The 72089-nt window shown below is 38.3% G+C and overlaps 4 protein-coding genes and 1 long non-coding RNA gene across 10 annotated transcripts; 3 read left to right on the forward strand and 2 right to left on the reverse strand.

Moving 5' to 3' along the window:
• Positions 1-10166: 10166 nt before the first annotated feature.
• Positions 10167-11938, forward strand: LOC109162771. The gene is made up of 4 exons (XR_002051151.1): positions 10167-10397; positions 10509-10773; positions 11212-11627; positions 11713-11938. It is a non-coding gene; the product is annotated as an uncharacterized LOC109162771 (long non-coding RNA).
• A 2444-nt stretch (positions 11939-14382) lies between these two features.
• On the forward strand, positions 14383-37503 carry LOC109162613 (methyltransferase-like protein 13). Of its 3 annotated transcripts, XM_019311296.1 has the most exons (8): positions 14383-16062; positions 36106-36180; positions 36311-36378; positions 36476-36533; positions 36686-36744; positions 36830-36946; positions 37028-37096; positions 37226-37503. In XM_019311296.1, the coding sequence occupies exon 1, from the start codon at positions 14475-14477 to the stop codon at positions 15885-15887; it is 1413 nt and encodes a 470-aa protein (XP_019166841.1). In that variant the 5' UTR covers positions 14383-14474; the 3' UTR covers positions 15888-16062; positions 36106-36180; positions 36311-36378; positions 36476-36533; positions 36686-36744; positions 36830-36946; positions 37028-37096; positions 37226-37503. The 3 variants fall into 3 exon arrangements, with proteins under 3 accessions (XP_019166841.1, XP_019166840.1, XP_019166842.1); XM_019311295.1 differs by lacking the exon at positions 36106-36180 and having other exon boundaries at positions 36830-37096; XM_019311297.1 differs by lacking the exons at positions 36106-36180; positions 36311-36378; positions 36476-36533; ... (2 more) ...; positions 37028-37096; positions 37226-37503 and adding an exon at positions 35776-35893.
• On the forward strand, positions 28115-31160 carry LOC109162720 (zinc finger BED domain-containing protein RICESLEEPER 2-like). Its single transcript, XM_019311405.1, has 5 exons — positions 28115-29561; positions 29617-30201; positions 30278-30328; positions 30422-30545; positions 31061-31160. Exons 1-5 carry the CDS (start codon positions 28115-28117, stop codon positions 31158-31160), a joined length of 2307 nt encoding a protein of 768 aa, XP_019166950.1.
• A 10562-nt stretch (positions 37504-48065) lies between the features above and the next one.
• On the reverse strand, positions 48066-48530 carry LOC109162722 (uncharacterized mitochondrial protein AtMg00810-like). Its single transcript, XM_019311406.1, has one exon. The coding sequence runs from the start codon at positions 48528-48530 to the stop codon at positions 48066-48068; it is 465 nt and encodes a 154-aa protein (XP_019166951.1).
• Positions 48531-54764: 6234 nt separating this feature from the next.
• On the reverse strand, positions 54765-59144 carry LOC109162875 (UDP-glucose 6-dehydrogenase 1-like). 4 transcript variants are annotated; one of them, XM_019311595.1, is made up of 3 exons: positions 57809-57911; positions 57558-57562; positions 54765-56480 (listed from the first exon to the last, which is right to left on the reverse strand). In XM_019311595.1, exon 3 carries the CDS (start codon positions 56446-56448, stop codon positions 55006-55008), a length of 1443 nt encoding a protein of 480 aa, XP_019167140.1. In that variant the 5' UTR covers positions 56449-56480; positions 57558-57562; positions 57809-57911; the 3' UTR covers positions 54765-55005. The 4 variants fall into 4 exon arrangements, with proteins under 4 accessions (XP_019167140.1, XP_019167141.1, XP_019167139.1 ...); XM_019311596.1 differs by lacking the exons at positions 57558-57562; positions 57809-57911 and adding an exon at positions 59095-59144 and having other exon boundaries at positions 54765-56478; XM_019311594.1 differs by lacking the exon at positions 57558-57562 and having other exon boundaries at positions 54765-56478.
• Between the last annotated feature and the right edge of the window lie 12945 nt (positions 59145-72089).

Genomic DNA, 72089 nt, shown 5'->3' on the forward strand with positions numbered 1-72089 from the left:
GTAACAGTCGACATCTTTGAAAATAATTCTCAAATAAACCGCTCTGATACCACTTGTTAGGAAATTAAAGAAAGAAGATAATGAATTCAAATTGAAGCATGATTACAAAGGAATTCTAGTCTATTTATACATTTCAAGAAGATAAAAATGTGACAAGTAGATGAGCTAAAAATAGAGAGACGAGTAGGAACGTGTACATGCATGCGAAACCGACGGAGTACATGAATGATAGATGCATGGATTTTGAGCCACAAAGTTATTTTCTAACAATTGGCAGCAGCAGTTTCTTACTACAATTCTTCATCTCTTTATTCTTCTGATTTGTTAATTTATTTTGTGTTTCTTCATTCTCTTTTATTCTTTCAATTTATTAATTTATTTTGTGTTTTACGTTAGGAATATTATGCTTTGTGATTTAGCTATTGCTATTTACATTATGCATTGTTAATTTTGTAGTGTTTAATTTTGCCAATTGCATTAAGTTCTATCTTTTGATTTATACTAAGATTGATTGTGTTGAAATCTGGCTAATTTTATTCTTGTTCCTAAGCTTTTATATTCTGATTGTTATTTGTCCCAGTTAGTGCATGCTAATTATTTACTTAGCTTCTTTTAGTTTTGGTTTAATCATTTTAGCATTTGAATTGCTCTTCGTCTTTATATTCATTCTGAGCATTTTCGTTTAAGTTATTTTAAGTTTTCAAGTTATTAAATTGCATTGTATCAATTTCCTGTGGGATCGACCCTTGCTTTGCACAGTATTACTACAGTGACTCGTGCACTTGCGAGGACTATTAAAATTGTCCATCAATTTTTGACATCGTTGCCGGGGAATTGTTTAACTTGCAATTAAATTTTTTTTGTTCTTTCTCTTTCTTTAATTGCTTGCTTTTGTTCCATATCCCTTCATTATTGTCATCGTTTTCATTTTTATTCTTACATTTTATTTAATTCATTCGTCTATTTAAACATTGCTATATATTTGTTTTTGCTTTCCTTATTCCCTTTATTTATTTTTTCTCATTTCGTAATACTGCTTAGTTTCTTTTTTTCCTATCTCTTTATTATTATTATTATTATTATTATTATTATTATTATTATTATTATTATTATTATTATTATTATTATTGTCATTTTTTTTTTGCCTTCAATTTAATCCTGCTCGTTTATTTGATTCATTCGTCCATTTCTTAATACTGGTTGATTGTTTTTCCAATCTCTTTATTATTATTGTCATTTGTTTTTTTCTTCAATTTAATCTTGGTCATTTATTTGGTTCATTTGTCCATTTTACTTTCTCAAAATTCTTTTTCTTCTTAATCACACACACAAAAAAAAAAAAAAATCAAAATTTGAAAAAGTTTACATTTTAAAAAAATGAATGAGGTCACCGACTTGGCTTTTCGAATAAACAGATTATCCAAACAAGTGGATAATATATGATCTTTTGTAAGCTCAAATCAAAATAATTTTTATAATAATGATTTTGTACAGGCGAATTCAATGAATGTTTTTAATCAAAGGCCCGTGCATGACCCGTTTTACAATTCTTATAATTCGGGTTGGGAAAATCACCCTAATCTTTACTGGGGTAATAATCAAAATTATTTTCAACCAAACCATTCTAATTTTTGGGACGATAGTCAACATGATTATCAATCAAGTCTCCTAATTTTTGAGATGATGATCAAAAAGATTTTCAACTTAGCCATCCTAATTTTTATTGGGGTAATAGTCAAAATGATTTTCAACTAGTTGAGTCTCTGCAGGATTATATACAGACCTTCAATAAGCAGCAAGAAGCTTATGAGCACCGGATGCAACAAGATGCAAATGAACAACGATTGCAACAAAATGAAGCTTGCTTTAAAAGATTGGAAGTACATTTAAAGCAAATTGCTAACTTTGTGCAAGAGCATGTGTCAGGTAAGTTACCTAGTCAACCTGAAGAGGCTAAGGCTATGAGAAGTGATGAAATGATTGAAAACATGCTAAAAGATAATATCACTTCTAAACAAACTGAAATAATTGAAAAATTGCATAATGATGTTGATATTATTGTTGAAAATGATGAGCCTCAATTGCATAAATATGATAACCCTTATGTGCTTCCCAAGCTTTATGTGCCCCCAGTCCCTGTTGATGAAAGCTTTGAAAACACCAAACCTATACAAAATAGAGATTGTGAGGAAGAGGAGCCTTATGTATCACTCAAGCCTTATGTTCCTCCAATTCCATTTTCAAATAAGCTCAAAAGTTGTGTGCATGAAACGGTAGGTGCATAGCTACAAAAAGAATTGCCCCCAATCCCTATTGATGTTAAGCAGACATTGATGAAACTGCTGAGTTTCCAATTTTTACATCTATGAATTTGTCTGGTAGATCTAACCAAGTTTTTGCAGTTAAGGAGTTGAATTTTACTGATGATGGTAAGTTGGGAGTTTGATAAAATTCAAAAAGAAAATCTTTTGAATGACATTGATAAATCAGTTTCTTCTTGTTATTCTCACACTGCAGGGCCATATGAGAATTCCACATATAAAAAATCTAATAAAGGAGGACTCTCTTTGTTTTCTTTTCTTTCCTCTCACAACATTGGGGACAATGTTGAAAATAAGTGTGGGGAAGCGGTTCTACCCACAAATCACAAAAAATTAAAAAAATTCAAAATTTTTAATTTTCTTACGTATATTTTCTTAAGCCATTTTATTTTAAAACTCTAGCATTAGTTGAGCTTTGTCCTTTATAAGTCTTTTAAATATTCGGTGATGAAAATAATGCATGTTTTTGTCAACTCTTAGTGTGTATATTACATGTGGCTAGTTGTTAATTTTTTTTATTTTTATATTTTGAATAACTTTGTCAAAAAAAAAAAAACCAAAAAAAAAAAGACAAAAAAAAAAAAAACATAATTAGACTTTGTAAAATCACAAATACTCTTATAAGTTTTATGCATTTTCTTTAATGGTTTATATGTTGATTTCACTTTATATTACTTTTTTCAAATTCTTAAATAAATTCTTGAGTGCTATAAACGGTGGTGTAGTGTGTTGGTTCAAGGAACACTTTGTGGCATAAGTGAGAAAAAAATATATTTTAAAAAAATAAATGAGAGTGTTTATTTATTTATTTTTTTAGTTGCAATAATTTCAGAGATTCTACTCCACTGGATCAACCACTTACACATGTACCATAAATAAATAAATAAGTGTTGTGGTCTGATTTATAAGTACACACAAAATTGAAAACCCAAACATACCTGGCGTAAAATTGTGAGGTTTTTTATTGGGAAGTTCTTTTTGGAAAAAGTCATAAATAGAAAAAATAATGAGTGAACTTTGGAAGAGACAAGCATTCGCATTTTAATTCTTAATAAATGCCTTGATCCTTGTTTCCTTCATGTTTTGCACCTACACCGTGATAGACTATTTATGAATTTGGCTTAAGTTATATTTTGTGAAATTTTCATATTTATTTTATTAAGTTTTTGTATAGTTCATATAAGGGGTGTCAACACACGATCACACGTTTTATATTTATTTTAGTTGTTAAAGTTTTTAACTTCTAGTCAACTATATATTTTATGCATTCTTTGAGTTGGCACTAACCCTGCATTGTTGGCAATAAATTTGAAAGGTTTTTTGGGTGAAGCTCGATCTAATACTTGCTTTTATTTTAATTTCTTTTCTTGTTAATAATGTTTTTGCTTGAGGACAAACAAATAAATAAGTGTGGGGAAGTTTGATAAACATTATTTTTATTGTTATTTTTAAATAATATTTTTATAGTAAATTTGTAATTATTAATTAATTTATATATAGTTTTATTTATTATTTTGATTAAGTAATTTTGTTAATATTATTCATTTTTAGGTTGTTTTTTATTAAATTGATTTTATTATTTGAATTCTATTAGTCCAATAATTCCTTGATCTTAATTTAATGATAATATTAATAATTTTAGTAGTACATGTTCAACGGGAGTTTAATAAATGTAGATTAGTTATATATTGTCTTTATTATTATTATTATTATTATTATTATTATTATTATTATTATTATTATTATTATTATTATTATTATTATTATTATTATTATTATTATTATTATTATTATTATTATTATTATTATTATTATTAGGGAAAATGGCACTTTTTCCCCCTATGTTATATACTTATAGCACTTTTTCCCCCTCAATTATTTAAGTGGCTTTTTTTCCCCCTGAAATGTTAAATGGACATATTTACCCTTAAAATAAATATTTCATTTATTTTTATTCTCCAATAAATTATTACTATAATTTGGTTCAAACCAGATACTATAGTAACCAAACCAAAATATTCCAATTACAATTTATAATCAAAACGCGATATTTAGAGTTTATTAAAATCACGAACTGGAATGGGCGGTTCATGTTCCAAACTGAAAAAATAAAATACATTTATTGTTGAATTTAAACTATTTTAAAATAAAAAATAAAATTTTAAAATAAAGACGGTTCAAAATCCAGTTTTTTTTTTTTATTCTTAAATTTAATAAATTGAAATCCAAATATTGGGTTCTAGATCTGAATCATAACTGAAAACTTTTAATTCGATTGCTATAGTGTCTGGTTCAGTTCGAACCGAACCGTGGTAATAGCTACATATACGCAATAATTTGTTGGAGAAGTAAAATAAATAAAATGTTTACTTTAAGGGTAGAAATGTCAATTTAATATATTAGGGGAGAAAACCACCACTTTTAAAATAATTGAGGGGGCTAATGTGCTTACATAAATAATTGAGGGGGAAAAAGTGCTATAAGTATATAACATAGGGGGAAAAAGTGCCATTTTCCCTTATTATTATTATTATTATTATTATTATTATTATTATTATTACTGAGAAATAGGGGGATCGAGAATCAGATTTGCGAACGGTATTATTCAACATATTCGGTCAGCGGGAGGCATGGACGAAGGATTTCCGATCGGCATTCCCTGGTTTACGTTCTTCAACGAAAATCTAAAATCGGAGAAATCGTGGCTGGGTGGCTGGTGTAGGAGAAGCAGTGGGAGGCTAACAGTATAAAAGAGGGCGATTCGAGGAGGAAAGGATCATCAGTTTGCCACAGACCAATTCTGGTGGCGGTATTCGAGAATTCCGATCAGCGACTGTTTCGGTATGGCTGGGTTTTGGAGTTCGGCGGCAACAATTCTGGTCTGGGCGGCGGTTTAATTACATTCGGCGGTTATCTAGGGCGTTGGCAATTAATTTTGGTGAAGCAGCAGTCTTGATGCAACGTGTTAATAGTTTGGAAGCAAAGATTTCAATTTGTTTAGATAATTATTTAGAAGTTTCCATTTGGTTTAGATTGGCAGCATCAGTTTCTTACTACAATTCTTCATCTCTTTATTCTTCTGATTTGTTAATTTATTTTGTGTTTCTTCATTCTCTTTTATTCTTTCAATTTATTAATTTATTTTGTGTTTTACGTTAGGAATATTATGCTTTGTGATTTAACTATTGCTATTTACATTATGCATTGTTAATTTTGTAGTGTTTAATTTTGCCAATTGCATTAAGTTCTATCTTTTGATTGTTACTAAGATTGATTGTGTTGAAATCTGGCTAATTTTATTCTTGTTCCTAAGCTTTTATATTCTGATTGTTATTTGTCATAGATAGTGCATGCTAAATTGCTAATTATTTACTTGGCTTCTTTTAGTTTTGGTTTAATCATTTTAGCATTTGAATTGGTCTTCGTCTTTATATTCATTCTGAGTATTTTCGTTTAAGTAATTTTAAGTTCAAGTTATTAAATTGCATTGTATCAATTCCCTGTGGGATTTATCGACCCTTGCTTTGCACAGTATTACTACAGTGACTCGTGCACTTGCGAGGACTATTAAAATTGTCCATCAGCCGACATGCACGCCACACATACCATGCACTCGGCAGCTTTGCCAGCTAAAGAGAAATCGTCCACGCTTCGAAGGATATCTAATGGATCAATGCCTAAGCGTTTGTGCCAATGTTCAACTCCGAGAGCTAAGTAGATGGGCTCGGGGTACTAAGTCGATCCCACAGGTCGAGACCGAGCATAAAAGTTGAGGGCAGGGGTTCATTAAGCCAATCGACTGTTCAAGTCCAAGGTCAGGGGTTGATCAAGTGCGTGCTCTTCTCGGGTCTGGTCAAGTCGGGAAAAAACCCTCACCAAGCGTGAAGCCGGATCCGATCAAGTCTTAAGTGCAATAGGTCGGGAGAGAGAGAGTTAATACCCATTTTGGTCCAACTATTGAGTATTGCTTAATTTAGTCATTGCCTTTGAAAATTACCAATTTGGTCATTTGAATTTAAAACTCACACTCAACTTGGCCCTTCGTTACAAAATTCATCCAAAGACCATTAAATTGAAGGGTAAATGGTCCATTCACTATGTGTTCACCCGTTTCTGGAAGCCCAGTTGCATTTGCGAGTGGGTTCCTACGGATGTATCTCAGGATTTTGTTTTCGTCACCGGCGAGAAAATCCTCCATGGTTTGGGGTTCGACTAGTTGTATATGGTGATGGTCGTGAATTGCAGTTTTCAACTCTTTACCTTCTACTTACAAATTGCTGAAAAAATATGAATTGTGCGTAACAGGAGAATTGGAATGGGACTAATACCAGTTATATTGGGATCGTGGAAAAAGCAAGAGGGTTTCTCGGAGCATGGAATAGAGACATAGAGTGCAGGATCAAGATAGTTATCCAAATCAACACTCATCCCAAGTGAAGTGGAACCCCCTCCCCCCTCCCTTCCAGGCTGGTAAATTCTAAGGTTATAGGTTTAGGGCTCATACTGCGTAACTTTAAGGGTGACTTTGTGGTTGCAAGAATAGTTCATTGGCATGGTCTCTTTCATCTTAAGGTGGCAGAAGCTGTTACCATAAGAGATGCCCTAAAATGATTGAAAAGTAAAGAGTTAAAAATATCCTAATTAAGTCAAATGACCTACTTGTCATCCAAAGCCTGAAGAATATTTGTAACAACTCTTCATTTGCTCTTGTACTTGAAGACATTTGAAAATTAGCTAATGATTTCTCTAGAATTAACTTTATATTTGTTAAGTGACTTGCGAACATGACAATTCATTTATTAGCTTGAGGTGTCGTCTTTAATGCTGATCATAGGGAGTGGACAAATAGCGCTCCCGTTTTCCTTTCTATTACCTTATCGGTTGATGCTACATAATGATAATTGGAGTTTATTTTCAAAAAAAAAAAAAAAAAAAAAAAGAGAAGGGAAAGGGTTAAATAGGCCCCTAAACATTTCGCTAAAAGCCAATTAGGTCCACAAACTTTTAAAAGTGCAATTGAACACATGAACCCACAATTTTGAGTCATCGACCCCATTAGCCAGTTACCTCTCCGGTAAGTGCCAGTAACTGTCCCCGTGGTACCACATAAGCTTTGTTTTAATTTCTTTTTCTCGCCACATAAGCATAAATTAAAAAATTAAATTAAAGAAAATAAAAGAAAACTGAAAATCAGGATTCAGCCCTAATCCAGCATTCGTTGTCCAACCTCTTTCGTCCAGCGCTAATCCACGACCATCGCTCCTCGCTCCACCACCATCGACATAATCGCAGTAATAAGAATTGAATCTTGATTACTGCTTTGACTATTGCAGTAATTGCTCCACCGCTCTCTTTACAATGCCTTGATTGTCGTAGTAATCGCAACTCCACCACCATCGACGCTCCACCACCCTTCACCACCATCGACGCTTCATTGGCGCTCCACTCCATCACAAATTGGAGATTTTTTTTTCTTTTACCACTAATATGCTACCACTGGTTTTAAGGTTTAGTTTAGTTTAGTTTAGTGTTTTTTTTTTTTTTTTCTATTTCTTCTACTAGTAAGTATTTAGTGTTTCTACCGTAGATGGGCAATATAAATTTGTTTATGCTACCACTGATATAAGAATTTGTTTATGGGTATAGAAAAAATAAAGCTTTTTATATCTTTAGGGTGAATGGGCATTAGCTTTCAAAATATGCTTATTTGTTTATCTTTGAGTGTATTTGTTTATAGATTGGGTCCCATTATGTTGTCTATAGTGGAGACATTTTGGGTATTGTGGTCCTGATGAATGCATTCCAATAAGTGTAGTTGTATTTTATATATTGCCTTTGTATTGTGGTCCCTATATTTATGTTGCCTTTGTATACTACTAGTACAAAGAATTCTATTTGTTAATGTTCTAGTAGCTTTCTATACTTGTGGGGACAATATACTGCTAGTACATATTTGTCTTTGTATTTGTTTAAGATTCAATTTGCTGTTCATAGTCCAATGGGGCTGAGTTTGAATTTGTAACTTGATACTGACATCTGCAGTTTGGAATTCTTATACTTGACAAATGTTTTCTTAATTATTGTATTTTTTTTTATTTTTTTTTGCAGTATGCTTTTTGTACTCCAGTTAGAATATTTTTAATACAATTTAACATGTCTTTATTTTGTAGGATGTATTCCATTGTTGAAATAAGAATTCACCATGGTGGAAATTTGTCCAAGAACCTGTTATGGATTATGTAGATGGTGGGGTGGAAACAGTGACAATGGACCCTGATTTTTTTTTTTAATCATATCCTCACTTATTAAAATTTATTAAGGAGGACATGTATGGTAAAATATTGTCTCTGTCATTTAAACTACCGCATGAGAGTTTGAAGAGCCTACAGTTGTTGAATAATGATAGAAGTACATTGCACGTGAGTTACTTGGCTTAACATTGGGGTGCAATTGACTTGTCTGTTGAGCATGAGATAGATGATGCAGAGGTTGTTCAAAATTTACCTTTACCAAAATCTGAGCATGCAGATGATATTCAAGAAGATGTTGAAGTATAAGTGATCCTAGTGTGGGTACTCGGGGTAAATAATGATCCTAGTGTTGTTAGTTAAGTAGAGAATGAACAAGTTTAATCTAGTGGTGATGAAGAAGCTGATTTGGAAAGCAGTCATGAAGATGGAGATTCTGATTTGGAAAGAAGTCCTCAAGATGAGGCTGATTTTGTTGATGCTGAGTATCGTAATGCAAAAAAATAATGAGGAGGAAATTCGAAGGGCTAGAGCAGAAGGTGACACTGAAAATGTAGGTTTGGGTGAGAAAGATGATGTGCAAAGTCAGTATTATGACTCTGATGACCCCTTGAGTTATCAATCTGAAAAAGAAGAGGTAGAAGCATCATTTGAGCAAACCACCAATGCAACAAGTAGATTTAAATACCCTTCGTACAATCCAAATGTAGATTCAGTTGAGCTTGAAGTGGGTACCCTATATGATGATGGGAAACAATTTAAAAAGGCAATGACAAATTATGTAGTGTACTCAAAGAGAAATATCTACTTTGTGAGGAATGAGCCAAAGCGCGTGTCCTTTGCATGTGACTAGCCTTGCCCATTTCAAGCTCATGGATCATGAGATGACACTTTCAAGTGTTTTCAACTTCAAACAGTTACTACGGAGCACATGTGCAATCTAAAATACAGCTTGAGAATAGTAAGCCAAGCGCGGATAGATGATATGTATGTGGATAAGAATCATAAGATAAGAGACAACCCTTCAATTGGACCAGTAGAATTGAAAAAACACATCCAGTCAGAACTAAAACTAAATGTGGGAATCTTCATGGTAAAGAGGGAAATCAAAGCTGTATTGAAGAAAATTGATGCTGGTTTTCAAGACCAATTTTGTAGAATAAGGGATTATGCTGCTGAATGTATCAACTATAATCCTGGTACCACTACTGTTGTAAAAACCAATAAAACAACACCCGAAAGTCCTTGTGTTTTTTTAGAGATTTTACGTTTGTTTTGGAGCTGTAAATAATGGATTTTTAGAAGGATGTAGGAAAGTGATTGGGTTGGATGGATGCTTTCTGAAAGGAATGTTGAAAGGTGAAATATTAAGTGTTGCTGGTAGAGATGTTAACAACCAAATGTATCTTATAGTATTGGGGATTGTAGAGATAGAAAATACTGATTCTTGGCGTTGGTTTATTGGGCTATTGAAGGCAGATTGGGGCATCACTAATACTTCCCCTTGGACTATAATTAGTGACCAACAGAAGATAAAGAATAAATTAATACAAAACCATTTGTAACACTTTATTTAAGTCTTGGACTGTACTTATTTTGTTTGTAATATTTTGTAGGGATTAACATATGTGATTCAAGAGTTGTTTCCTGACACTGAGCATCGTGACTGTGCAAGACATGTGTACGCCAATTGGAGTAAGTTGCATAGAGGCAAAGTGTTGAAATACCACTTTTGGATGTGTGCAAAGGATACCACTGAACCTCAATTCCAAGAACAAATGAAATGTTTAGGAAATATGGACCCTACAACAAAAGTTGACTTAGAAAGGTAATGTATTAGAACTGTGCTTTATATATGCAGAAAATGACTTAGAATTGTGCTTTATATATGCTGAAAATGACTTAGAATTTGTGTTTGTTTGGTGTATACTATTTTAAGGTACCCTCCAAGATTTTGGTGCAAGGCTTTCTTTAGAACGAATGTCAAGTGTGATATTGTGGATAACAATCTCAGTGAGGCTTTTAATGACACCTTTTTGAAAGCAAGAGTGAAGCCCATTATCCCTATGTTGGAAGACATAAACGTAGGGGTGATGCGGATGATTGCAAAAAAAATTAAATTGGTAAAAAGCTGGACTGGAAATTATGGACCATTGGTTATGAAGAAGCTGAATACAAATATTCATGAAAGTATGGGATGGAATGTAAGTTAAATTTCAGTTTAGCCTTAGTATATATGCTAAACTAATACTAATTTAATCTTCGGTGATATGTTGAATCTGTGTTGCCTTAATATATACTAATTTAATTTGTGTTGATATGCTAAATCTCTGTTGCCTTAATATACTAAGTTAATCTGTGTTGAATATGTAAAATATGTGTTGGAACTGACTTAAAATCTGTGTTGCATATGTGAAATCTGTGTTGGAATTGACTTAAAATATGTGTTGAATATGTATATATGTAGAAAATGACTTACAATTGCCTGAATCTGTGTTGCCTTAGTATATATGCTGAAACTAATATATGCTTAATATATGGCTGATGCTTGTGGTTAAATACATCATGATATGTTGATTTCAATGGAGATGATGGTTATGGAATTAAGAAAGGGAGACAATAATTCAAGGTCAAACTTGCAGGTAGAAGCTGCTCATGCAGGGCATGAGATCTTTCAGGTATACCATGCCCACATGCAATATGTGCGATCTTCGACATTGGAAGGGGACCTCAAGACTACATTGACTCATGCTATTCAAAAGAGACTTATCTAAGGGCCCATGCACTTCAACCAATGAATGGCGAGTTATTCTGGCCAAAGACACAAAATGATGAGATACTTGTTCCAATTCCAAAAAAAAAAATTACTAGAAGACCAAAGAGAAAATGAACGCGTGAGGCAAGTGGCAGTCCATCTCGTCCTAAGAAAAACACATCAACTACCGGTAACACTACCTCTACCTTAGCAAAGAAAATAATATCAAAGAAGGGAAAAGTGATACGTTGTTCTCTTTGTAAGACCCCGAGCCATTATAAACCACAATGTCCTAATAGGAATGTAAGTAGTCCAACAACTTTTTTGTTCTCGTTATACTTGTAATTGTTATTACAATAATAGCTTATACTCATTTCCTTTGTTGTAGCTTGGTCAATCACAGGAGCCAGTCATTCACCCTGGATCAAACTCAAGCAATCAAGCCTCTCAAGCATCAATGAACTAATGAACTAACTTAGTTTATTTTTGGTAGATTTTGTTGTATGAACTTATAGTAAGGTCTTGGCAGATTGTATCTCTTTTTGGTGGATTGTATATCTTCGCAGCTTGTAATCTCTGTTGGTGGATTGTATATTTTGCTGGTATGTTTTGGCAGATTGAAACTAAAATGTAGTTACGCAGAGGCTGTGACTAAAATTTAGTTAAGTTCTTGGCATATTGTGTCTCTTTTGTTGGCTTGAATCTTTGGCAGATTGTATCTGTTTTGGAAAACACTTTGACACTTCTTGTACATTCTTTATTAGATACTCAACTAAGACAAGTTTAAACTACAAAATATATATATATATATATATATATATATATATATATATATATATATAAACTTCATTCAAGATCTAATACATGGCTTAACTAGAAACATACATCCATATGACAACAAAAATAAACTAAATCAATATATTACTAAACTATAGCAAACACATCATAGAACCATAAAGTTTTATTTTTTTTTAATTTTTTTTTATTTTTTTTTATTTTTTTTTTATTTTAAAGAATTGCGATACTCTTCATTACGAGTAGTACATGTTTTAAAAAAAAAAATTGAAATGATATTTTGAAGGGTAAATCAACAGCGCAACCCCTATATATACAGTGAAAGAAATCAAGAACACCCTCCTTTCCTCTCAGCGCATTCCATAGGTACATCCTTCAATCTCAGATTTTGCTTCGATCATTGCTTTCCCCTCGATATCATTGCTTCGATCGGCACTTTTTCATGGTTATTTGTGAAATTAAACAGTTGAATTGCTATGACACTTTACCGTGAAAGAAATCAAGAAGACCTTCCTTTCCTCTCAGCGCATTCCATAGGTACATCCTTCAATCTCAGATTTTGCTTCGATCCTTGCTTTTCCCTCGATATCATTGCTTCAATCGGCACTTTTTCCTTTTGTGCAGCAAGCTAATACTTTTTGGCTTAAGGGCCAATCCTTCAGCACAACGAAATTTAGCAGCTTTCGGATCCCCATACATATTAGCTTCAGTAGCATGATTAACATTTCCCAAGGCAAAAATCGCACCGCTAAGGATTACTATCCTCTTCACCTTGCTTGTAAAGGATGAGTCCTTTTTAACAGCCTTTAGTGCCTCAGGGCTACCCTCTGTCACCGGGACATCTGAACGTCCAGTAACCTCACACTATCCATTTTCAATATCAGGCTCCTTCACATCTACATGGAAGGTAGGTCGGCTCCCTTTTTTCTAACCGGGCCTTTGAATCCCCGCCGATGAGTTCAGATCTAAAATCCCGCCGATGAGTTCAGATCTGAATCCCCGCCGACGAGTTCAGATCTGAATCCCCGCCGACGAGTTCAGAGCTGAATCCCCGCATCCCCGACAAGACACCAACAGGCGAAGAGATCTAGAGAGAAGTGGTTCTGCAAAACAAAAGTACAGAACCTAGAACCATAAAGTTTTGCCCTTTGTTGCAAATTTACAACACAGCTATTCCTATAACAATTATAAAACCAATTATTATGTTTCTTTGTCTTTTTTTTCCTTTCAACTTCAGCTTGAAAACTTTCTCAACATCACTTTATAATTGTTAAATTTTCTCGATAATTTCTAACTTCATCTTTTTCAACTCTATTCCAACTATTTAAAAAAAAAAAAAACTCTATTCCAACATTCTTATTCCAATCAAATTCAACCTCATCATCTTTCCATAAAACATTTCTCTACATAAAAAAATCCACATCCACTTTCCTAGACAAATACAAAATTAAACAAAAAATTCATAATTTAAACCTTAAATCCAATACATCTTAGACACTTATCAATAACATTTTTAAACCTTAAATGCAATACATGTATCTTTCACATTTGACATCCAAAAAATTGTTGCACATTTTCTCGTGATACACATAGTGGTGATTTCAACCCATAACGACAATACAATGGTAGTTCATACTGTAGATTTGGTCTAGACTTTGAGGGAGACAAAAATGGTGAACCACTCCAACATGATGATGTCATCTCCAATGGTGAAATGCGAAGCAGAAACCGAAGCACTGTACTAGGTTAGATGGCATAGAAAGAAGAAGAAGAAGAAGAAGAAGAAGAAGAAAAGAAGAAGAGGAAGAATAAATTTAGGAGGAGAAGAAGAACTTTAGAAGAAGAAGTTGCAACATTGATCCAGTGAATGAGACGAAGCAATATTTTTAGAATTAGGGTTGTGCGTAACATTTAAGTCATTTTTTAATTTGATTAATTTTTTTTTTTTTAAATTTATGCTTATGTGGCAATTCAAATAATAAAAACACAGCTTATGTAGCGTGTTACGACTTACGAGTGCAGTTACCACCACTTACCAAAGTGGTAACCGACTAATGGGGTTGACTGACTTAGTTGTGTGATCATGTGTTCGATTGCGCTTTTTAAAAATGTATAGGTCTAATTAATTTTTAGCAAAATATTTAGGACCACCTTTTTTCAAAAAAAAAAAAAAAAAAAAAAAAAAAAACACCTAACTTCAGTAAAACCCCTTCCACCATATTCCAGTTAACTCTGTAGCTTTGCTTATATCGAGCTTCATCCCAACAACCCCAGTTTTACCCTGCTTCTTCATACTAAACCATTTTCAAGAACTCTGTCACAGTATCTCTGGGGACTGGGGACTCAGTCTCAGCAATGTCGCTCGACCCAGCAACATTCGAAACCATAGTCCCTTCTCGCCACATCACCTTCACACTCCCCAACCCTCTCCTCCATCTTAACCACTTCAACGCCTCTCTCCTCCGCGTAGCCGTCCTCGACTCGCCCACCGCCGCCGGACCCGCCATGACCGCCGCCATGTTGGTCCCTCTCTACCGCGAATCGGACTGGACCTTCTCCACAGAGCCCGGCCACCTTCAGCTCCTCCTCAGCTTCCCGCACCTCTCCCGCCTTGTCCTTATTGGCAACTCCCCGGATTCCCCACTGCCCACTTCCTATAAGCCCCCATTGTCTGCAAATGCTGTTTCCGAGACGTCGGTGATCGAAGAGAGCTTGATGCCTCTGCTGATCGCGTTGAGTCCCAAAGAGGCATTTCATCGAACAGGCGGTGGGCTCCCTCAAATCCCTTTCCTCAGCTACGAAGATGAAGTGATCCGTAGCGTTGTATTGGAGATATGTGTTGGAGACCGTGTTGGTGAAATGCTGGTGGAAGATGTGGGGCTGGAAGTGACGAGTGGAGATAGAGAGTTCCGGAGGAGGTTGAGATTTAAGAGAATGCCGAATTTAATCCAAACCCAGATGAGAGTTCACCCGGATTCACTGGATTTTCAGGAGTTAGAGACAGTGGAATTAAGACTGGATAATGGGATCTTGGTTCATCCTTATTTGACCCCAATGGTTGCTGGGCTATCAGTGATTGCTTCTTATTTAGACAATCAAATACAGAGCGGGTTTAGGCCAAAAGCCCTGTGCTTGGGAGTTGGAGGAGGGGCATTACTCAGTTTCTTGAATGCCCAGTTGGGTTTTGAAGTTTTGGGCATTGAGGAGGATGAGGCTGTGCTGAGAATTGCAAGAAAATATTTTGGCTTGAAAGACAGTGAATCAATGCATTTATGTGTAGGAGATGGAATACAAATGATTGAAAAACTAGGCCTTGGGGTTCCAAATGGAATTGATGCAAGAACCGATAATGTTCTTGACAAGATAAATGGCAAATTTAATGCCATTATGGTTGATCTGGACTCAAGTGATGCTAGAATGGGAACAAGTGCACCCCCACCAGAGTTTGTTCAGAAATCCATCCTGCTTGCAGCTAAGACACTTCTTAGTGAGCATGGTGTTCTGATTATTAATGTCATTCCTCCATGCAAGAGATTCTATGAAACACTAACAGATGCATTCCAAGATGTTTTCGAGGAGTTATATGAAATAGATGTTGCAGATAAGGAGAACTTTGTTGTTATTGCAACCGTATCACAGATTCAGAGAGTTTCTGGTGATGCTGACAACACTTTCCTAAGTAAGATGAAGTCTGTAACATCAGGATCTTCTTACATAGATTCTATCAGGGTATTCTCAAGTGCTACTGCTGCCATTGATGGTGGCTAAGACACTTCTTAGCAAGCACGGTGTTCTTGTTATTAATGTCATTCCTCCATGCAAGAGACTAACAAATGCATTTCAAGAGTTTTTGAGGAGTTATATAGATGGGGAGAATTTTGTTGTGATATTGCAGTATCAAAGATGCAGAGAGTTTCTGGTGATGTTGACAACATTTCTCTAAGTTGAAATCTGTAATATCAGGATTGTTGAAACACAAAAGTTGTGTCGGTAGAAATATAGCTGTTGAAGTTGTGTAGGGTTGTGTCTGTAGGATTGTGTCTCTTAGTCTGTATATATTTATCTGTTGTCTCCCCATTGAGACAAGGAAGTAATAACAACTCTTTCTACATCTCTCTCAACATGGTATCAAGCCAACAATTTGAAAAAATTTGAAAATTTTTTCGGTGAACAGTAACAAGTACTGTTCATCCGAAACTATTTTCTCATATTACTTCCTAAAGGTGTGCTCTTTTGTCAAAATAATACTACAACCTTCCTCTGCAGTCTCCGGCGACCCCGACCCATCTTTTCCGGTCGTCGGAACACCGCCCACGCGCCTTCACGCGCCACCATGTCGCCGGCGCTCTGTCACCACGCGCCGGCGCGTGAGGCCGTCTCCGGCGAGGTTTTCCGGCGAAACTTCCCAGTCCGGCTCGTCGGCCCTCTGCAATTTCGCTTGTACCATCAGATTTCATTTTGGTCGCGATGTCTTCCAACGAAAATTCTTCGGGTATTTCTCCTGCCATTAATTTACCTACTTCTTCGAGCTCTGTTTATGTGCCTAATCTGTCTAGAAACCCGGTAATCACTTCTGAAAGATTATGTGGTTCTCAAAATTACCACTCTTGGTCGGATGCCGTAGAATTATGGTTTATGGGCCAAGGTGTTGTTGACCACTTGCAAAAAGGAGTGGATATGATACTGGAAAAAGAAAAGTCAGTTTGGCAAATGTTAGATGCTCAACTTTGTAGTCTCCTTTGGCAGTCTCTTTCGTCTATGAATCAACACCTTTCTTTTCATCTAGTTTACCGACCACCATATCTCATTTTCCTGATGTTCTTCCTGTTCCTACTTTTCAAGGAGGGACCGAGGTACATTTACCTAAAGATCCGTCATCATCTAGAAATCCTAGTCCCTCACTTACTGAACCTCCTTTACAAAACAACAGTGTTACCCCCTTTCCTTACACTTATCATCGCCGCTCTCGACCACCCACGACAGTTCAAATCGATGAAATCCCAACTGATTCATCTCTCGAGCTATCTATGCCCTCGAACCCGGTTCCAGCAACAAGCTCTTCTATCGCAAGTCGTGTAGGTAACAGGTCATCACGAAACCCCTTTCCCATATACAACTTTATTTCATATGATCGTCTCTCACCTTCATATAATGCTTTTATCACATGTTTATCTTCTGTTTCTGCCCCTAAATCTATTAAAGAAGCCCTTTCCCACCCTGGTTGGTGTCAGGCTATGGTTGATGAAATGGCTGCTCTTCATTCATCGGGGACTTGGGAGTTAGTTCCATTACCCGAAGGTAAAACAACTGTTGGTTGCTGATGGATCTATACTGTGAAAGTTGGGCTCAATGGACAGGTTGATAGACTTAAAGCTCGACTGGTAGCCAAAGGATATACACATGTTTTTGGGATTGATTACACTGACACCTTTTCACCAGTAGCTAAAATTGCTTCGGTCAGAATCTTTCTTTCTATGGCTGTCGTTCATCATTAGCCCTTGCATCAGTTAGATATTAAAAATGTATTTCTGCATGGAGATTTAGAGGAAGAAGTCTACATGGAGCAACCTCCTGGGTTTGTTGCTCAGGGGGAGAGTAACTTGGTTTGTAAGCTCAAACGTTCTCTCTATGGTCTAAAACAATCTCTTCGTGCCTGGTTTGGACGGTTCAGCATAGTAGTGCAAAATTTTGGTTTAAATCGAAGCAAAGTTGACTATTCCGTCTTTTATAGACATCAACATGGTAAGAGCATTTATCTTGTTGTATATGTTGATGATATTGTCATGACAGGAGATGATGTTGAAGGAATACAATTGTTGAAACATCTATTCCAACATTTTGAAACAAAAGATCTCGAGAGGTTAAAATACTTTTTGGGAATTGAAGTAGCACAATCCAAGCAAGGAATTTGCATATCACAAAGAAAGTATGCATTGGATATACTAGAAGACACAGGTATGATGAATTGTAAACCTCTTGACACTCCTATGGATCCAAATATCAAAATCCTACCAGACCAGGGGGAGCTTATCTAAGATCCGGGAAAATATAAACGATTGGTTGGAAGATTACTTTATTTGACTGTAACCCGACCTGATATCTCTTTTGCGGTAAGTTTTGTTAGTTAGTTCTTGGCATCTCCACGTGAAAGTCATTGGGAAGCTGCCATTCGGATTTTACGATATATTAAAAAATCTCCAGGCACTGGTTTGTTATACAAAGACCATGGAAACCTTGAAATTATTGGGTACACAGATGCAGATTGGGCAGGTGCATGGGATAGAAAATCAACATCTGGATATTGTATCTTTCTTGGTGGCAACTTAATCTCTTGGAAAAGTAAAAAGCAAAATGTTGTTGCTCGATCAAGTGCAGAAGCCGAATATCGATCTATGGCCGTTGGAACATGTGAACTTGTGTGGTTGAAAAACCTCCTTACCGAACTGCAGATTTGTACAAAGGAGTCCATGAAGCTCATTTGTGATAACTAAGCAGCTTTGCATATTGCATCAAATCCAGTTTTTCATGAAAGGACAAAATACATTGAAATTGATTGTCATTTTGTTCGAGACAAAGTTACTTCTGGAGATATTACTACATCTTTTATAGGCTCAAATAATCAATTAGCTGATATATTTACTAAAGCTTTAAGAAGTCATAGGATTGAATACATTTGTAACAAGCTTGGTGCATATGATATATGATAGTGTTAATTGCCACGTGGAGCGGTAATTAAATAAATATGAGACCAATTAAAGCAAGTAAACTCTTTTATTGATCACGGTGAAGGCCCTAAGTACAATCTACTTGGTTGCTCTGAGTACCGACTGACTGCGGTCGGGATTCTCTAACAACAACCAATCGATCGTCCAAAAGTCCCTTACACTGTCGCTATCGCGGGTATTTATAGCCGTGGAGCCGGAGACACAAATCCGATCGTTCGGCATGCTTCCCACGTAGCAACCACGTGTCGCCTCCCCGGGTGCCCTGCCTGTCAATGGGTGGAGCCGCCACGTGTTCCTCGTCAGCTCTCTCGCTAAAGGGCTACCGCTCGGTGGTCGACACTGCCGCTCGGGTAACTCCCGGTCGGATCCCGACCGGGTTCTTCACAAGAAACCCGACCTGTTACCTGCAAAGACAAGAAGAAAGGGACAGCACTATGTCGGTCGGGATATTCCCTACCAAGAGCCCCCCCAGCCCGGGCCTTTTTTATCGTCCGGGAAAAAATGGGACGGGATGAAGAAGCCCAACCGCCAGCCGCCAAACCGACCGGCCAGCTATCATTCCCTCTCTCGCCACGTGTCGACGACTGCCGGCCTCTGCGACTGCAACGGTCGCCTCGGAATCAGTGCGGGTCGTGTCACGCAAGTGGGCTTGTTTCCCGCATAAATGTTCTCCTATAAATAGGCCCTCATTTGAACTTTTCTCAATCTTCTGAATCAATCGGTACCCTCAGAGAGTCCCGAGTGAACATCTCAGTAGATCAACCGAGCAAACCAACTTCAAGCTTCATCAAAGTCTCCCTGATCAGTAAGCTTTCTACTTCCTTGCTTTGTTTTTATTTTAAGCTTTGCATAGCAGTAGGTTAGGACTAACTCTGACCCAACGTCCCGAGCCCTATACTAACCCCGACCGACCTTTAGGTAGAAAAGATGTCGGACTCGGACAGCCAGAACGTCTCGGTTGCAGACTACGACGACGAGGTCGAGCAGATTAGCGAGGAGGTGGACATCATGTCCTATTCTCCAGAGGTCGTACAACGACCGCAACAAATCCCCGACCGAGCCCCCGAGCGAGAAAGGTCGTCGAGCTCGTCTGAGACGTCGGGGTCGAGCTCCAGCGGGTCGGGGAGCTCGAGCGAGGAGAGCGGGAAAACGTCCACGAGCGGACGGAATTCCCCGGTTGAAGGCGTTAGGGAAACGCCTACGAGGGTAATAGGGGATTACCCTCAGGTTGGGCCCGAAGGGGGCGACCGGGCAAATGACGCAGAGCTGGTCGAAGAGGACCCGGCCGAGCCAGCGTCGTCAGGCGGAGACGGGTTCGAGTTTCTCAACAGCGAGAGCGTCGAGACCCAGATGAGCAAACTAACCAAGGGCGAAGCAGCAAAAATCGCCGCAACTCTCGCCAGTCGGTGTGAGCATATATCCATTAATGTGTATCCAACTATCAGCTTAGGCTTTTAGTTGAGATGGAACACATGCTTCAATTTGGTATTAGAGCCAGCGTAAAGGTCATGGGTTCGAATCTCAACGCCACTCGTAAGCGACTACGGTTTACCGGTCCACGTGTTGGTTGGAATCCACCGTACACGTGAGGGGGCGTGTGAGCATATATCCATTAATGTGTATCCAACTATCAGCTTAGGCTTTTAGTTGAGATGGAACACATGCTTCAATTGTCGGGTCGAGTTTGACACAAGCCGGCAGCTCAGGAATATCATCGAGCGGCACCGGGGAAAGTGGCTCGAGATGCACTACGATTCCCTCATGGCCCCGATCACTTTCCCCTTCTCGGGCCTCCTCACCGCGTTCCTGGGTTACTACCAGGTGGTGCCCGGGCAGATCTGCCCAAATGCGCACCGGATGATCGCATGCTTCCCGCAGATCTGCGGTCGACACAACCTGGCCTGCACCATGGAGCTCTTCAACTTCATCTACCAGGTGAAGGTGCTGGCGGCCACATACGGGAGCGGGACCCAGTCTCGGGCGGACATGTGCTCGATTGAGGGCCTGCCCGGGGATGGAAAAACCGGCTGTTCTCAGTGAAGTACGAGCCGTGGATCCTCCCGGTCGAGAGGGTCTGGAGTCAGCGCTTTAGAAAGCAAGTTATCCCAGCCGAGACTCAGGCCCTCAAGGACGCGGTCACCAAGATATCTGGAGAGATCTACGAGTATCGGATCTTCAAGACACCCGAGTCCCTCGAGGCGGCCGACCTGTCCGAGCCAGTATACGACGTGCCCGAGAAGTATAAGCCCGAGCCTCGGGGCGTAACGATCGCAAGGATGCCCGCTCGGGGCAAACTAAAGGGTAAAGGTTTAACACTAACTCCTCTTCCCGACCCTAACACCCCGAACGTGCGTTACTTTCCCGAACTAACTGCCTTGTTCTTTTATTTTGCAGAAATGACAGATTTTGGAGATGACGAGGCTCCTCTTCCCCCGCCTGCCAAGATCTCGCTTGGCGGCAAGAAGAAGCCAAAGGCCAAGCCGGCCGGGCAAAAGGATGTCCCACTTGCCCGACCGATCGGGACCTCGACCATCACTATGGCCGAGGGCTTTGTGGTCGAGCCGATAGACATCTTGGTCACCCGGGTGGAGGTCGCCCGAGGGAAGGAGAAGGTGCCCGAGAAGGGCGTAACCGAGATCGGCGGCATCAAACGCCGCAGAGAGCAGCGCAGCCTGAGCCCCTCGGCCGGGGCTAATAAGGGCGGTTCGTCCGTCCTCGCCCGGATCGGTAATGCCGGGCCGGCTCGGGAGGATCTGAGCAAGCTAACCCCGACCCAAGTGGCCGAGAAAATCGGCCTCGACTTGGCCGAAGTAAAAAACCCTTTCCCCTATTCATTTTCATGCGTAAGTGTTATCAGTCGTGCTAACATAATTTGCCTTGCAGATTTCCCGAGCGGCCCAGCTCCTTCAAGGTCGGGCCCTGCTGGTCGACGAGGCCGATCGGCACAAAAAGGCCGCCGCCCGACGTCTTCAGGAGGTCAAGGACATCCAGGCCGAGCTGGAGAAGGTCCAGAAGGAGCTGAAGAAGAGTCAGGAAGATCAAGAAATTGCCGAGAAGGTCGCGTGATAGGCATATTTTACACCCATATTTTAGTTACATCTTTATAATAATTTTGCATTAGTTATTTAATATTATCTAATAATTAGTTCTTTTTATATATAATGTTTAATATAATATATAATAAATAATATATATAATAAATAATATATAGAATATTTACTAATAAATATATATATTTATATATATGACGTACTGTACTAGCTAAGTATATATATTATATATTATTAAATATGGTTTTGGTCCAACAATGATGCAAAAGGAATTGAATTTTTCAATTCAACGGATTCATTCATGCGAAGCAAATGGAGGAGTCTTCGGACGTGAGCCACAAATGTAGGAAGTTGGATGGTTGAAATTGATTTTGCCTATTTTTAGAATGCTATAAATAGTAGGAGTTTCCTATTGTAAAACGTTCATTCTTCCCCTCTCGATTATTCTGTAAAGCGGTTATCAATGTCCATTCATTGCTAATTTCTTTAGCTTGGTTTAGTGAATTGAAGGCCCGGAATTGATTATGCTGTAAGATTTTTTATTTATTTTTATTATATAATTTTTATGCATTTGGGTATTAAATATTCTTCTAAGTTATTTGAATAGTTGTATCATTTAATTGCTAAGGAAACCTACTAGTTATTTACTTGATATAATTATTTGCTATATTAGATAATGTTGTGCTACAAATTATCCTAATATTCAGTAGCAACTGGGTTAATTATTGACGGCTTAGTGATAATTGGACTCGGGTAGAATATTTTCCTAAATTAAATGCAACCGCTTGTGCTTGTGTTATTTAGTTTGTCGGTTTTCCTAGTTCATATTGCTGCTATTAAATTAAATCTATAGCACTTGTCTTGGGTTATTTAGTAGTTAGGGGTAATTAAACCGCGTGTGCTTTAGTTACCTACAACTAAGGAAAAACGGAAATGAAATAATTTCACGACAAATATTCAATTGCATATTAATTGCTTTATGAATCAATGATCAGTGTTATATTCCGGTGGTGGATCTTTACTAACCAAGGTTTTTTATTATAGGTGCTTTCAATATATTGTTTTCATTGCTTTATTTGGTTATTTAGTTTGATTATCACTTTCATACCAAACCCCCCCTTCCTTTAATTTGAACACATACGTTAAACTAGTTACTCCTCGTGGGATCGACCCTTACTCCCGCTACTACGTTTGTAAGGTTCTAATTTTGGAGCCTACGACAGCTCACCATCGCGCAACGGGCGATCGGGGAGGCGGCCGAATGGAAGACAGCCGCGGAGAAGGCGACCAAGGAGGTCAGGGAGCTGAAGGCCCGGCCGGATAATCCAGACGAGTTGGCCCAGTCCATTTTTAAGGATAACGAATCGGGCTCGGCGTTCCTCAAGGCAGCCCGGAGGACGAAGATTGGGGAAGAGCTGATGCTGTCCTTTCGTCGGTGGGCCTTTAAAGCCGGCCAAAGAAAGATGCTCGAGAAGGCCCAAAAGCGGATGGAACAGGCCCTCGAGGGAGACGATCTCCAGCTGGTCCTGTCTGCACTTCCTCCGGATCTCTCTGACCCCGGTCCCTCTCCGTTCGACCCGAAGGAAAGAGCGGCCGAGCCGAGCGGGTCTGCGGCGGCCACCCCGAGCGAGGCGGAGGCTTCAAAGAAAGGCGAGGCCAAGGAAGCGAAGAAGTAGAAGTAGTTTTACTTCTTTTTTTGTAAAGTGACGTTGATCAGGAGCCCGGTCCCGAGTTTGTACCGGACACTCTTTCGATTAAATGGAACTAATTTTTTGTCCAACTCATATCGTTCGTTTTCCTTATTCGCACTTCTATTTTCAATCATACATGCGCCGAACCCTTAATGCTTGACCTCATGGCCTTTTGGCCCGGTCATGCATTACTCGACTTGTTCGACATCCGACCTTGTGGCCTTATGGCCCGGTCGTGCATCCGAGGTTTCAACGTCAAGCTGGCCTGCCCGATCAGGTTTACCCGATCTCTTGGCCTTGTCGAAATTTTGAGAATAGGTAAGCCTCCACGATCGAGGTTTTCCCGAGCGACGGACCTATGCATCACTTCCTTCATCCCAGCCCCCACACGATTGTGCCCTCGAGGCACGAGCGGGCGATAGTGGAAAGAAGTTGGACGGATCGGGGAATTATGGTGGGAGCTCTGGCTTTCCCGATCGGTGGCGTGACCTAGTTGTCCGCCGAAGAGGAGCGCATGTGACCGGTCGATGAACTCGCCCGGTCGAGGTAACTTGGTGATGACTCAACCTGCGTTTAATGAAGGTAAGGAAAAAACCGATCGGGCTGCCGTATGCAAACGGTCGAGCAATCACCGATCGTATATACATTAAACCTTCCCGCTCGTAGGCGGTTGAACAAATATTTACAATGATAAATTTAAATACACATGACGACCGGGACTAACTCGCAGGTCGAGCCCCCACTTCGTCTAAAATTACAAATAATAGGCTAATGCCTAAACATAACGAGGTGCTCGGAATTCCAAGTCTCCTCGATAACCCGATCGGTTGTTGTCTCCAGCCGGTATGTCCCCGGCCGTACAACCGCGCTGATGATGTACGGCCCTTCCCAATTCTAAGCTAGCTTTCCGCCTTCCAAAGGTTGACTGGCCTCCCTTCGTCGCAGAACGTAATCTCCCACCTGAAAATAACGAGGGTTGACCCGGACATCCTTTGAACTTTAAACTCTCTTCTGATACTCGGCCATACGCTGAGTGGCTAGCTCTCTTTTCTCCTCGACCCCATCGAGATCCACGACCATCGCGTGTTCGTTCTCCTCCGCATTGTAAGTTCTCTCTCGGTCAGTCGGGATCCAAGCCTCGATCGGGAGTCGGGCTTCTGCGCCGTAAACAAGGGCGAAAAGGGTCTCCAAAGTAGCCTCCCTTGGGGTCGTCTGATAAGTCCACAATACATATGGTAACTCATCGGCCCAACTACGACCAGCCGAGTGTAGCTTCTTTTTTAAACCTTCCAAAATCGTCCGATTGGCATTCTCTACTTGCCCATTTCCCCGCGGGTAAGCCACCGACGACCGGACGTGAGTCGTCCCGATCGTGGCCAAGAAGTTTTAGAAATACTGGCTCACAAATTGGCGGCCGTTATCGCTGATGAGATGCACGGGCACACCAAAGCGGGAAATGACATTGCTCCATAGGAACCTAGCACACTGCTGAGAGGTGATCGTGGCCAACGGCTCGGCTTCAATCCACTTGGAAAAATAGTCAATAGCGACAATTACAAACTTTCTCCGACCGGAGAGTTGAGGGAAAGGACCCAAGATGTCCACCCCCCACCTAGCGAAGGGAATTGCAGTTGTGACCGGCTGATAGAAGGTTGCCGGTCGTCTAGGCATCCGGGCAAACAATTGGCACGTCTCACATTCCGGAGCTAACTTCTCACAGTCTAGCTGGAGGGACGGCCAATAATACCCGATCAGCATGATCCGACGAGCTAACGATCGGCCTCCTTGATGTGACGAGCAAATACCCGAGTGCAACTCCTTCATTACCAAATCGGCTTCAAATGCAGTCAAGCAACGCATGAGAGGGCCTCCATACGATCGCCTGTAAAGACGACCGTCCAAGACTTGGAACCTCGGGGCTCTAAGCTTGGCCTTCCGAGCACGCTGAGGATCGCCTGGAAGTCGACTGTGCTCGAGAAACTCCTTCAGATCGGTGATCCAATTGTCTTCTACCGGTTGGATTGGATTGACCGGCAAGCGATGGATGCTGTGTCTCGGGATCACCAGAATTCGGGCTATCTTTGACATGTGTTCCGGGGCGTCTTGGGCCAATTTGGACAAGATGTCCGTATCGGCATTATCCAATTGGGGTATGTGCCTGACGGTATACCCCCGGAACTGGGTAAGCTTCTCCATGGCCAGGTCTCGGTATAGTTGTAGTCGTTCTCCGTTCAATTCATAATCCCCGATAACCTGCCCGACCACGAGCGCGGAGTCCGTTTGAGCTCGAATGTATTCAGCCCCCAAGTCCCGAGCGCACTGTAAGCCATTGACAAAGGCTTCGTACTCGGCTTCATTGTTAGTTGGATGGAACTGATACATGAGGGAGAAATAGACTTTGAATCCCTCCGGGCTCGTGATAACCACTCCTCCTCCTGCCCCTTTCTTGCTGCTCGACCCATCAGTAGCCAGCAACCACCACTCAGCCTCGGGATCCGCAACCTCGGGGGGTCGGGTATCCCGGGCGGTGCACTCGACCAAGAAATTTGCAAGGGCTTGACCTTTGATGGCTGGTCTTGGTCGGTATTCGATCGCATACTGGGTCAGTATTAACGCCCACTTGACTAGGCGACCGGATGATGAAGCAGTTCGGAGGACTGGCCCGATCGGCTGATCGGTCAAAACGCGAATAGCTCGACCTTGGAAGTAGGGAGCCAACTTCTTCGCGGCAATGTATAAGGCGTAGACGACCTTCTCTAACCGGGAGTACCGGAGCTCGGGACCATGTAGCGCGTGGCTTACATAATACACCGGTCGCTGGACCCCTTCCGGATTGGTTCGGCACAATACTGCGCTTACTGCACGATCGGACACGGCGAGGTACACGTCTAGCTCTTCTCCGAGCTCGGGCTTTGAGAGCACGATTGGTGACATGAGGTACTCTTTCAGCTCGTCAAAAGCCGCTCGGCACTCGTCGTCCCAGATGAACCCATTGACTTTATGCAATACCTTGAAGAAAGGTAAGGCGCGCTCGGCTAGTTTCGAGAGGAACCGGCTAAGAGCTGCTAACCGACCGGTCAATTGCTGGACTTCCCGAACGGTTGAAGGTGGTTGCATGTCCAGAATCGCTTTAACTTTGGCCGGGTTGGGCTCGATTCCCCTATTGGTCATCATGTAGCCGAGGAATTTCCCGGTCTGAACCGCAAATGTGCACTTGGTCGGGTTCAGCCGTAACTGGTACTTCCTCATGATCTGGAAGTAGGGGTGTGCAGAATCCGAGAAACCCGACCCACCCGCCTGACCCGATAACCGATGGGTGAGCCCGTTGAACGGCCCGTATCCGAAGACAACACCCGAACCGAGTGGACGGTATTAGCCGGATGAAGAGGGTTCGGGTGGGAGGCATTAAACGCCACCCGAACCCGTCCGAGAAACCGATGAAGACTAGGGTTTTTTTACCCTTATGTAATACGACGTCGTGTGTTATATGTATATATACTATCCATTTCGGTCAGCGCAGCCGAGCTCCCATTTCACTCTTCTCTCAAGTCTCAATCTCTCATCTCTCATCTCTCGTTCTCTCTTTCGCTCTGGTCTTTGAGTCTTACTCTCTAAGACTCTGAGTTCTCAGTTCTCACTTCTCAAATCTCAGCTCTCTCAATTGTAGTCTGGTGGAAGCCCTATTCGGAGACTCGGAGACTCGGAGTAGCGACTAGTTTGGACTCTGGTGGAGTGGTGGAAGCCCTAGACCCTAGTCCGGTCACCGGACTCCGGTGGAACTGTGGAACGGTGGAATAGTGGATCCGAAGCCCTTTGTTCTCGAGGGATTAAATTTGAGAAACGAAGTAATTACTAAACCCTATTTACATTTTCGTTATAGATTATTGTGTATTTGTCTTCTTGATTAGGGTTTCTAATTTTTATGATTATGTGGACTGTGATACTTGTAAATCCGTTGAGAAGTTCCGGATTGCATGTCACTAGTCCTTTGACTTTGAATTTGTGAATTGTGTGATTAGGGTTTCTAATTTGTAACCTAATCTGTGGACTCACTGGACTATGATACTTGTAAATCCGTTGAGAAGTTCCGGATTGCATGTCACTAGTCCTTTGAGTTTGAATTTGTGAATTGTGTGATTAGGGTTTCTAATTTGTAACCTAATCTGTGGACTCACTGGACTATGATACTTGTAAATCCGTTGAGAAGTTCCGGATTGCATGTCACTAGTCCTTCGAGTTTGAATTTGTGAATTGTGTGATTAGGGTTTCTAATTTGTAACCTAATCTGTGGACTCACTGGACTATGATACTTGTAAATCCGTTGAGAAGTTCCGGATTGCATGTCACTAGCCCTTAAATCATTTATGTGCAATTCTGCATACATGATGAAATGTTCAATTCACTGAATTCTGCCTGTTTAACACTTTAATTAATTGATACATGTGTGTATGTGACAAAGCCCATTCTCTGTTGATGATTTTCAATGAGTGATTTCCCATTCTGTGTCACTGATACTTTCCCCTTTTTAGATGGAAAGTGTTAGTGGTGTTACTGGTGTATCTGGAACCCAACCTGAGTTAGAAGCACCTGCTGTAGAGACTGTTACTCCTCAGTCTCAGCAGCCTTTGCCTCTACCTGTTCCAAAGAAAAGGAAAGAGGTTGAATCCAGGGCTCCATGTTGGGATCACTTTGAAAAGATCAAAGACAGTGATGGCATTGTCATCAAAGGAAAATGTATATATTGTGCAAAAGTGTATTGCTGTGAGACCAAGAAACATGGGACTTCTTCTCTCAGACTTCATGTGGTAAACTGCCTTAAAAATCCTCACTCTAAGGAGACAAGGCAGTCCCTACTCACATTCCAACCTGCACCTTCTTCTGCTGGAACTCAAAGTAGTGAAGGAACTGAAGGGGTGTTGGGTACTTGGGTGTTTGATCAAGACTTGATAAGGAGAGCCTTAGCTGAGATGATTATTTTAGATGAACTTCCTTTTAGGATTGTTGAGGGACAGGGTTTTAGAAAGTTTGTTTTAGTTTGCTGTCCTAGGTTTAAAATCCCTTCAAGATGGACTATCAGTAGGGACATTTTCAAGATATTTTCTGATGAGAGGGTCAACTTGAAGAAGTTTTTTAGGACTAGCAGTCAGAGGGTAAGTATCACAACTGATACTTGGACCTCAGTCCAGAGAATAAACTACATGTGCATAACTGCACATTTCATTGATAGTGAGTGGAAGCTGCAAAAGAAGATTATTTCATTTGTTCCTATATATTCCCACAAGGGGGAAAGTATTGCAAAGGCTTTAGAGAGTTGCCTTTTGGACTGGGGTCTAAAATCAGTGTTTAGTGTGACAGTAGATAATGCTTCCAGCAATGATACTGCCCTAGGATTCTTGAAGAAGAAGTTGGGCTCTTGGGGTTGTACTGCTGTTAGGTGTAAGTATTTGCACATGAGGTGCATTGCTCACATTCTTAACTTGGTGGTACAGGATGGGTTGAAAGAATGTGACAATTCTGTTAAGAAAGTCAGGGATGCTGTTAGGTATGTGAGGAGCTCACCTGCTAGGTTGCAGAAGTTTAAATCACTAGCTGATCTAATTGGGGTGGAAGCTAAGAATTCTCTGTGTCTAGATGTCCCTACAAGGTGGAATTCCACATATATGATGCTTAATACTGCATTACTGTTTCAGAAGGTATTTGAATCCTATGATGATCATGACAGTTCATTTAAATCTGATTTGGGTGGAAGTGTACCTGATTTCTTAGATTGGGAATCCATTCAATCTTTGGTTATGATTCTGAAATATTTTTATGAAATGACTGTTAGGATTTCTGGATCATTGTATGTGACTTCTAATACCTTCTTCTCTGAGATTTCTGATTTGTCTTGCTTGTTGAAAAATATGGAGGAAGCTACAGAAGATAGTGTTAAACTGATGGGTAAAAATATGAGGGCAAAATTTGATAAGTATTGGGGTGAGCCTGAAAAAATGAATTTTTTGATATTCTATGCAAATATCTTAGACCCCAGGGACAAAATTGATTATATGCCCAATTCAGTTTAACCAGTTATATGGTGAGGACAAGGGTAAAACAATGTTTGATAAGGTGATTGTTGGCCTTAAGGAGTTGTTTGAAGATTATGTTGCATGCTTCCCTGTCCAGTCTGTTGAACAATCTGAAAAATGTCCTCCCTCAATAACAATATCTGATTCAGTTTCTGTTGGGAGACCTCAATCATTACTGAAATCTCAGATTAAGAAGCAAAAATTGGTGAGTGGGGATTTGTCTAGGAAAAAAACTGAGTTGGAAGTGTATCTCTCTGAGGTTATTGTGGATGAGGATGATTCATTTGACCTTCTAAGATGGTGGAAGCAACAATCTGAAAGGTTCCCTGTCTTATCTAAAATGGCAAGGGATATTCTAGCTGTTCCAATATCAACTGTTGCTTCAGAATCAGCATTCAGTACAAGTGGAAGGGTGCTTGATGCCTTTAGGAGTTCCCTAACTCCTAGAATTGTTGAGGCATTGGTGTGTGCACAGGATTGGCTAAGGTTAAGCAACCAACCAATCTCAATTGAAGAAAATATTGAAGATGTTGAAAAGATTGAGAAAGGTATATACTTCTAACTTCCAGCAATGATCTGTTTAATTGTTTAAGTTTTAATTTCCATTTTGTTTTTGTACTGCAGAGTTGTATTGCACATCCAGCACTGGAACTGGAATGCCTACAATTGTTGTATGTTTACAGTTTCCATTAATTTATTTTGAAATATGAATTTGTGATTACTTATTTACTTATTTGATTTCATGATAAATTTATGCCTCTGTATCAGTGTATCATGTATGTGTATCAATGATTCAAATCAATGTCCCTCGTGAGGCTGGGAAGTTGGAACTGGAAACTGGAAAGTGCTCATGGCTAGGTAACATTTTAAATGTTGCTGCCATTGAGCTCAGGTATCAGTATAAGTACTGACTAAATGTCTAAATGTGACTTCTGACTTCTGACTCACTATACTTATAAGTTATACCTGTATAAATGTTCATTATTGTGCTATGATGATGCTTCCACCATGTTCTCTGAATATATAGAATTGGGTTTGGTATGTTGCCTATGAAGTGTGGTGTATGCCATACTCATTGAGTAAAAAAAAAAGTATCTGAGCACTCTTTGAGTCTTTGCTATTTAAATATAATTCATTAGTTGTTACAGTATAAGTATTATTCTGCTATGATGATGCTTCCACCATGTTCTCTGAATATATAGAATTGGGTTTGGTGTGTTGCCTTTGAAGTGTGGTGTTTATGCCATACTCATTGAGTAGTGTGCCCTCAATCCTAACTTGATATGGAAAAAAAAGTTATCTGAGCACTCTTTTAGTCTTTTACAGTTTCAGTTTGTGTGATTGTGTCAATTCTAACTAACTATAAATGTTTTGAACTTATTGTGTTTTTATGTGTTCACTTATCAGGAAGAAGAATAGACATAGAGTACTCTATATTATATTAATCATATATTCATATATTGCTTTTGGAGTTTTGGATATCTGGCTTTCTTTTGAAGAAGAATAGACATAGAAGAATGCTGATGTGCTGATTGGAGACTGATGCAGTGATGCTGTTGCTATGAACAATAAAAATCTCATTACAAGTTTTAATTTTGTAACTTGTAAGTTGTAACTTGTAAGCTAATCTGCTGATTATATGTAAGCTAATTTGTATTTTGCTGATTATATGTTTACACTTTTATAAGTTTACTTATGTCTTATGTTATTTACTTATTTTTGCTGTTAAGTAGTTAGTAATTACTAGTTAGTGACTTTTAGTACTTAAGTAGTTCATTAGTTAGGTACTTAGGTGTTCCATCATCCATGAATAAAATATTTGATTTTAAGTTTTTTACATTCTGATAAAACCGAATTACAACACGGATATTCGACCGATCCGATCCAATCCGAAAATAAAAATAACCGATCGGATTAGTCAACAAAAAAAACGGTTAGGGTGGTCAAAATTGAAATCCGATATCCGACCAGGGGTCTCAGTCCGCAATCCGATCCTTCCGACTGCACAGCCCTATCTGGAAGCACTCCCGGAGGTCCCGAGTGTGATCGGATCGATCCCGACTCTTGACCAGCATGTCATCAATGTAGGCTTCCATCGTTCGACCTAGCAGATCGGCGAAGAGCATATTGACCATCCTCTGATAGGTCGCTCCCGCGTTGCGGAGGCCGAACGGCATCACTCGGTAGCAATACAGCCCGTCTGGGGTCCCGAAGGCTGTCTTGCTCTCATCTTCATGGTGCATCATTATTTGATGATAGCCTTTAAATGCATCCATGAAGCTCATCAACTCGGCCCCGGCCGTCTCGTCGATCATCTGGTGGATACTCGGTAGAGGATACGGGTCGAGCGGACAGGCCTTGTTGAGGTCGGTGAAGTCAATACACATCCTCCAAGCTGGGGGCTTAGGAACAAGGACAATGTTGGCTACACACTCGGGATAAATTACCGGACGGATGTGCTCGATCGCCGCCATCTTCTTGACCTCTTCTTTGACAAATTCACTGCGATCGGATGAAAGATGCCGAGTCTTTTGCACGACCGGCTTATCTGCGGGATCGACTGCTAGCTTGTGACAGATGACCGTTCGATCGATCCCAGGCATATCTTCGGGCCCCCATGCAAAGATGTCCGCGAACTCTCGGAGTATAGCCAGGACTTGCGCTCGGAGCTCGGGGGTAAGGGCCCGGTCAATCTTGATCTTCCTGTCCGGTCGGTCCTCGGACAAGGGAACTTCCTCTATTTCTTCGGAAGGCTCGGGTTGTTCCTTCCGATCTTTGGACTCTTCCTTGGCAATAGTGTTCACCCGAGAAGACTGACCGGAGTCACGTCTGTTGACCGCTCGGGTGTAACACTTCCGGGCGGATTGGACGTCGCCACGGACCACACCGACCCCATTGGGGGTGGGGAATTTCATGCACAGGTGAGGCATTGAAATTATCCCACCAATCTTCATGATTGCAAGTCGGCCCAAGATAATGTTGTGGACACAATGAAGGTTGACCACAACGAATTCCAGCTCCGTCTTGATCGACTTCGGAGAGGTGCCGATCTCTACTGGGAGCGTTATTTTTCCCTCGGGGTAGATGAGCGCCCCGATAAATTCCGACAGTGGTACACCGACCGGAGTCAGCTCCTTCCTGTCGAGTCCAAGCTTCTCAAACACGTCCAAGTAAAGGACGTTGACACTGCTCCCAGTGTCCACCATAACCCTCTGGACATCCGTCCCTCTGACATCAATCGTGACCACGAGCGCCTCCATGCCATGGTCACCGCTGCTGGGTTGATCTTCGAGGGTGAAGGTTATGGGTTCCATCTTTTGCCTCTTCCCGGTGTCCCGGGAATCCACTATGGCGACCGGGCAATTCTCCCTCGGTCAGGAAGCGTCATCCAATCCACCAAAAATGACGTGGATGGTCGGCTTTCCTGCCGGTCGGCTGCTAGACGGAGGGTCAGGGTCCCGTCGGTCATCTCGTCGATCGTCTCTTCGATCGTCTCTTCGGTCCTAACCTGACCGATCGGAGCGTCCATCACGATCAGAGCGATCGGAACGGTGATGGGAGCGCCGGTGATCTCTCCGATCGGTGTTCTTCTTTGTGTCTTCTCTCTTCCCCACACACTTGTCCAACTTCCCAAGATTTAGCAGGTCCTCCAACAGTTGGCGCAAGTGGGTACACTCTTCAGTGTCATGCCCGGCACATCGATAGTAAGCACAGTGCTTACTCTTGTCAGGGCCGTCTTGATCGGGATGGGGGAGTTTGATGAGATTGCAGGACTGAGCGTATTGCATTGCCTCCGCTGCGGATCGGTTCAAGGCTGTAAACTCACCAGGCCTGGTGTGGGATCGGGGATGGTCATCACCCGATCGGTGTTCCGCCCGGCCGGCCGGTTTACGGGACGAAGACCCGACCTCCTGCGAGCGTTTTACGGCGTTCGCCTCGCCGGCGTTGGCATAATCTGTGACCCTTCGAAGGGCCTCCTCATACGTGGCCGGGGGTGTAGAATGAAGTCTTGGTACAGATAGCCCGCCCGGAGGGAAATGTGGAGCATGTGGGTAGCGGTCGCATCATCCATTGGCTCGACTTCCCCAACCGCTGCCTTCCACTTGACAAGGAAATCGGTCAAGCTCTCCCCTTCAAGTTGCTTGGCCTTCTCCAAGTACATGTAGGACTTCCTCACCACCTTGGAGGTGATGAATTTCCTCACGAACTTGATCGCCAGGGCGTTAAAATCTGCAATTGAGCCCGGCTGCAAAGTTCGGAACCATTCCGCCGCCCGACCGGTGAGCGTGGAATAGAAAGCCCTACACATCACGGCGTCTGATACGCCCTTCAACATCATGTTGCCGTAGAAATCATTGACATGGACCTCAGGGTCCGTACGGTCATCATAACTTTTCTCCCCGGAGACCTTCAAATCAAGCGGGTAGGGCTGAGCCATTACCTCGGCAGTGAAAGGCGTCCTGAGCAAGGACGATTGGTCGACCGGGGGTGTTGCAGGGTGCTCATTTCTGAACCGAGCAAACTCCGCCTGGAGTTGTAGAGCAATCCTCGGGTTTCGTTGAGCTCGGCCATCTGGGCGGCTTGGGCTGATTCACGAGCGCGTCGCCGACGGTGAGATCTCGACCCGCTATGCCCGGATGAAGCCTCCTGGCTAGCCTCCTGCATCTGTACGTCTTCCGGCTGCCGGTTCGGGTCTTGGGGTCCCAAACGTTATCGCATCGCCGGTCGAAGGCGGTCGAAAGCTACCACCCGGGCAACTTCTCCGGGGTCCTCCGCTCGGGCTGGAACCTCCGGTGCTTGCTGGGCCTGCCGTGGTGCCTCCATCGCATCAGCACCCCCCGACCCCAATCGCGAACGAGCCGAGCGTCGAGTCCGGGAAGTGGGCTGATGCTGCGGCTCTACCTGTGCGGCCGGGTAAACTGGAGGGGCGGCGGCTGGAGCCGTGTACGCAGGCATGAAGGGTGGATAGCCAACCGGGGGCGTGTAATACATCGGTTGGCCGGGCCAATACCCGTACGGTTGAGGTGGGACCGAGTATGGATACTGGTCGGGATACGGCATCGGTTGCTGCTGGTACTGCTGACCGGGTGTTGGGTATCCCGGTTGGATGTAGTTCACCGACTGTTGGGCGGCCGGGTATGTGTTGGATGGATGGGGTGGCGAGAGATTGAGGTTGAGGTCCATAGTCTAACCTTGCTGCTGAGTCGCCTGGTGGTCGGATGAGCTCACTGCATCCGCCTGATCATCAGCGAAGTTGTTGTATGCCCACGGATACATGATTGATGAGAGACCGGGTGCTCGTCAAGACGATGACTTTCTTGCACGGGTCCCCACAGAGGCGCCAAAATGATAGTGTTAATTGCCACGTGGAGCGGTAATTAAATAAATATGAGACCAATTAAAGCAAGTAAACTCTTTTATTGATCACGGTGAAGGCCCTAAGTACAATCTACTTGGTTGCTCTGAGTACCGACTGACTGCCGTCGGGATTCTCTAACAACAACCTATCGATCGTCCAAAAGTCCCTCACACTGTTGCTATCGCGGGTATTTATAGTCGTGGAGCCGGAGACACAAATCCGGTCGTTCGGCATGCTTCCCACGTAGCAACCACGTGTTGCCTCCCCGGGTGCCTTGCCTGTCAATGCGTGGAGCCGCCACGTGTTCCTCGTCAGCTCTCTCGCTAAAGGGCTGCCGCTCGGTGGTCGACACTGCCGCTCGGGTAACTCCCGGTCGGATCCCGACCGGGTTCTTCACAAGAAACCCGACCTGTTACCTGCAAAGACAAGAAGAAAAGGACAAAGGCACACCGGTCGAGACAGCACTATGTCAGTCGGGATATTCCCTACCAATATACATGCTCCAGCTTGAGGGGGAGTGTTAAAACACAAAAGTTGTGTCTATAGAAATATAGCTGTTGAAGTTGTGTAGGGTTGTGTCTGTAGGATTGTGTCTCTTAGTCTGTATATATTTATCTGTTGTCTCCCCATTGATACAAGGAAGTAATAACAACTCTTTCTACATCTCTCTCAACAATTCTTATATGGATTCTATTCAGGTATTCTCAAGTTCTAGTGCTGCCAGTGGTGGTGGCTAAGGCTTAGCTTGGTGGAAATTATGCAGGTTCAGATAGAATTTTGTTTCTCTGAGGTCCACAAATTGTTGTTAGCTAGGGAGACCAGTTTGTTTGACAAGAGGCAATGACATGCGTTTTTGTTTTGAGTAAATTATTGTGTGACTATAGTGACTTCATCATTGATTCTTGATTTCTAATCTCGTTAATGTTCATGACTATCGGAAAAGAAATTTAAATTTTTACTTCTCATTTACAATAAGTCTTTAAAAATTGGTAATTTAATCTGGGGCAATTTTTATCTGAAAATGCTACAGAAATTGAAGTTATTTCCTTGCTGAATTATGGTTTGATGCATTGATTTTTGGTATACAGTATAGGATGCCCGATGCTTATGATGTTGAAAATGGTGTAAATCAAGAGAAGAGGTTTGCCGTCACATTGCAATGCTACAGGTCACTATAGGATGCAGCCTCATTCTCACAGCAAATTGGCTTACATACACAAATATATTTCAGTTCTTGCTAGGAAACTTTGTTAGTTCAGCGGATTTTCATGCTTGTGTTTTTCTTTTTCCTCCTTTAGGGATACTGATGCTAATGATAAGATGAATCCATTTTCTGAACAAGAAGCATGGGAGGATCACCGAATCTGTAAACTCTAATTTTACTGTTATAGCATTTTACTCTGTACATTGATTTCATACCCTTTGAAATTTCATTTACTGAAACAAGAGTCATTCTAGTACAGCCAAGGCTACACTCAAATTTGGTTCAAAAGACAGAAAGGCAAAATCCGAAGATTACCAGTAAGTTATAGAAAATGCACTTGTAACTTTGTAGGAGAAATAGGCTGTTTTTGTCAATATTCTCAGTTTTTTGTCTTACTATCTCAAAGTTACAAACTTAAGCATTGTTCATCCATCCTAATTTTCTTTCCTTAATACTGATTTTTTTGCAGATTTGTGTTTGAAGACCAGATAGATTTCATAAAAGCAAGCAGTTATGGAGGGTGTTAATGTATGCCCATTTACTTGTCAATTGTCAATTAAGAGTTATCCTGTTCCACTTTTCATCTTAACCTCTATTATCCTTCTCTATGCAGGTTGATCAAGAGTCTGCTGTTGATGAACTAGAAACATTTGTTGCTAAATCAGCACTTGAGAAACTACAGGTGTAAGGTGTTGTTGATACATAATCTATTGTTCTACAAGAGAAACTAGTCTGAAATTTTCAATCCCAGCTTCTCTTATTTTGCGACTCATCATGATCTGTTGTGACTTTCCTGGCTTTATTTTCTCAGGCAGACAGGAAAACTCTCCCCATCTACCCATATAGGGATAAGTTGCTCCAAGCTATTAATGATCATCAGGTTGGTTGATGCCCCTTCTGTTGATCATGCTTATAATACTGTTTAGTGGGATTTGTACTAATTATCTCGTGCTGTTATCTTCCTATTGGATATCAGCTGTATGTAGACTGATCTTGATTGGTTTTATAGGTCCTAGTCATTCTTGGAAAAACAGGTTCTGGGAAGACGACTCAGATACCTCAATACCTCGTTGAGTTGCTGCTCATGTTTCCCAAGAAACGGGAGTCAGACTCGGGCATGAGGTAATGCTTTGAGGTTACTCTAGTCTGGCTCTTGGTTTGCTCTTTGTTTAATTAACCTTTCTCATTGATTGAAAATTTGCTACATAGCTGAAGACAAAAAAAATCTGTAATCAAATCTACCTGACAGGTTTACTAATTGTTTTAATTCTTTTGCTGAGAGTGTTACCTTGTCTTTATGTCTACTTATGAGATGATGATCCTGGCTTCTTCCAAACTTACTTGACCGAAGAAACCGAGCACATCTTGAAGTCGAGCTACAAAGGAAGCTATCGTAATTCCAAAAGCAAAAGTTTGGAATATCAAACTTATGTGAATGACCATATGATCCCACTCTACAGATAAAGGCCAAGAACCCATTACCTATGCCCATGAATTCAAACAAGGGGATATGACAAGATTCTTTAATAAGGGGGACTTTTACGGTGTACGTTGAAATGGAAGTTACAAGAACAAATTGATGTCCAGACACGCCTTTCTTTTTCTATTAGTGAGTTCAGCCAGGAAGTGTACGGGACCGATAACCACACATACCCGGTTTGTTAAGAAAGCATTGAACAACTTTGAACCATTTTTTCTGAGAGGGTGATAGCTTCGTCAGGACTTCTCCACTCCACTCTTACTATATATAAGTACTCCTTTCTTCTTCGCATTCAGTGATACACTCTTCCATTTCCGGGACAAAGTTATTCAATGCTTTCTTAACGTACGGGGCATAGTTATCACGGCGCCCTGTTAAGTCGCGGCGCTCCCCGACCGGCGACAAGGCGCCCGCCTAGGCAACAAGTTAAAAAATTATATATATATGTATATACTCCGTATATAATATACAAGTGGGAGACAGTAAGCACTGGCTTTACTGCCTCTGCCAGTCTGCCCACTGCCATGTCCTATCTGTCCACTTCCATGTCCCATCTGCCCAGCCCCTCTGCTAATATAAACCAAAAAGTAACAATGGGCAAGTGACTGGTAAACTATAAGGCCTCAGCCGGAAAAAAAAAAAAAAAAAAAAAAAAAAAAAAACTCTCAGCACCTAAGAAAATGGAGAAGCAAAAAGACCGAAGAAGATTCACGAGTCACGGCAGTGGGAAGGCGACGGCAGGACCTGAAATGTTTTTTCTCTCTCTTCTCTATTCTACCATTTTTTTTAAATAAAATAAAATGGGTCGGGTATTTGGGTTTGGACGCCGGATCGGCGTCCAAAGGCGTCGCCTGGGACGCCTGGCCGACGCCGGAGCTCGCCTCACCATTTCAGGCGAGGCGAAGCCTCCAGGCGTCTTGTCTCCACTGACCGGACGCTAAGGCGACGCCTAGTCGACGCCGTGATAACTATGGTACGGGGTACAGGGTATGTGTGGCTATCGGTCTCATACTCCCTAATGACTGTACTGTGATAGAAAAAGAGAGGCGTGTCTGGGTATCATATTTGTTCTTAACCATTCTTATAACTTCTATTTTAACGTGCATCGTAAAAGTCCCCCTTATTAAAGAATCTTGCCGTATCTCATGTTAGAATTCATGAGTATAGAAAATGGGTGCTTGGTCTTTATTTGTAGAGTAGGATCATATGATTATTCACATAAGTTTGATATTCCAAACTTTTACTTTAAAATTACGATGGCCAAACTTTTGCTTTAAAATTACAATGACTTTCTTTGTGGCTCGACTTCATGCTTGGTTTCTTCGGTCAAGTAACTATGGCCGAAGGTATACCACATATGGGTTCTTTCCTCGGTCAGCAAATTAAAGCTGCAAAAGAATGGATCTTATAAACTGTTAAGCATCCCTAGACTCACTGTTCCAATTCAAAAAACATAATCAAGCATTAACAATGAATTTAAGTTCCAAACGTAATCAATAATTCACATGCCACAAATTCACAATCAACATTAAAGTTTAAAACAAAAGTTGCTACAAATTCACAATCAATATTAAAGTTCAAAACAAAAATTACGACAAATCCACAATCAATAGTAAAGTTCAAAACAAAAAAATGTCACAAATCTACCATCAACATTAAGGTCCATACTTTTTTTTTTGGGAGGAACCTATTTTTATATTTGTTCAAAATATGAGTTCTAATGCTAAAGGTGAATTTTGATACTACACTTGTAATAGAAATAGAAAGCACATCATATGCCATTTTAAGAAGCTCCCCATAACGTTGCTCTTTTTCTTTCCAATAGAGAGCACGTTTATATCATCCAACTAATTTATTTGCACTTTTTTTTCAAATATTTGTCTAAATTAGACTTTGAATCTCGATTTTCACTTTCAGCTTTGCTTCGATAACCAATATAACCCTACATAATTTAAGCATTTTACGCATGTTAACCACTAACAAATAAATAATAAACAAATATAATTAACAACATAATGTATGTGTGAATATGAACTTAAAAAAAAAAAAAATTAACTTACAGAAATAAGAGATTCATCCAACTTTTCGTTTCCTCTCCTACTTCTCAATCCTTCCCTCCATATTTCGCAAATATTTGTTACCAAAGATTCTTGTGATTGAGAAGTAAAAACTCTAAAACATGAAGAACCAACATTTTCTTATACACATTATACAACATGTATAACTTGTTCTTTATTCATTCAACCTTGACTTGACAAGTAAGTGGATTAAGCATCTTATAACAATATTTCACAAATTGCATTTTCAATTTTGGATAAAAAATAGCCCCCATTGCAAGTATTACAATATACTTATCCCAATACTTGTCAAACTTCAATTTCATATTCATAGTCATATTCTTTACTACTTCATCCTCACTTTCTAAATTTTTAAGCAACAAACATTCAATCTTCTAAATTTGCAAAAAAAGAAATATAAATTTGAAGTAAGATAAGATGAATCAGAAATCATGTTGATGATAACATAAAATGGATTAAAAAAAATGCACACATCCTTTCCTCTCTTGACCATTCTTCATTCAAAGGACAACATTTGTAATTTCTATCCTTTAATCCAAGAGAGCAAAAATCACGACGATACCGTATAACACTATCAAGCATCACATAAGTTGAATTCCAACGAGTTAGTACATTCATAGCAAGTTCACAAGTAATATTAACATCAACACATTGAGCACATTCTTGAAATGATATCATTCTTGCTTCAGACATTTTTACATATTTAATGCTCACTAATTTTTCTAATGCAACACTAGCAACTTTTAATCAATTTTGAACAATTAAATTCAAAATATGTACACAACACCTTACATGAAAAAAATCATCATCACAAAACAAATTATTTTGCAACAAAAGTTGTTGCTTTAGAAGTCTCACCATCACATCATTAGTAGAAGCATTATCCAAAATTATGAAAAACACTTTACTATCTATGCCCCAATCTACCAAGCAGTCATAAACTTTCCTAGACAATTCAAAGCCAGAATGTGGAGGATGCATATCACAAAATGAAAATATTTTATTATTCAACATCTATTTTTCATCCACATAATGCACAATCAAGCATATATAACCAACATTTGTACAAGCAGTCCACACATCGCATGTTAAACAAAGCATAACGAAAAAAAATTTCAATATCAACTTCAACATTTCTTTTTGTCTTTCATACAAGTGCAAAATATCTGATACGACAGTATTTCTTGTAATGAATCGAAAACCAGAATTCAAATACGAATAAAGTAACTGCACACTCCTATATTCAACCCATTTAAATGAAAGATTATGTTCAATTATACATTGAGCAATTAATTCACAACAACCTATTTCATCAACGATTCTATTCTTCAATTTTCCTTCTTGATCAATTAACATAACATCCACATATTCAAGTTTTGGTTCCTTTTTTGACGACTTAAAGTTGATGTTCTAGTTTTAGTAACATCATGTAAATATGATTTTTTTACATTAATTAAATGTAACCCCTCTCTATTAAAATTGGAACAGCAACTTTTATTCGTCATATGGTGATATGCAAAAAGAAATCAGAAGTTGGAGATGTGGGTGCTATGTTAATTGATCAAGAAGTGAAATTCAAAAATAGAATCGTTGATAAAAAGGTTTATCGTGAATTAATTGCCCAATTTACAATTGAACATAATCTTTCATTTAAATGAGTTGAATATAGGAGTGTGCAGCTACTTTGTCAGTATTTGAATCTTAATTTTTGATTCATTACTAAAAATATTGTGGTATCAGATGTTTTACAATTGTATGAAAGACAAAAAGAAATATTGATATTGAAAAATATTCTCGGTATGTTTTGTTTAACATGCGATTGTGGACTGCTTGTACAAATGCTGGTTATATATACTTGATTGTGCATTATGTGGATGAAAACTGGATGTTGAGTAATAAAATACTTTCATTTTGTTATATGTATTTTCCACATTCTGTCTTTGAATTGACTAGAAAAGTTTATGACTGTTTGGTAGATCAAGAGACAGATAGTAAAGTGTTTTCCATTACTTTAGATAATGCTTTTACTAATTTGATTGATGTGACTTTTAAAGCAATAACTTTTGTTACAAAATAGTTTGCTTTGTAATAGTGAATTTTTTCATGTAAGGTGTTGTGCACATATCTTGAATTTGATTGTTCAAGATGGATTAATAGTTGCTAGTGTTGCATTAGGAAAAATTAGAGAGGGCATTAAATATGTAAGAATGTCTGAAATAAGAACGATATCATTTTAAGAATATGTTCAATGTGTCGGTGTTGATATTACTTGTGAACTTGTTTTGGATATGCCAACTTGTTGGAATTCAACTTTGTGATGTTTGATAGTGCTATACGGTATAGTCTTGTTTTTTATTATCTTGGATTAAAGGATAGAAATTACAAGTGTTGTCATTCGGAAGAAGAGTAGTCAAGAGGGGAAATGATGTGTGCATTTTTTTATCCATTTATGTTATCACCAATTTGATTTCTGGTTCATCTTATCCTACTTCAAATTTGTATTTTTGCAAGTTTAGAAGATTGTATGTTTGTTGCTTGAAAATTTAGAAAGTGAGGATGAAGTAGTAAAAGATACGACTAAGAATATGAAATTGAAATTTGACAAGTATTGAGATGAGTACATTGTAATACTTGCAATGAAAGTTATTTTTTATTGAAAGTTAAAATTGCAATTTGTAGAATATTGTTATAAGATGTTTAATCCCCTTACTTATCAAGTCAAGGTTAAATGGATAAAGGACAAATTATATATGTTGTACAATGAGTATAAGAAGAAGAGTGTTGGTTCTTCATCTTCTAGAATTTTTATTTCTCAATCACAATAATTTTTGGTAATAAATATTTGTGGAATAGGGAGGGAAGGATTGAAAAATAGAGGAGGAAACGAAAAATTGGATGAAACTCTTATTTCTGTAAGTTAATTCTTTTTAGTTCATATTTACACATATATTTATGTTGTTAATCATATTTGTTTATTTGTTATTGGTTGACATGTGTAAATTGGTTGACATGTGTAAAATGCTTAAATTATTGATTATCGAAGAAAATTGAAAGCGATAGTCGAGATTCAAAGTCTAATTTAGATAAATACTTAGAAGAAGTGCAAATAAATCAATTGGATGATATAGATGTGTTCTTGTATTGAAAAAAAAAAAAAAAGAACAACAATATGAGAAACTTGCTAAAATGGCATGTGATGTGCTCTCTATTCCAGTATTCCTATTACAAGTGTAGCATTAGAATCCGCCTTTTTAGCATTGGAACTCATACTTTGAACAAATATAGAAATAAGCTCCTCCCAAAGAAATATGAACTTTAATGTTGATTGTGGATTTGTGGCGACTTTTGTTTTTAACTTTAATGTTGATTGTGATTTGTGGCATATGAATTATGATTATGTTTGGAACTTAAATTCATTGTTAATGCTTGATTATGTTTTTGAATTGAAATTTGAAAATAATGATTTGAATTGAAATTAATTATTTAATTTAGGGAAAATGACATTTTTTTTACCCCTGAATTATATACTTATATACTTATAGCACTTTTTTCTCCTGAATTATTTAAGTGGCTTTTTTTTTTTTCACCTGAAATGTTAAATGGACATATTTACCCTTAAAATAAATATTTCATTTTTTTTCCAACAAATTATTACTATAATTTGGTTCAAACCAAACAAATACTATAGCAACCAAACCAAAATATTCCAATTACAATTTATAATCAAAATGCGATATTTAGAGTTTATTAAAATCGCGAACCGGAATGGCCGGTTCATGTTCCGAACTGAAAAAATAAAACACATTTATTGTTGAATTTAGACTATCTTAAAATAAAAAAAAAAAAATTTAAAGTAAAGACGGTTCAAAATCGCGAACCAGATCCGGAACCGCCGGTTCAGGGTTCATGATTCAATTTTTTTTTATTCTTAAATTTATTAAATTGAAATCCAAATATTGGGTTCTAGGTCTGAATCATAATCGAAAACTTTTAATTCGATTGCTATAGTGTCTGGTTCAGTTCGAACCGAATCGTGGTAATCGCTACATTACGCAATAATTTATTGGAGAAGTAAAATAAATAAAATGTTTACTTTAAGGGTAGAAATGTCAATTTAATATATTAGAGGGAAAAACCACCACTTTTAAAATAATTGAGGGGGCTAAGAGCATCCACACTAAGGGGAGAATGTGGAAATAATGTCAGATGCTTTCTTTTGAATGGGGTGAATAACTAGTGTGGAGAAGAAAGAATGGTGGGAAGAATTGCTCTGCAAATATGGGGAGCATAGGAAAAAAAAATTAAAAAATTAAAAAAGAAAGATCACATGCTGTGCGCGTTTGGCGCACAGCATGGCACAGCCAGGTGCGTGCAGTGCACGCGCCAGGCTGTGCGTCAAGCGCGCCGGCATACTTTTCTTTTTACATTTTTTATTTATTATTATTTTTTTTTTTGATTTTGATTTTCTTTTTTTTTTTCTCCCATTCTCACATTCTCTTTCTTAATCACTTTTACATTATCCCCAAATTCTCCCCAATCATTGTGGATGCTCTAATGTGCTTACATAAATAATTGAGGGAGAAAAAATGCTATAAATATATAACTTAGAAGGTAAAAGTGCCATTTTCCCTTAAATTTAACTTGAAATAAATAAATTTAGTTTATTTTAATTTATTAAATTTGAAAATAAGTGGATACTCACTCGCATTCTTTTTATTTTATTTTAGTTCATTAATTTAGTCCGCTGAATAAATTCGAGTACACGTCAGATTCTGGCTTGCGCCACAAACTTTAGCCTCCGCACGCCTATTTCCTATGTTCTTTGCTGTTTTTATTTTATTTTTTAATTTTTTTAATTTTTTACCACCGTGCAAGTTGTAAATGGTTAATGGCTTGTCTATTAAAAATAAGATAATAGAGTTAATAGTATTAAAAAATATAAGGTACTTTCTATCTTTGTGCAACTGTGCCTCTCATTCTCTCTCTTTCACCCTTCATAATTTTATTTCTCAAAAAACTTGACAATAAGGATTACTTATGAACTTTTTTTTTTTTTTTTTTTTTTAAATTTACTTTTCGTATTATATTGAATGACATATGTAATATTTTTTAGCAAATTGTAATTTTTCTTTATAAGTTGACAAATATTTTTTTATTAATGTTTTTTGAGAAAGAAGTATGGAGTATTAGTTTTCGGTGAAAATTTAATATTCCGTATATAGAAAAATATTACTCTATGTTCTACTTGTACTATTCATTAGTCAAATTGATTCTTTATTCTTTACGTATTTTCTATAATATTTTCTCATAATTTTTAAATGTGATTTTTTTGGTTTAATACTTCATTTGTCTCATTTTGTTTGTCTAGTTCCGTTAACAAAGCTTAACCGGAGTTATTTTTAATTCAATCTTTCATAATATTATGTTTAGTGTTAGTATATCAAATTTATAAATTTAGAACTACTTCAAAAGTACTATTAAACAAAAAAAAAAATCAAATTTAAAAATAGTTAAAATTACTAAGGAAAAATTGTAAAAAATTCCCCTCTATAATATGCCAATTATCAATGTCACCCATGAATTATGAGTGGTATAAATGTTGCCCCTCAATTATCAAAATAGTGCACATATAGCCCCTCCCGTAACGGACCTGTGGTTCCCCACCGCTGTCCATTGCTGGTACTTTGAATTGAGGGAGGGAAAAAACAACTAAATTACATATTTACTCCGACTTAACGGTGTCGTACACTAACGGGGAACCACATGTCCGTTACGGGAGGGGCTATATATGCACCGTTTTGATAATTGAGGGGCAACATTTACACCACTCATAATTCAGGGGTGACATTGATAATTGACATATTATAGATAAGCATTTTTTATAATTTTCCCAATTACTAAAGAAAATAAGTAATAAAGAAATAGTTATACCATGCACCACGGCGCACATAGCACTATGCCCCCGTGCCTCCCAAAACGACGTCGTTTTGGTAAGTTATGTAGGGGAGTTGACGTGATTATGTGTATTTGTTTATACAATTATGTGTATTTGTTTATACAATTATGTACATTCATGTATACAATTATGTGTATTCTAGTATAAAATTATGTACATTTTTGAACATGAGATTTTTTTTAAAAAAAAAATTAACCGCCAACACAGGGTAGCGAAATTTAAAAAAAAAAAAAAATCTGAAATGACGTCGATTTGCATCAGGGTGCACAATGCAAAGCGCAGCCTGGTGCACGCCTCTTTTAAGTGTTTCAAATTTAATCAATGATAAAAATATTTTGTTTGTCATATAATCTGTCTTTTTTTTTTTTATATTAATTCCATAATAAAATATCTAAATTTCGAATGCTATTTCCCATATCTAACAAAGAAGGATGATTATCACCCCACCATAACCTTGCTACTTCCCTACAAATGGTGGAAACTAAAGTAACTCCCAAAAAGCAATCAACCATCTCAGATTCACTTCTAACTACAATTCCTCTCACAACAAATGTCTCAAGATTACTTCTTAACCAATCAATGATAAAAATAAATCATATCATTATTCTTGGATGATCTAAGGTGAAATTAATTTGTGTGAGAATATTACTTGATATGAATGAATATTATATGGTAAATATGTTAACATTGGTGCGGTTATATTCTTTTGAGTAACGAGGAAAATCTGCAACTACTACTGAGGGTGTGCACTGGATAAATCCCGTCTTGTGATTATAGTCGGTAAAAGATTACAAGGAGTAACCAATTCAACCTAAGTAGCCAACTAAAATAAAGAAGGCCAATATGCCACACCTACTGATACAACCATAGGTTCCTGATGTTATTATTATTATTGTTATTGTTATTGTTATTGTTATTGTTATTGTTATTATAACCACTAATATAGACATTTCATGGGCATGTATTACACTTTGCAAGTAGTTGGGTTAGTGGGTGGTTTATATGATCTTGTATATATAGCCACCTATGCAAATGTATAAGGCAATGAAGAATATAGAGTTAATACCCAAAATCGTCCTCGACTATAGTGGTTTTTCTCAATTTCGTCCTCAACGACTTTGGTGACCTAATATCGTCCCAGACTTTTGTGTTTCGCTCAATTTAGTCCTCCATTTGTTATTCCGTCAAATTGGTGTTAAATAAAGGGACAATTCAGTAATGTCAATATTGATCTCTCTTTACTTTCAACTTGTGAAGTGCGAAATTCCTTTTTCTTGTACGAATTATACCCAGAATTACTCCCGGACCTGCAAATCAAATTTTATATTCACAGTTTTAGGAGTAATTCTGGGAGTAATTCATAAAAAAAAAAAGGGATTTCGCAGTTCACATGTCTATGAGTAAAGAGATGCCAATATTAAAATTACTGAATTGTCTATTTATTTAACGACAAATGGACAGAATAACAAATGAGGGACGAAATTGAGCAAAAACACAAAAGTCTGGGACTAAATTGAGCGAAACACAAAAGTCTGGGACGATATTAGGTCACCAAAGTTGTTTAGGACGAAATTGAGAAAAACCACTATAGTCGAGGACGATTTTGGGTATTAACTCGAAGAATATATTAATGGATGTTTGGTGACATCTCCTCCTCTCTTATCTCTCTTTTATGGAGTTTGACTATCACTCGAAGTATAGTCATTCGGAGTTGGGCTGCCATTCGAAGCACACTTATGTCTTTTTTCTCCTTCTTTCTAGAGTTAACTCTTGACTCGGAGAAGAGCAATCCATGCAATCTCGGGGTTGTATCACTTGCTAGTAGGGGTTATCATGATGAGTGAATAATTCACTTTAGATCAAAATAGATTGTTACAGAGGTAGATAAGAGATAGAGAGCTAATCTAACTAACCCTGTACAATAGCTAAAGGTTACCAGACTAAATCAAATACTATAAGACTAAGTCTAGTGTTACATTAATTGTACCAATAATTAATACTACTAACACACCCCCTCAAGCTGAAGGTGGTGAAGAAACAACATTTAGCTTGTCCATCAAAGAAGTGAAGCGAGCAGAAGCAAGCAGTTTGGTGAAGATGTCGGCCAGTTGATCTTTGGTAGACATAAAATTGACTAAGAACTCCCCGGTTGCAACCTTATCCCGAACAAAATGGTAATCAATCTCAACATGCTTGGTCCGAGCGTGAAACACCGGATTAGCGCACATGTATGTGGCTCCCAAATTGTCGCACCATAGAGTTGCGGGTGTACTGGAGTGCAGTCCAAGTTCCTGAAGAAGCGACATAACCCACGTGACCTCAGCAGCGACATCAGTCAGGCCCTTATACTCTCCTCAGCGGACGACCTAGCGACAGTTCGCTGCTTGCGTGACACCCACGACACAAGATTCGAGCCGAGGAAAACAACATATCCACTAGTTGACTTCCTATCTATGGGACACCCGGCCCAGTCGAAATCCGAGTAGGCGTGGACGTCGAACAATGGTGAAGCCGTCAACTGTAAGCCGTAGGTGAGCGTACCCTTCACGTAACGTAGAACCCGCTTGAGCATGCCCCAGTGCTCGTCAGTAGGAGCGTGCATGAATTGACAGAGCCTGTTTATAGCATAAGATAGGTCCGGTCGAGTGATGGTGAGATACTGCAGTGCCCTAGCCAGCCTACGGTATTGCGTAGGATTCTCATAAGGGTCCGTAGACGGAGATGTGGCTTTAGTCATTGCTGCTAGAGTGGAGAGAGACTTGCAGTCCGTTATGCCAGCACGGGTAAGAATGTCGTCCATGTACCGACGTTGCGAAAGTAACAAGCCACCATCAACAGGTACCGTCTCAATGCCGAGAAAAAGGTCGGAGTTCCCAGGTCTCGGATCTTAAAAACCGCCGACAACAGCCTAGCAGAGTGGTCAACAGAGCTGAACCATTACTCATCATAATAATATCATCTACATACACTAGGAGATAGATACGTGAGGTATTCGATGTATAATAAAAGAGGGATACATCAGTTTTAGAAGCTACAAAACCTGTTGACAAGATAAACTCGTGGAATCAATAAAACCAGGCCCTTGGGGCTTGCTTAAGGTCGTATAAGGACCACTGTAGGTGACATACATAGTCTGGGTGTACCGGGTCTTCATAACCGGGTGGTTGCCGCATATAGACAGTCTTTGTAAGACGCCCATTCAGAAAGGCGTTGTGGACATCTAACTGCCGCAGGGTCTACCCACGAGAGACGGCAAGAGAGAGCAAGATGCGCACCGTAGTCAGTTTGACAACGGGACTAAAGGTCTTAAAGAAGTCCTCACCGGCTACCTGATTGAACCCCTTGGCGACCAAGTGGGCCTTGTACCGGTCAACCGTCCCGTCAGCCATACGTTTGGTGCGATAAACCCATTTACACCCGACTATATTCATGCCAGGCTTGGCCGGGATGAGACTCCAGGTATTATTATGTAGAAGGGCATTGAACTCCTGATCTACGGTATCCCGCCAGTGTGAATGTCCAACTGGCTGACTGTAGCACGTTGGGTCTACGGTAGCCGTGAGAGCTTGAAAAGGCTCATCTGTACCCCGTGTCATGTGGCGAAGGCACATGACGTGACCCCGCTCTTGGGGTTGTGCCCGAACACGTGACCGAGCCCGTGGCTGGCGAAATGGAACAGTGGCAGCCGACATGGAACAGTGGCAGCCCCCGGGTGGTCTTGAATGGCTAAGGAAGGTACATGAACTACCATGGGTGGTTCATCTAGCGGTACCAAGGGTTGCTCATGAGGTACCAAGGGCCTAGACGCCCAGGGTGTGGTAGTTCCTGAGTCCATTGACCCCACCTTGCTTTGTGTACCTGTTGCATAGGGAAAAACATTTTCATCAAACCGAACATGGCGACAGATGAAGGTCTTTCCAGATATTAGGTTCATGCACCGATAACCCCTATAGGACGTAAGGTAACCTAGGAAGACGCAGTGTGTGGAGCGGTACTCTATCTTATGGCGATTGTAAGGCCGTAGATAGGGGTAACACTTGCACCCGAAAACCCGAAAAAAGGTGTATGGTGGTGTTTTTTTATAGATAGACTCATAGGGACTGACATTATTGATTGCATACGACGGTAGGCAATTAATTAGGAATGAGGCAGTTTCAAAGGCATAGGCCCAGTGTTGTATGGGTACTGAGCTTTCTGCGAGTAGGGCTAGCCCGGTTTCAACAACATGTCTGTTCCGGCGCTCTACTCGATCGTTCTGCTCATGCGTATAGGCACAAGACTGCCTATGCAGAATCCCAAGATTTTGAAAGGTTGTATGCAAACGGCGATATTCGCTCCCCAAATTGGATTAAACAGACTTGATAGAACGCGAGAATTGGCGTTCTACCATGACTTGAAAAGACTCGAATATTTTATAAATGTCTAATTTTAACCGCATCGCATAAAACCAGCAAAAACGAGTACAGTCTTCGACAAATAACACAAAGTAACGAAATCCCTCGGCTGAAACAACGGGTGCCGGGCCCCAAATATCAGTGTACAAGAGATAAGTACATTATTACTACGGGAATTAACTCTATCTAACGAGAATCGAGAGGATTTCCCGAGTTGACACGACGAACATAGCCGGGAACCGTTTGATTTGGACAGAGCGACCGGACACTTTAGCAACACATGACGCTAAGCACGCTCATGTGGATGGCCAAGCCTGCGATGCCAGACATCGGACGTAGCACGAGCGGTTATTAACGCAACTGGTGACCGAGACAATGATAGACAGTAGAGACCCCCCATGGTAGGACCCCTAAGGATCACCGCCTTGGTTTGACAATCATTCACAAGAAAATGATCACAGTGAAACTCAAAATAAACGTTATTGTCAATGACAAACCGATTAACAGACAATAAGGGTAAGGACAGATCAGGCACATGTAAAACATTGTTTAATTGTAACAGCTTAGACACAGAATTTAACGATGCATGGCCAATATCAGAAATACCCAAACCTGAACAGTTTCCCACCTGGAGCACATCACCACCGGAGTATGGCTCGGAATGAGTGAGCATCGCTGGATCGGGCGTGGCGTGCGAGGAGGCCCCGGTATCCGGGTACCACGCGTCGACCGTCGCTGGCCCTTCATCGCCGACGACTGCTGCATGAACCTGCGCCGGCGGCTGGCCGGAATACCGCCGGTAGAAGTACACTGCCGTATGCCCCTGGGAACGGCAAATTTGACAGCGGGGAACACCACCGCAGCCTCTGCCGTTGTTGTTGCGTCCTCGTCCACCACCACGGCCTCGCCCTTGACCGGAACCCGCATGCCGAGGGCCGCCACTGTGGTGGTGATTCTGACCACGGTCGACCGCCAAAGCCGTATGGGACCTGCCGGCAGAAACTGCAGCACCGGCAAAGAACTCATCCGCTCAGATGAATTCTTGGGCTTGGAGGAAGTCCGACAGTTAGGGAATGGAGACCGGAGTGCCCAACGCCGCAAGTGATGATGCCATTGATCTGAATTCCGGCCTGAGTCCCGGGAAAACATACAAGTTTTGCTCGTCCAGCGACACGGTCCGGCCAGCGACGCCAAATCTTCGACCAACAATTGAGCTCGCCCGAGATACTCGCCCGGAGAACTGTCACCTTGGCGTAGCAACTGGAATTGAGCGAGGAGGTTGAGACACCTAGCTCGTGTGGATGACCCGAGAGCCGCCGTGACGGAGGTCCAAACCCCATGCGAGGTGCTGCGACCGACTGCCAAGTAGAGGACCTCGTCGGACATGGATGAAATTAACAGCGATAGAATGGACTGGTTCTGTTGCTCCCATAGCGCATGTGCCGGATTCGCCGTCGTTGTCGAGGCCGTCCCTCCCAAGCCGTCGTCGCTTGTCGCCGGAGCAGTCACAGTGGCTGGTGGACATGGGGTGTCGCCGGTCACGAACCCGAGGGGGCCTTGTCCTCTCAGAAAAGGCATCAACTGGGTGCGCCCAGAACAGGTAGTTTTTGGTGGTGAGCTTCATCAACACAAAATGATGTGCCGTGGATAGGGTGTTCGGGGTGGACGGGGAGGGGAGGGTGGCGGCAGTCACGGTTCTTTCACTGGAATTCGACGACATAGTTTCGGGAGAGGAGAGAGAAAAAGATCACCTAGCTAACTGATACCAGATGAGTGAATAATTCACGTTAGATCATAATAGATTGTTACAGAGGTAGATAAGAGATAGAGAGCTAATCTAACTAACCCTGTACAATAGCTAAAGGTTACAAGACTAAATCAAATACTATAAGACTAAGTATAGTGTTACATTAATTGTACCAATAATATAATACTACTAACAAGCATCGGTCGACTTTCAGTTAATAATCAAAATTTTAACTGAACCTTCATAACTGACCAAAAACTGACCGACCAGCCCCAATAACCAACATAATCGAAACCGGCGATTTTGTAAAATAGCTAAATTTATTTTATTTATTTGACTAATACTAAAGGACTAAATTATTAAAGCAAACAAATAATATCTTAGTATTTATAATCCATTAAAATTAATGTCCTCAAATACAATATTAGTTTTGTGAGATGTAAATAGACTATATTTATACATTATATAGTTAACAAATGCAATGCAATCCAATAAGTCACTAAAATTAATATGATGGGTTGTGGACTTACAAAACGTAAATGGGATGTTGTTAAAAAAAAAAAAAAAAAAAAAAAAAATTCTTTGGATTAACCTTCGATTTTTGATTGAAAAACCAAAATGACCAAATTTTTTGACTTTAATAACAAAAATCGAACCGAAAACCAAAATATTCAAGTGGTTTGGTTTTCAGTTGTTGGTTTTTCAACTAGTTCGATTTTTTGCACACCCCTACTTGCCAGGAGTCAAACTTATAAAACACCATCTTAACGTGCTACTTTGTTAAAAATATAATTCAGATTTTACTAACTTTTTTTTCTTTATTATATATTTGCAATCATTTTAAATATTATGATTCTAGTTATTTAATTTAATTAAAACAAATTATATAAATTTTTTTTATTATGATCTAAATAAGATCCACCAACTATTATGTAGTGTGATGGTACATCCGTTGTTATTCTAAATGAGTGGTCACATGATCAAAGTCTGATTGTAGGGAGAAAGTATAAAATAGATACTTCCTTATCTTGTAAAGTATCATGAGTACGAGATTTGTATTCCGTAATTTTTTAGATCAAAATAAAACTTTTAGAATTTAGATATAGTTAAATAATTTTGAAATTGTAATAATAAGTAAGGTAAATTTTTAATTCTTTTACTCACACTTAGAAAATAAATTTATATGGTAGTTATATTACTTGACTTGAAATTATTGGTTAATTCATGGACTTTAGGGGTAGGCATCACAATTATTTCATTGTGGGTAATATACTCAGCTAGATAATTTTAAAAAGGGCAAAAACTTGTTTGAGATCGGCTTACCGTGAGACGGGTCGAGTCGAGATGAAAATGTAATATTTATATGCACAAATATATATACTACTAATTAAGAATAAAATGTTTATTACTTATATGGAAAAATGCAATACTTTAAGGAAAAATGTAATACTTTTACATTTCGATTTAAAAGTATTGCTCCGCACATTTTTTTTCAAAAGTATTATATTTTCTCTTATAAGTAACAAACACTTGACAACATGACTTATTAGGAAAAATGTAATACTTTTAATAAAAATATAATATTTTTACATCAAAATGTAAAAGTATTACATTTTCCCTTTTAAGTAACAAGCACTTTATTCCTGACTTGTATTACATTTGAGCATATAAGTATGACATTTGCATGTTAATCTGACCTGACCCAATATATCTTACGGATAAGAATATATGAAACAGTCTCATACAAGTATAAGTGTATGACCCTTTGAAAAAGAGTTTCTAAAAGGAAGGTTTCATCTCCTTTCAATTTTTTTTAAAAAAAGTTTTAAGGTTTATTTTTATTTTTATAATACTTATATATTCTCTTGCTCGTCATGGACCTTGTAGTTCAATGGCACCAAGTTACTCCCTCGTGTGAAATGTTGTGAGATTGAACCTTAGTGGATGTGATGTATATATTCTCTTGCTCACTAATTATCCTTTTTTGTTGGATAAAGACGATCAATGTTAATTCGTTTTATATATATATATATATATATATATATATATATATATATATATATATATTTCTATATATTTCTATATTTATACTTAGATTTTAATTAAAATGGAACACATTACTTAGATAAATTCGTGTAAAAGGTTATGAGTTCGCACCCAAACAAATAAAAGAAAGAATGTATCCATATGTGACTCATCTTTTAATTTTTATTTATTTTTTTTGAATATTACTGGTTCTATTACAATTTAATTGTTGCTGAATTTAATTTGAATAGTACTTTAAGTACCATTTGCACTTAAATACGGAAAATGTTATGTGTACTTCTATGGAGTATAAACTCCCGCCACGTGTACTAATAAATTCAAGTGAATGAAGAAAAACAGTGACCCATTTTGTTACTTAAACCAATCAAATAATGACATTTCAGCATGGAGTACAAAATAAGGTAGAAAGTGAGAGTATGTGTAGTATTACTCTTTAAATACATCCTTCAATTTAATTGTGGTTGACTTTGAATAGTATTTTTAAGTTTCATTTGCATTTAAACAAGTTTCTTTTGTAAATCAGTTGAGAAATAATTTTTAGGGCTCAAATCCGAGATTAATAAGCTAGACGAAGAAATTCACGCATTTCACCCACATCCATAGATATTTAGCATTATATTTGGACCAACCCCACCCCTTCTTCTCCGGAAAGGTTGAATCCCCAACCACAAAGGTCTCACACTCCGACCCGATATAGCATTTGGGAGGATGTAAATCCCGATTTCTCAATGAATCAGTAGACCGGGCCAAATGCCCACCCCTACTTATATGGTGTGAAGTACCAACAAATGTTAATAATCTCATTGAATATGATTTAAGATTAAGAAAAGAAGAGGAAATGCAAGACTTTAGAAATGTAAACTGCAACTTGATTGATAGCATTATAAGTCCTAGTTACAATGTTTTATTTGATTTGTCACCAAAAGTAGATCTCAAACTGCAACCATGACAAATGAACATTTAATAATATTCTAACAAGTAATTGGGAATGGAAATAAGTATGTTGCTGCAGGAAAAGGGAGAAAAAGAATGAAAGAACTGTATCTTCCCTTCATAGTTTTGCCTTAACTTTATGCTGATTGAGTTTCTCATGCCATAGCAGGCATGTCCTTGAGCCATGAATCCAAAGGCTTCCCAATGCTATAAACGATGAACCCGATTTCTCTCAGCTTCTGCACATCCACAATGTTCCTCCCATCGAACACGAACGCTGGCTTCTGCATGCTGTTGAAGATTCTCTGGTAATCGAGCGTCCTGAACTCGTCCCACTCGGTGAGAATGCAGAGCCCGTGAGCGTCCTTGGCGGCCTCGTAAGCGTCCCACGCCACGCTCACTTGCTTCACAGTGGTGGGGCTCATAGGCTGCAGGTGGATCGGGTGGTCCCAATCGAACTTGTTCATTGACAGGTCTTTCTGAATCTGGTCCACAGTTACCTGGGGATCGTAGATGCTGAGGTTGGCTTTGTCTCCCACGAGCCCCTTGCAGACGTCGATGGCGGGGGTTTCCCTCGTGTCGCCCGTGTCTTTCTTGAAAGCGAACCCGAGAATGGCAATCTTCTTGCCAGAAACCGTGTTGAACATGGAGGACACGACCCGGTTAACGAATCTGCTCTTTTGGTAGTCGTTTACTTTAATCACTTGTTTCCAGTAGTTTGCAACTTCTGTTAGGCCATTGCACTCACAGATGTAAACCAGGTTGAGGATGTCTTTTTGGAAACAAGACCCCCCGAAACCGACACTGGCGTTGAGGAATTTTGGCCCGATTCGGGTGTCCCTCCCGACGGCGTGGGAGACCTGGGTAACGTTGGCCCCCGTGGCCTCACACAGGGCCGACATTGCGTTCACCGAGGAAATCCTCTGAGCTAAGAAGGCGTTGGCAGCGAGCTTGGACAGCTCGGCTGACCATAAATTAGTACAGATGATTCTGTCTTGTGGAACCCAATTTGCATACACGTCCTTGAGGGCGTGGATCGCCTTCTGCCCCCCGGGGGTGTCCCGCCCCCCGATAAGGACACGGTCGGGGTTGAAAAGGTCCTGAATTGCAGTCCCCTCAGCAAGGAACTCCGGGTTCGAGAGGATTTGGTACTTGATTCCCTTGCTGTTATGGGACAGGATCTTCTCAATCGCCTCGGCTGTCTTAACCGGGACAGTTGACTTCTCGACAACAATCTTGTCTGATTTGGACACATCCGCTATCATTCGAGCAGCGCTCTCCCAGTAGGTAAGATCAGCAGCCTTGCCCGCCCCAAGGCCTCGGGTCTTGGTCGGGGTGTTGACAGACACGAAGATTATGTCAGCTTCTGAGACATGTTTCTCAACATCAGTGCTGAAGAAAAGGTTCTTCCCTCTGCACTGCTTCACCACTTCATCAAGACCGGGCTCGTAAATCGGGAGCTCATCGCTGTTCCACGCATTGATGCGTGACACCGAGATATCAACAACAGCCACTTCGATCGAGGGGCACTTCAGGGCAATCACAGCCATCGTTGGACCCCCGACATATCCCGCACCAATGCAGCAGATCTTCACCATTTTTACAGCTTCCACCTGCTATGCAACCTCCTAGCACAACCAAAACCAACACATACATACTCAATACAATATCATATGCTCAAATATAGTTGTATTGCACATATGTTTATTGTTAGGATCAAACGTTTACCGAAGGCACAACTTTATTCCCGTATACCACCCCACACATTTTCGAGAGCAAGGGTGTTAGACTTGACCCTTTACCGGTCTCCGTCCAACAATCCTCCTAGTCACATGTGCTGGACTGCACTCTTACCTGCCTCGGCCCAACATTTATATACTATACATGATTATAGTAGGCACTAGGCAATAATCGAGCCGTAGAGTAGGGCCTAGCGCCCCTTAGGCAGCTAACTATAAAAGATAGTATACCTCTATGGATGTATGTCATATATATATATATAATTAGCAAGGCCGACTCGGTCAAGTTAACTCGGACAAAGTGAACGAGTTCACTGCCAACTCAGCCGAGTTGGATGCCTAGGCAGCCGACTGCCTAGACGGCTGCCTAGGGGGTAGACGGCTGCCTAGGGGGTAATTCGTCCCGACATAGGGGCGCTTATCGTCTAGGCGGCTGTCTAGGTCGATTTTTGCAACAATGATATTTTATACTCAACAAATACAATACTAGATTCAAAAATAGCAAATCCAAGAACAGAAAAAGCCTGTAGCAATCCAACCCAAGATGTTAAAGTTTATGACAGCTTGAAGCCTTGAAGAATGAATATATATATATATATATATATATATATATATATATATATATATATATATATATATATATATATATATAGCTTCTGCACCAACAAAAATGGGACTTTCTTCTATAATATTTCAAAACTCACTAATAATATAAAGGAGCAAGGAAAGTCCAATCTGGGAAAATACCTTATGGTTTATAGTTGGTCCAAAAAAGGTATGGTCACAAGATAGTTTTGAGTTACATGTATCATTCAATATCCTCTTTAATTAATTAATTAATATAACGCAATCTCAAATATTAAATATCAAGCATGCGTTACACTACAAGCCCAGAAGTTGACAAAACACACACATTTACACCAAAAAACTTTTTGAACATTGTTCCCAAAAGGTCGAGTCCCCAACGCCAAGGGCCCCTATGCCTCAGCCCAACAGAACATCTGGAAAAATGTAAGTCATGGTAACTCAGTTGAACACAAAAGCTAGACCTTTGCTTACTGCGCACAAGAAACACTCTCACTTTGAGAGGTTGCTCCCACACTGAACATGAACACACAAAAACCAGATATATAAAAAGAATAATTAAGTCATAGTAATTGGTAAATTCTATGGTTACCCACACACAAATTCCACATTATAGAATTGTGAAAGAGTTTACCTCAAGGATTTGCCAAAGGAATTTGATAAAAGAGAGATGGGAAAAAAGATGGGTCCTAGAGAGAAAAGAGAGGACTTCTATGTGATGGTAGCAGAGAGCAAAGAGTAGTTTATATATAATGTATATATACTGCAAAAAAAAAAAAAAAAAAAAAAAAAAAAAAAAAAAGAACCCCTAAGATCTAAAAGGATTCAATACCAATGGACTCTCACAAACTAAGCAAAGTGGTCCGACTCCAGATTTGGAACGTTCAACACGTTTCCACCCCATCCCTTTCAGTAACCAATAAGAAAAGAAAAAGTGATTCCCAATCATCCTATTTTCCCTTTTTTTCTCCATGTAATTGAGTGGCAAACACTAAAATTCTCATTTCACATGACACTTAAAAGTTAAAATTAGTTTAATTATTCAATAATCAATTAAATCTTCTCCCAAAAGGTTGAATCACCAACCTCAAGACTTCCACATCCCGATCTGATAAAACATTTGAAAGGAGGTAAATTATGGTGATTCAGTCACAATAATCAATTAAATTGTATAGTTAAAATTATTGTATTTTTAAAATATCATCGTTAACAAAATGAGAACTACAAATCTACAATGGACAAGGCAGGTGCCCCATAGAATTTCCTAAAAAAAATTGTTATTTTAATAATAATTTTCCTCAAGAAAAAAAAAGTAATTTTGTTTTTTTTTTTTCTTTTCCCAAGAGATTGAATTTTCAATTCTAAAAGCCCACCTCTGCTCGACAAAGCACAAATTTAGCAGACAGAGCCATATACAAATGTGCACACAAGAGATCTGTCCATTTTAGGCGTTGTGTTTTCTGATACTATGAAAAACCCATTCTCCAAGAATGACTCGTGAACAAAACCCACTGTTTCAAAAACAAGGATTCTTTTCCGTTTTCTTATGCGTTTTTTTTTTTTTTTTTTTTTTAGAAAAACATATATTGTGTGTGAGTAGGAATAAAAACGAGGGTGGGGGTGGGGGGGGGGGTCAGAATTGATGCGAGAAGATTAAAAGAAAGCTTGAGAGTTGAGAAACAACGTGCGTGCCTGCAGGTTGGTCCATTGAGTGTGATCAAAGACAAATAATCATCAATACTAACACCACCTAAATTGTGTATTTTATACACAAATACATTACTGCAAAATGCTAAAATGCAAAACAAACAAACAAACAAAAACAATGGGGAAAAAGAATGATGGTTAAAGGGAGAGAGAGAGAGAGATGAGAGCTTGAATTGAAGGCAACAAAGCATATGAAAATGAAGGTGTTGGTACCTGACAAAATGGCCTGAATTGAGCAACAAAAAGTATGACAAAAAGATAGGTGGTGGTGAGTAGATGGATAATGAAGCGTGAAGTTCACTACTTATTGATGAATGGAGTAGGGGTGGGTTGGTTGGTTGATTTGGGTGGTGATCTTTGGCTGGGGGTGGTGGTAGTGGGGTGGGGTGGGGGTAGGGGGGCTTGTAGCCTGTAATATTTTCCTCAGATTCTTGTCTATGAGACGGGTTGGATAGTCGGGTCAATATAAAAATATAATACTTATAATAATCAGGAATAAAATGTTTGTTATTTATATGGAAAGTGTAATGCTTTTGAAGAAAAATTTAATACATTTAAATCAAAATGTAAAAGTATTACAAAGTACAATTTTTAATACTACATTTTTTCTTATAAATAACAAATTAACACTTTATTCTTGATTAGTACGGAGTATTACATTTTCCCATATATGTATACATTTTCATCTTGATCTAACTCATTGCACAGACAAGGATCCGTAAAATGGTCTTACACAACTTTTTGATTTTTTTTAATATATTAAACTTCCTAGTTTATACTCCATCTATCCTATTTTATCTGTCACACTTACTATTCATTGGTCAAATCAACTCTTTTTTCTTTGCTTATTTCTATTAGTATTTTATTGAAATTTTTAAATTTGATTTTTTGTGTGTTTAATAGTACTTTTAATGTAGTTTCTAAATATATAAATTTTACACACTAATTCTTAATTTAATATTATAAAAATTTAAATTGTAAATAACTTCAGTCAAGACTCGTTAATCAAACACGACACATAAAATGTGACGGAGGAAGTACTAAACTAATTCTAAACTTCCAAAACCCTGTCCAAGAAATATTGGAATCAAACACCCACTTACAGCAAAAAAATAAAATTTTAGAGTAACGGTTAAACCATAAAGTTAGGCTCCACATGCATAGCCTATAATTTTTTGGTTTGGTGAATTAGTGTTAGGGGGTACTGTACTGTATATTTTGCATTAATTTGATGGGATGATATTTTGGTAATCACCATTTATTATTATTTTTTTGTTCTATTTTTACCATTTTCGTGCATATATCTTTCTCTATCATATTTATTACATTGTATTTAAAAGTCAATTTTCAGGCCAATTTATTAATTCATGCTTCCTTTCCTTCTCTATTTCTTTGTATACTATTTTTCCGCTCCTATTTTTATGCATATTTTTCAAATTCAATTTTTGAATTATAATGTTATGCAATTATTCACAAATTAATAATTTTTTATAGTAGCCAATCACTTTGTGTTTAGATGACATCTATGTGGCTCTCCTTGATGGAAAGTCATAGTATCGAACCTCGGTGGTAGGGTATTGACTCTTTGAACGGCAACAAATCGAGAAATTATAGAACAGATATATTACCTTATAACAAAGTCAATAATATTCAATAATAATAATTTCTTAATACTTGATATTCAAAATATTTTCTCAAACATTCACTTTGAGTGAAATGTATATAATTTTTGTATCTGGATCTAATAAATGCAAATTTTAAAGATATGATATTCGAATCAAATTTATATTTATGAATAACGCATATATAGAAAGTAAATAAGATCTATGATGATCGGTAAAGTAAAAGAATATAGTAATAAATGTATCATAGGGGTTGGTAATGGTAAAATTGGTAGATATGTAATTGTAATAGTAGATACAAATGTTAGTAGGGGGACATAGATAGATGATGTAAATTTTGTAGGTAAATAAATTGATGATTATAAATGAAATTATATGTATTATATTTCTCTTTCTTTCTTTTTTAATTTGAAAAATAAGATTTTTTTTTATATTTCATTTAATTTGTTGAGTTAGAAAATTATTTTCTATGTTTCAAAATGGAAAATTGTGCAAATAAATATGATTTATTTATTTTTTTTCAATCACCAATATTCATTTTTCTTTAAAATATAAATTTTTTCTCTAATTAATTGTCATTGCTTCTTAAATATATATCAAAAACATAATAAGTTTCAATCAAAGTTATATTCCTAATTTATGTCCATGTTTTAGTGCAAATCATTTCATACATTGTGCTTTTAGAGTTGTACAATATAAGTTTTTGAATAAAAATACTCCTACTAACTTCCGTTATCTTTTTCATTACTGCAGTTACCATGCACGTACATCCACCATATATTTACTTATATTCTTTAATGATAATAATATTTGTAGACAATATATATTGGATTAATATAATAAATAAATTTGATTTCATATAGATTTTAATAAGTAATGATTTGTTAGTTATTTTTAAAATATAAATATTGGACATATGTTTTTGCACATCTAAAGATTGTTAGAAATATATATAATCCTACGAAAAATATTATTTGAAAATGCATGTGTCAGCATACACAAGTCAAGCCTTTTTTCAAGTTCATTCTAAAATTTGATTTGGATGAAAAAGCCTCTATGCTATACAATTTATTTTTTTTTTAAAATGTCTTGTATATATAGTGGTAAAAATTTCCCTTATTTTTCCAATGTGGGACAAGTGCTTGTTTCAAGCCTTTCCACCTTTATTTTCCAACTTAAATGTGTTTACTTTGAGATTCGATCAATTTCTCATTCATTTATTATCCGCTTTAAGTGTACAATATATCAATATCTTTGTCACACTATGACGAACTCGAAACCACTCCGACCCGACCCAAATCAAAAGTCTCATTGTATATATTTGTATCACAAATTAGCCACTTACAAATGTCTTTTTTGCTATTTTTTTCTGATAAAGGTGAGTTAACAAAGCAAAGTATGCCAATGATTTTTATGTTCCCATGTTCATCTTCATGAGTATCTCACATTGTTCGACTCAGAACAGTCATTTTTACTTTTTAAAGTTTGGGTCAGAATTTTTTAAAAAATTGGGTTAGAAATATATTTTTGTGTTAATTTATAAACTATTATACAAAAATAAGCTATCAAATAATGACTACATATTTTTAAAAATTTAGTCATTAATATAAAATTAGTCAACATAAAAAATTGAATTATAAAAATTTATTTCAATTAAATTAGTCACATAAAATTAAATGGTGGCCATGGGGTATAACTTAAATATGTTTTAAAGACTCTGTGCAATGGACTTAACCAAAGATAAGAAATAAACATGTGATATTTTAAAATAAGAACTATGTCACATTTATTCGCTCACCCCTGTCACAACGAATATATAATCTGTATTTTTTTTAAAAAAAATTAGGTGATCCAAATTTCGCTGGACTACTTCTATGTTGGCCCTAGAGCTACTGTCGCAAATTATGCTGTGCAACCGTGTGCACCATGCATGGTGCACACGGTTGCAAAACGACGCCGTTTTACTATAATGGAGTAACGGTGCTATTAGTGGCACCGTTTAACTCCACCAATCAAATATTTTTATTTTTTATTTTTTACAAAAACTCCAATCGACGTGTAATTATGAATATATAGTTATGCAAGTCTAAATATATAGTTATGAAGTTATGGATATATAGTTATGAAGCTGTGGATATATAGTTATGAAGTTATGGATATATAGTTATGAAGTTATGAATGTGTAGTTATGCAATTATGGATATAGTTCTCTGTGAACAAGCACTTTAAGAATTCTGAATATGGAGTTATGTAATTATAAATGTCTAGTTGTGAAATTATGAATATATGGATATGAAATTATGAATGTGTAGTTATTATTTCAAATGTACTGTTGTCAAATTATGAATATATAGTTATGTAATTCTAGATATATAGTTATGAAATTCTATATATATCATACCGTTTGAATACGAAAGAAAACCGCCTAACGCCGTTAACGACAATCCGAACGGGATTTTTTAAAAATGAAACGGCGTCGTTTTGCAACCGTGTGCACCATGCATGGTGCACACGGTTGCACGTTATAACGATTGAGCCACTGCATAGGTAAATCGGGAGTCGTGCATTCAGCCCACAGGGCCTTCACGTGCACACAAGGGATCCAATTCAGACTTTCCAGCATCCTTGGACCTTTTTCCCATACAGTATTCTTGGACTTTTTTCCCATACATGCTTCTAGTGGGATTAGGGGTGTGCAAACTTCGGATAATTTTCGGTTAACCGACCGAACCGACAAAGTTCGGTTAACTGTTTTCGAACCGAACTTTTTCGGTTCGGTTAATGGTTAAAGGAATTTTAAAACTTCGGTTAACAGTTAATTCAGTTCGAAAGGTCGGTTAACCGAAGTTTTTAATATATATAAAAATAATAATATAAATATAAATACTAATTTGAAGTTATGGATGTTTGGAGTTTATAATTAATGTTTTTGTATATTTTGTTATGAATTTATTATGATATGTATTTTATTTTAATTGGATTTATTATTTTAGGTGTTATTTTTATAATTTTAAATTTTAACTTTAAAAAGTTCGGTTAACCGACCGATTAACCGAAAAAAGTTCGGTTCGGTGAATTCGGTAGAGCAAACTTCGGTTCGGTTAATGGTTAAAGGAAAAAAAACTTCGGTTAATTCGGTTCGGTTAAAACGGTTCGGTTAACCGAACGGTTAACCGATTGAACACCCCTAAGTGGGATTAGATTCCCCACACTTTCACATCCAGTCATGACCTTTAAGTCAAACGACAAACCAACTACAATAAGGACATCTCTAGGTGGAGATTAAAAGAGAGAAAAGGGGAAGAAAAGGGAGAAACCTAACATGGTTGGCGGGGGAAGAAAGATTATCCTCCGGAGACAAAGTTGTACGTCGCCAGAGGAAAAGGGGAGAAAGGCCCACCTCCGCGTGGTGCTCATGCGCTAGGCAACCACTCGCATGGTTAGGGTCGGTTTTTAGATTTTGTTGCCTCGTTCTTATAAATGAATGAGGCCCTACCAAAAGCGCAATGTTTAAAACCAATATCGTAATTTTTTCTAATAATAATAATAATAATAATAATAATAATAAAATTATTATTTTTTGAAAGGATAATAAAATTATTATTATTATTATTATTATTATTATTATTATTATTATTATTATTATTATAAAAATAACAACAAGGTAAAATTAATGGAAGGTGTGCGCAAAGTAATAATAACAGGAAGGTGGAAAACAAGCAAGATTCAAATCTTGGATTCCAATGTAAAACACTCTAAAGTCTAAACACACAATTCTACCGTCTCTGGCTCTCTACATGTGGAACCTTTTGAGATTAGATGCAAATTTTTTGTTTTTTTAATGCTTAACTAGTTAAGTAAAATTTAAATTTCGAACCCTTTAAAATTTAGGGTTGTGTGCTATTGAGCAATTTGTACAGTTCAAAATTTGGCACTGCGTATTGTGGTGGACAGGCTGTCCCCCACCATGCTTTAATGTTTTTTTTTTTGTTTTTTTTAGTCTTAATTTTTTAGTTTTTTTTTTGGTATTTGTTATTCTATTTTTAATTTGTATATTTAAATTTATTTTTAAATTTTTTAATTGTATTAATTTCCTCTATATATGATATTTTATAATTCAAAAAGGAGAAATCGCACTTTTGATCCCTCAATTAGTGCCCAAAATGTAATGTGATCCTCACTTTTCAATTTGGACAAAATTGGTCCCTCAATTACTCCACTGTTAGTCAATTTAGTCCTTCTGCGAGTTATCCGTTTAACACCGTTCACAAAAGGACTAAATTGACTAACGGTGAAATAATTAAGGGGCCAAAAATGCTATATATATATATATATATATATATATATATATATATATAGAGAGAGAGAGAGAGAGAGAGATGAAGGTCCAAGTGCGGCAGTGCACTTAGGTGCGGTTAATTGTAGGCTATTAGATTAGATAAATTCAACGAATCACATTCATCAAGGCTTTTCCGATATTTTCGCGCACGTTCTCACAGTACGCGAATTACAAGGTTAAAGTCGTCAGAATAGATCAAATCATAGTGTTGTGTGTTTTATATTCATTATTGGTGCATTATTAACCTTACTGTGGTGTATTTGAGGATTCGTGTTGGTGCCAAGTTCAAGTGCGCCCGCGCCTTCTCATGCGGTCAGTACGGGCGCACTAATAGTTATACAAATATACACCATCCATGTTAGAAAATGCACACCAAAAAAACATGCACAAATTAGATACGCATCACCAGAACGCACCATTAGGTATGAATAAAAGCATCACACAGTGTTCAGAAACACACTATTGGGGTAGTGAGTTATATGGTGTATTTTTTGGGTGTATTGTGTGCTTTTGGTGTATTTGTGCATTTCATTGTGGTGCTTTTTCCTAAACACTATTGGTGTCTTTTGTTAACACTGTTGGTGTATTTTGACAAGCGACCGATATAAATGACCACTACAATTATCATAACACCCCCACTTACCAGGACGCGCTTAAATCTTTAAATTTTCAAAAATTAGCCGCTGCCGTTAGATTAAGCAGAATGGACGATGCTGATATGACCGCACCTAAAGCCACTGCCGCATATATATATATATATATATATATATATATATATATATATATATATATATATATATATATATATATATATATATATATATATATATATATATATATATATATATATATATATATATATATATATAGGGACGCACTCAGGTGCGAATAAGTGCCCAGGAAGGAAATGCGAACGAATCAACGCGCTACACGTGTCCAGATCTAATAACTTAAAAAAAAACGCGGTGGCATTTTCGTAAATAATTGAACATCGAAGTGCAAGTAAAATCTCTTATAAGTGCACCTATTTTCACCTATTAGTGCATGTAATTTTGCCTTGTTAGCATTCACTTTCCGCAACCATTCATGCACCTGGGTGTGCTTATAACTATATGTGCAACTATTTATAACTATAGGTGCAACTACTTATAACTATATGTGCACCTACTTTCACCTATAAGTGCATGTAATTTTACCTTGTTAACATTCATTGATCTGAGTTCGCGGGTAGTAATACTCCTGAAAACCACTCGCAAACATTCATACACCTAGATGCAACTACTTATACCTATGTGTGCAACTACTTAGAACTATTGGTGCAACTACTTAGAACTATAAGTGCAACTAAGTATTGATGCTCAGTGTAAATTTTTACTTGCACTTATGATACATTTTACATGCACTTGTAATACATTTTACTTGCACCTCGATGTTCAATTATTTACGAAAATGCCACTGCATTTTTTTTAAAAATCAGTGTTTCTCATCCATTAGATCTGGACACGTGGACGAACAGAATCCATTCCTATTTCGCGCCTGGGCAAGCCGTTCGCACCCGAGTGCAAGTCTATATATATATATATATATATATATATATATATATATATATATATATATATATATATATATATATATCGCACTTTTGGTCCCTCAATTAGTGCTCATATGCAATGTGTTCCTCACTTTTCAATTTAGACAGAATTGGTTCCTCAATAGTCAATTTAGTCCTTCTGTGAGTTAATCCGTTTAACATCGTTCACAGAAGGACTAAATTGACTAACGGTGAAATAATTGAGGGGCTAATTCTGTCCAAATTGGAAAGTGAGGATCACATTACATTTTGGGCACTAATTGAGGGACCAAAAGTGCAATTTCCCCTTCAAAAAATATTTTATTTCATTATTTAAATTTATTTTAATTTAGAGTAAATACCCAAAATGGTCCCTCAACTATAGCTAAAATCACAAATTGGTCCTCGATTTTCAATTTTAACCAATTAAGTCCTTAACTTTGCAATTTTAACACGATTTGGTCCTTCGGACACTTCTGCATTAACGCCGGCGCCCGCGCCGTCATCGACGATCTCCAGAAATACCCGCAGCTCTCACCCGAGCACATGGAGGCCTCTAAGATGACGCTGCACCGGTTCGGAAACACGTTGTGTTCTTCACTTTGGTACGAACTCAACTACATTGAATCCAAATGGAGGATGAAGAAAGGCGACAGGATTTGACAGATTGCTTTCGGCGGTGGATTCAAATGTAACAGTGCGGTCTGAAAATGCAACCGGAACCTTAAAAAATCGACGATGGACCATGAAATTACATATATATCCTCAAAAATCACAGTCAACAAATGATCAAATAGACGGAGGACCAAATCGTGTTAAAATTGCAAAGTTAAGGACTTAATTGGTTAAAATTGAAAGTCAATGACCAATTTGTGAATTTAGCTATAGTCGATGGACCATTTTGGGTATTTACTCTTTAATTTAAAATCAAAATTATAATTAGAAAGTTGAAATTATTAACTATAGAAAAGTGGTGAATAAATAAAATTTAGAGAAAAGGGTCAAATAAACTCCTAAACTTCACCTTAAAGGTCAATTAGGCCCCTCAACATTAAAAAAGGTCAATTAAACACTCAAACATATTAAATTGAGTCAATTAAACCCAAAAACCGGTAAATGACCTGTTATTACAGGTCATTTTAATTTCAGCGACGGATTCCGGCCACCGGGAACAATTTCCGGCCACCGACGAGATTTTCCGGCGACCGGCAAGATTTTCCAGCCGTCCGGTCGTCTTCCACTGGAGAAGACGACCGGACGGCCGCCTTCTCCAGGCAGGCGGCCGTCCGCCGCCTTCTCCAGTGGAGAAGACGACCAGATCTGGTCATCTTCTCCAATGGAGAAGACGACCGTCTGGTCGTCTTCTCCAATGGAGAAGACTGCCGTCTGGGCGTCTTCTCCATTGGAGAAGACGACCGTCCGGTCGTCTTCTCCTGTGGAAGACGGCCGGAAAATCTCTCCGGCAGCCGGAAATTGTTCCCACCGCCGGAAATTGTTGCCGGCCGCCGGAAATTGTCACCGGTGGCCGGAATTAGTCACCGGTGGCCGGAATCCATTGCCGGAATTAAAATGACCTGTAATAACAGGTCATTTATCAATTTTTGGGCTTAATTGACCCAATTTAACTTGTTTGAGTGTTTAATTGACCTTTTTTAATGTTGAGGGGGCTAATTGACCTTTAAGGTAAAGTTTAGGGGCCTATTTGACCCTTTTCTCTAAAATTTAATGTGTAAGAGTGAAAAAGAGTAAGACCCATAGAAAAGAAGGAAATGGAAGAAGGGTTGGATAAAAAATAAGAGATGAGATTAAAATGGGAGAAAGAAGAGTTTAGCCCACAAAATGGAAAGATAAGGGGAGAACCATTATAGGCAAATTATTGTGTGGACCACGGTCCAAAATGACATCGTTGAATTTTATGAGTTAGAATAATGTACTTTATGTGTTAGAATAATGAACCGTTTGGGGTAAGATAATGTACTTTATGAGGTAGTATAATGTACATTGTGTTTTAGGGCATCCCCAAAAGGGGTTCTTTGCCAAGTTTTGGAACAGTAAAATGTGATTGGGTTAAATTTTAACAAATGGGAACACAACATTTTATGGAGACTTTCTTCCTGCAAAATGGAGATTTTGGCAGGCTTGGTGGGTCCCGCAACAAAGTGGAGAGTTGCGCCTCACGTTGCGTGAGGCGCAACTCTCGGGCCCAGGCGGGCGCGTAATTTAATTATTTTTTTTTTGTTTTTTGTTTTTTTTTTTTGTTTTTATTTTCAAATTTTTGTTTTGTTTTTTTTTTTTCTTTTCTTTTTTTCCTTCTCTTCCATTTTCTCTTTTCTAATCATCTCTGCAAAATCTCTTCAAAATTGTCAACTATTGAGGATGCCCTTAGAACGTATGTTTTAGTAAGTTGCGTAAAAAAATTTGCGTTAAATGACATTGTTTTTAAACCGTGGTCCACAACTATGTGAACTGCAATCCCCACAATATTAAAATAAAAATTTAGGTTTTAAATTTTTAAAATTAAAATTTATATTAATTTAATATTTTGATTAAGAATTGACCAGGGAACGAAGAATCTCCGTCCCCGCAAGAACAAGGATGTGGACTATTTTTAATTCTCTATCGGGAATGGGAATAGGAACAGACGAAATCGGAATTTCGGAAACGGAGACGGAGAGTATACTCGTCATCCCTACTTTGAGATGACAATCGTGTGAACACGTTTAATTTGTCCAATTCAGTAGGCAAGAAAAGTCTTTATATAACAACTACGGAGTACAATTCCATTAAAAGTACAACTAATGCTACATTATAACGGATCTTCTACAATGTTGTTTAATTACTACAATACATTTTTACCAATAATAACGGTAATAATAACAGGAAAATTATACAATGATGTAGGTTACATACAATATTTTATGTTTTTATGTCCTGTAAAGAAAGTAGCAAAATACATATAGATTAAAGGGAAAATGACACATTTACTCCCTGAGTTATATATTTATAGCACTCTTTCTCCTCCCTCTCACCCCTCCCGAATTATTTAAGTGGTTGTTTTCCCTCCTGAAATATTAAATAGACATATTTACCCTTAAAATAAATAGAGTAAATACCCAAAATGGTCCCTCGACTATAGCTAAATTCACAAATTGGTCCTTGACTTTCAATTTTAACCAATTAAGTCCTTAACTTTGCAATTTTAACACGATTTGGTCTTCCGTCTATTTGACCATTTGTTGACTGTGATTTTTGAGGATATATATGTAATTTCATGGTCCATCGTCGATTTTTTAAGGTTCCAGTTGCATTTTCAGACCGCACTGTTACATTTGAATCCACCGCCGAAAGCAATCTGTCAAATCCTGTCGCCTTTCTGCATCCTCCATTTGGATTCAATGTAGTTGAGTTCGTACCAAAGTGAAGAACACAACGTGTTTCCGAACCGGTGCAGCGTCATCCTGGAGGCCTCCATGTGCTCGGGTGAGAGCTGCGGGTATTTCTGGAGATCGTCGATGACGGTGCGGGCGCCAGCGTTAATGCAAAAGTGTCCGAAGGACCAAATCGTGTTAAAATTGCAAAGTTATGGACTTAATTGGTTAAAATTGAAAGTCGAGGACCAATTTGTGAATTTAGCTATAGTTGAGGGACCATTTTGGATATTTACTCAAATAAATATTTCATTTATTTTTCTTCTCCAACAAATTATGACAACAATTTGGTTAAGTAGCATTCCATTCCGTTAGTATAAACTTTAGTAACGGAATATTCCGTTAACTATTTATTATTCATAATTTACTTTCTATAAGAAAGGTCTTAGGTTTGAATCTCATCTCAATTATAGTTGGCATAATTGTCAAACATATACTACGAATATGTTAAAATGTATTTAAAAAATATAATATAATATTTAACATAAACTTTGGTCAAATAATTAGCCCGACTAAATAAAAGCATTTAAAGTTGAGCATCAAAGAACTTTGGAAATCATTTGATTTTCTTGCATTTAAAAAAAAAAAAACAATCTAGGTTAAAATTTTTCGTTTAATTAATCTTTTTTTGATTATTTAGAACAAAACATAATATTTCAATTATACTTTTGCATTATTATTGGAATGATTTAGGTCATTATGGTATTAATATTTTTGTGTATGTATTTTTATAATGGTACAATTGTACATTACTTTACAAATATTATATTATTATTTTTTTATCGGACAACATTGTTCTTACATCATTTTCAGACCTGCGCGACCTAACTACAAAATTGTTGATCATAAATACAATTACACATGGACTCTAAAACAATAGGACCATTTTCCAAAAATTTGACAAATGTTGACATCCCACTTGCTCCAATTAACCAAGTTTACACATCAGAATTTTATCAATGCATGAAAACTTCTAAAGAAAGTTGTAAGTTAATTTTTACTATATCATTAAATAATATCTATTTTAACCACTAGTATTGTACCCGTGCGATGCACGGTCATAAATAAGATTTTAATTTACAATGTTATTGTAATTAACAAAAAAGGAATGGATATATGATAATAATAAACTATCTAACTGATATCATAATAGTAATAAATATGAAAATTGTAATTTTATTTACAAATTGATAAAAACTTCTTGGTAAACAACATTCGTCATAAAAGTACAACTATTATTAAAATCACTACAAATATAAATTTTTAAACTCTTAGGATTAATAATCCTAGACGCAGCAACATACAATTCACCATATACCAACATGTTTTTATATATTTGTATTTAATGTTGCTGGTCAGGAACTACTTTTAAAAATAAGTTTCTTCTCAAACTTACAGACCATTTGCTTGATTTTAGCAAATGATGATACCATAATCTGATGCAAAATACATCAGGAACTACATGCTTGTTTGCATATACTCCGTATTTGTTTTCTACATGCTTTTTGCTTTCCAATGTAACATAGCAAGCTATTCAGCACTACACAAATCATCTCTGGCAAAAACTTTACAGTACTATTATCTGCAATGAATTTACCACAAAAAAATCCAAATACCACAAAAAAGGTAATATACAATTTGACTGCAAATCCAACTGAAACTACTCCTTCCTTAAACCTAGATTGATACTTATCTACATGCTCCCTTGGAATATGAGCATAAACAAAGTTCCCCCTGCAATATTTCAAAAGAAATAAACCATATACTTTGTTGAAAAAAAATTGTAAAATGGTAGAACTAGTTAAATAATTTATCTACTGTATTTTTTTGAGTACTATATATTCTATTGTATTTAAATGCATACCTCTGGTGTCATGGAAGACACACTAATTACACTTTATCATTTCGCCTCCTCTTCTATCTTGGATTTCATATGTATGCACTCAACGATCTTTAAATGCAGAGATTGTTTCTGAAGGACTTATTCCATTCGCCAGAAAGTATAGAGGTGGCATGACAATATGCAATTTGTATATGAATTGTAAACAACCTCTACAATCCCTGTCATATAGAGCGTTTGTGGTGTATTCGAATTGATATAAACTGAGTTCTTTATATAGCTTGTAAGAAAAAGTGGTATACATACAACTAATTAATGCTAATTGTTCGGATACCAAAGAGACTCAACTGTAAACACGGGTAATTACTGCAAATGTTTTGGATACCTATATTTCTTTATCGAAATATGA

Source organism: Ipomoea nil, unplaced genomic scaffold (genome assembly GCF_001879475.1).
Source record: "Ipomoea nil cultivar Tokyo-kokei standard unplaced genomic scaffold, Asagao_1.1 scaffold2957, whole genome shotgun sequence".
In the NCBI taxonomy this organism is placed as follows: Eukaryota; Viridiplantae; Streptophyta; class Magnoliopsida; order Solanales; family Convolvulaceae; genus Ipomoea; species Ipomoea nil.

Excerpts from the sequence above, each read along its gene's own strand:
- LOC109162722 (XM_019311406.1), bottom strand. The coding sequence starts at position 48,530 with ATGGACGACATTCTTACCCGTGCTGGCATAACGGACTGCAAGTCTCTC.
- LOC109162613 (XM_019311296.1), top strand. The coding sequence starts at position 14,475 with ATGTCGCTCGACCCAGCAACATTCGAAACCATAGTCCCTTCTCGCCAC.
- LOC109162875 (XM_019311596.1), bottom strand. The coding sequence starts at position 56,448 with ATGGTGAAGATCTGCTGCATTGGTGCGGGATATGTCGGGGGTCCAACG.
- LOC109162720 (XM_019311405.1), top strand. The coding sequence starts at position 28,115 with ATGGAAAGTGTTAGTGGTGTTACTGGTGTATCTGGAACCCAACCTGAG. Across the intron at positions 30,202-30,277 it reads TGTTGAAAAGATTGAGAAAG|AGTTGTATTGCACATCCAGC; the intron begins GTATATACTTCT and ends TTTGTACTGCAG. Across the intron at positions 30,546-31,060 it reads GTTGCTGCCATTGAGCTCAG|GAAGAAGAATAGACATAGAG; the intron begins GTATCAGTATAA and ends TTCACTTATCAG.